A 72,089-nucleotide genomic window follows, 5' to 3' on the forward strand; every position below is an offset into this window, starting at 1 on the left:
TTATATTGTTCGGAGAGCTAATTTAGATTAACTCGCATTCCCTATGAGTGAACTTCCCCAAACAGGATAAAACATTATTTCTAGTGCAAAAAGAAGGAAGTTCAGTCACAAGGCATGAAATGCAATGCATGAATGAAATTTGTCATTTTGGATTCTTTGTAATGGGAGCAAAAAGATAGACACCTCAATGTGACCGAGGTGGGAGTCCTTTGAGTGGTGCTAGGACTCCAAACTCAAAACTACCAAGAGTCCAAAGTGACTCTCTAAATGATGCAAGTTAAAAAGTATACAAGTTATAGAAACATAAGACAAAAACAAATCAAAATGAGGGGTAGCAGATTCACAATGGAATAGGTCAATACTAGCATAAGCCATCAACCCCGCATTTGTGATTTCCTCCTTCATGCTTTGTCAACCATCAATTGTCGCTCATCGCGACATCATCATCATCTACCTCCATGGAACCGGAGGTTTCACCAACATCTTCTTCACTAGAACTTTGATCTTCATCATCTTCATCATGGCAAGACCCACTACCTTCCCCGCTCTCATCATCAACATCCTCCTCTCTCCTAGTTTTCCGATCTTCCCTTTCTTCGTCTTGAGAAGCATTAGGAAAGAACACTTTCCTATCCACCTAATTTGGCAAAGAACTTAAAGGATCAAGGAGTCCTTGCCCTGCAAGATGGTAAAGGGGTGGATATTGGGCGTAGTAGGCATTCACCCGATCATTGTATGCTTCCTTATGCATATGTTGCATTAATTGTGTCAAATAGTCATTGCCCGCCACAACATTATTACTACTCGGTGTGAACTCGTGGTAGGTAAAGGGATATGGTGGTGTAACAATGGAGGAGGAGGGCTTTTCACTTGGATTTTGTTGTTGCTTGATGATGCGCTCGGCACTTTCAGAAACGGGAATAAGGTAGTTGGTTCCGTGGGTGGAGATGCGAAAAATCTTGCTTGGCAAGACAATGCAATTCGCATCCTTGATGAGCCACTCGTACGTATGGTCTAAGTTTTCATGCTTGACCCATAGAAATTTGTGGATCAAATTGCTCATATCAAGAAGGTTGCTTCCTTTAACCGATTTGTAAGTGTTATCTTTGTTGAATTTTGGGTTAAAGTGCTTTGCCAATCTTGTCACCAAGCCTCCATTAACAATGAAAGCCGCGCCATCTTTCCCGTTATCAATGTCCAACCATCTCTTGATCAATAATTGAAGAATATTGTACTCATTTTTGGACTTCCCACCAACATTAAAAAAAGGACTCTGAGTAGACAAAGTCTAATTCGGTCAAGTGATTGACTTCTTTTCTAGCAATCAAAGTGTTAGCCACGAACTTGTGCCAATACCTAATACCCGGATGATGAATGTACAAGGCATGGCACTCCCGGAAAGTAGTGAACTCACGACCGGTGATGGCTTGCCAAATGGGTTTGGCATCAAACTCCAAAGGCTTCTTGATGAATAGGTTATCGTTCTTAAGCCCAAACACTTTACCGAAATCACTTTAATGCAATGTTCTACTCTTGTTTTCGAGGCGGAATTCGACACAATCTCGAGTCTCAATTCTATACTCCCTCAATGAACTAATGATTTCCAGTGTCAAAGAGGGGTATGTTAACTCATTCATTTCAAAGAGGGTAGATAACCCCATAGACTCGAAGAATGCCTTTGTTTGCTCAAGGACACCCAATTTACCCAAAGAATCTTGAGATACAAATTTAGTAGCTAAAATCTTTTTCTTGGTTAGGGATTCGATGTAATACTGCGTTTAATATTCAATTTGGTGGGTGCCTTACATACTTTTGTATATGCGTTTCATAATTCGTTTGCGTTGGTTGGTAGAGAGGGTAAACTTCGGGACGAAGTTTCTTTTAAGGAGGGTAGACTGTAATACCCGGTATTTTAATATGATATTATATTAGGCCGAGTTACCAGCTGGGTCGTGTAGTGTATTTGTGACTCGGGTAATTATGTGACTCGGGTTTTAATTAATCTAACTAGGCTAGGCCCCTATCGTCTTAATAGCACCTATCCTATATATATAACCCATCTAACCAAACCCTAATCTCCCTATCACCATATTCATTTTAACCATGAGAAAAGAGAGAAAAGAGAGAAGAGGGAGCCGTGTGTGAAGGGAGCCGCGTGAGGAATTGCGAGGCGATTTCTCAGCCTATTCTCATCCTATTTCGTAAGTAGACTATCCTATTACCTCTTTATTCAATTATTAGCATAATTATAGTAGTATTGGGATAATTTTCGTAACCCTAGAATTGGTTTGTGGGTTTTTGATTATAAATTGTATGAGATAAATGAATGGAATAGTTACAGCAATTTACAGATTCGTTGGTCTGTGTTATTTGAGTGTTTTACCTGTCTTAAAGCCGTGGGATGCAAAAAGTTAAAGAAGAGACTCATGTTTATTCCAAGCCTAGTTTATGCCTGTAAAAATTGGTAGCATTTCACCATGTAGTTTTTCCTGAAGAAATTATTTGTGAACGTCTATCTAAAAAGTCCGCAAATCAGTAGAGGCTGAAAGATTACTTCTAAAACATAATTTAGATATTGAATTGGTGCTGGGTATTTTTCCTATATTTAATTTAAGGAGTTTAGATGAGTTAGGCGTTGGTTTTACTTAAGAATCATTTGTCAAACTCGTTTTATGAATCAATACTTTTTATGCGACGGTTTCTGTCAGTTTTTTGAAATCAGTCTGAAAACCCTTGATAAGTTTGGAATTTGAGAAAAACACGTTAGATATAAATTGTAGCTAAGACTCATGGGGTTCCAATTCAATTGGCCTTGCATAAATTCGAAATTTCTGGAATTAGTTATTCATTTTATACCGAGTCTGCCATGAGCAGGAAAATCAGGAAAAGTCGTGTTTGTTCTTTAAATTGATATTCCTATTAAGTTATGATGAGTCTAGGTTATGTGCATGATTAATTGACTGAGTAGATGGTAATTATACATAATTATGTTATGTAGGTGATGGATAAGTGAAGGATCATAAGTGATTGCTTGTGTGTGCTTGGATTGCGAAAAGGTAGGGAAATACACTTGACTTATTATCGTTGATGTTGAATTGTGTTGACTTGTTTGTGTTTCGTATGACCAAACTGTGAACGTTGACTTGCTTCGTGGCTGTTGATTTACGTTATGATTCATATCTTTGGAAGGTGATTGACTGAATTGATCGTATTGAGTATGTTATCACAACATTTGGTAACCGGCATGATTTTATGATTGATCAGTTCAAAGATATATATATTGTGTTGCATTAATTTCTTTTGAGCATTCATATGCATTGGAGATGGATGATGTTGTGGTGATGTGGTGTGGTGAAGATGATGTTGTGATAAGGCCTAGGCGGGTTCTGCAGGACTTGCCCTGGTGTCCTCACCGCGGAGGCAGATCGGCTACGGTCGATATATAGTCTACGGGGATCGGTATGGTGGGTGTTCCGGGTTATGAGATATGAGTTGAGATGGAGATGGAGGTGACGGAGGAGCATGCATATCATATTTTGTTGTTTCATTGTATTCCCTACTCAACCTCGTGGTTGTCTGGTTGACCCTGTGTATTCGTGAACACCTGTGACGATCCAAATATTGGGGAGCAGGCTTGACAGGTTTATGAGATAGGCTGGGAGCTTGATGGGCGTGAGACACTGGATCAGAAGACTTAGTAGCTAGATCATCATTTAGAAGACTTTCACTTTCATTTATGTTAGTTCCTTGTAATTTGATGTAAAAGAGGTTTTGTAATAATTAAGTTAAAGTAATTATATATTTTGGCTTGGAGTTTAATTTGTTATTCACTACCTCGGGAAACCGAGATGGTAAATGATCCGGTTTATTAGGGAATGTCTTGCTAAAGGCTCCTTCATAAATCGGGGTGTTACAAAGTGGTATCAGAGCGAACGATCCTCAGGCCTAAACCAATGAACCCAATGAACGTAGGATGTGTCTAAATAAAATGAACCCCTGGGAATAAACTGTTAGGAGCTCACAGTGCGGTTAAGAAGGCGCCCTTAATACGTGCTCTTTTGCCCTCTCAGTTTTGAACTAGGTAACCCGAGAGAAAATTGAGTGAATGGGGTAGTTAGAAGGAAAACCTTGGATATAATCGAGTTGATGTATACCTTGAGACCCATATATTCTAACCATTCTGCAGGACAACGTCACGGTAAGTATTTTGTATGAATTATGACGTGATCATATGATGTTGTGGAGATGAGAAATAAATTTTCGTGTTCAGATTGATAATCAATGAAGTGTTGGATTGTGGTAATCGTGAGCGTGAAAATAATTGCGAATTGATGATATTTATCTGGATGGATGTGAATGACGTGTTGATAGTGCTATTATGTCTAGTGATATGCGGTTATGTGATCCCGAAGCCATGCTAGTATAGTATTGTGATAGTAATCAGAAACACTATTGAATTGCTTGTTTCTAGTCATAGCAATCGTGATTTAGATGTAAGGAGTAGATCGAGATGCGAAGGGATTCTATGGGATAGATGTTTACGTAAGTACAAAGTGTGAGATTTAAGTTGGGATGGGTTAGTATACATAGTATGTTCATAAGAGCTTGTAACATAGTAAAGAATGACCTAGTGCTGAAACTCGTTTTGTTTGATTTTACTCTTTAATTGACCTTACTGCCATTTCTTTTCTGTTTATTGCCTATGGATGAAAATTTTATGAGAGATAGCCTCGTGAGTTAGGTTCATTTGGCGTTGGTTTCATGCTTATAGGATATATGGATTAGGAGTAATAAATATTTTAGTGGGCTGTGGTCGGGGAAGTTCTGTGCAGTGATGTTTCGACCAACGATTTTGTAAAAATCCTCATTTAAATTGTATTAATAATTTTTGCATAATTCCAACTCCATCGTTCAGAAGATTCGCATATGTTTTCAAATTGATAAGCCACGAAAATTCTTGATGTCTATATATTAAATGGTAAGTTTTGAAAACTGACCCAAGTTTCGGACCAATTGCTGTCACATACTTGTTTGGACCAACTGAGTTGTAGAATCCTTTAAAAATTGAATTCTTGAGCTTTGGACCTCATTCTTTTTCTCACGAATTATTAACTCTCTGTATGTTATAAAAAGTAATATAACTCAAGTTTTCGTTGAACGGTTATTTATTCGTGATTTTTTTTGGAAGTTACAACGTGAATCATAACTTTTAAAATGTGAATGCTATGTTGAGTTTTCATGCAGTTGTTCGATTAATTCATGAGCCTTATTAATGTGAAATTATAGTGTCCTTATATGATGATAGTAGCACACATATTCATTGGTTATGTATCTTAACTAGTGATAAAAAAAATTAAAGTTTAGTTTATAACATTGTTGGCATGATAGTATGAGTGAAATTGAATAGCTTAATTTGATTCTTAATCGAGGGTGAAATATTTTATACGAGTCCAGTTGTTTGCATATTTTATGCTTGACATGTTATAATATCTCTGGTGTGTTCATCATATTTGTATAGTGGTCGGATATATTTAAATATAAAAGTATATTGTCATATCTTGGTAAAGTTGGTGGCGTTAAATGTTAACTTGAGTGTTCTAATATACTCGCATGAATATTTATAATAATTATGTTCAAATGTTTACACATGGATGGTAGTAATGAGTATGTCTAAATGTTCACACATGTAGGATGTCATCTGAGTTCTAATGTCTTTTATGTGAGTCTGTGTGCCTATAGTTATACTTATTACTTTCATTGCATTAATTTATTTCAGTTGAACCTAAACTTATGATATGATAATAAAATAGTGTTGTTGCTCCTTATTGGATATGTTCATAGTTGTATTGTCATGAAATGCTAAGGTGATTGTTGCAATTGTCACGATATTTAAAATATAGTTTGATATAGTTACGATATAGTTACGATATTTGAAATATATTCTTGAACCGTCGCTATGAATTATAATGAGATAACCCTTTGATGATTCACATGTTATGCGTATGTTTAAATGATAGTCGTTATAGTTACGTTTAATTGAGCCGCGAGTTGCCTATTTGTTCAAACCGTGCAAACCAGAGAACTTGTTCACCTTGCTAATCTTTTGTCATAGATAATGTTTTACAAGTTATATGATGGTATATGTACATGTTTAAGTTGTTTATGCGATATCTTTTATTTTTGATGAAAATGAATTATACTGAGTTGATGGATACAATTGAATGGTATGGTTGCTAAAATGTTAAACATATGTGTGATATGGAAGTAATTTTGTTGTTATTGTGAATCATATAACCATTAATACTCAATTGTAATTTCAGTTGTTTGACTTCTACATTATTAAGTTAATTACTCATGACGCACAGTCGATGGTTCCGTAAGGAGTTTAACAGGGAATTTTATAATGTGCCTCCGATCTAAACTAATAATCTTCTTATATTGACTATATGGTTAGACTCTTGTCTAGTTCTTATGACGTGATAAATCGTTTTAAAATTTAACATGTGATTGAGTTGCTACTTATACTTTTGTGTGACCATGCAACCCGTGATAAATAGATCTGTAATAAAGAGGTAAAATTTTGATTGAACACAGTTAATTTGTAGTTACTTGCTTTACATCATGGTACGAATCGTATGCTTTGCTGAGACGTCACCAGGGAATGTGTACTATCTAAAAGGTCTCCGATTAAATGCTGTAGTCGTGTTAGCCGTGAATATAACTGAGTAAAGAAGTGCAACTAAAATCCTGATGTTGAGGTAATAGTCGTTCATTAGTAAAGATAGGACTGAAATGAATAAGATGAACCTGTAAATTACGAAATATGAGTCGACATCTAAGCTTGTATTGTTTGAAGAAATTGAGTTAAGTTTATCTGATTTTGAGTCAAATGGATTCTATGGACGGCTCTGTTATAAGATTTATGTTAAGAAAGTTATTCACCGTCCAGTATGAAAGTAAAAGTTTTGAAAATGAAGTTAAATTTTGTCGTGTGAGTATAAATTCGGAATGAGATTTCCACCGATTGTCTCGGTTGTATGGTTTCATGATATTTGCTAGTCTGGGGGAATGAAGCTAGAACGGAGTCACAAATAGTGGGTTAATTTAGTCATGTTGTTCGTTCATGTAGTGAATTAGTGGGTTGTGGTTAGTTACGAATGTCAAAACGGGAAATGTAATGTGGTGATTTAAGTGAGTTGTGTGTTAACATGGTATGTTGATATTTGCATGATATGTAATGAATATTTGTAAAATTTGTGTAGTTAAATACATTTAATCTTTTATGTCATGGTGTTGGGTGCAGTTTAAATATATTTAACACCAAGAATGAAATTTTATGTATGATAGTATTGTATGTTAACTTTCCAATATCGTTGTTTACTCGCTTGACTGACTCGACCAATAAGCTTGTAAAATTTGGCAATTAATGTGCATTCGTCATTCGTCATTCGACCAATATTTCTTGGAAAATATGCTATTTGACATGAACCATATGCGAGCACCTAAGCATCTTCATCTTTGTAACCTGAGTAGTAATGTATAAATTAGATTGACAAGCAGATCCTGTGAATGTTATTGCATGTATTGATTGATATGAAGAGTGTTTAGATTAATCTTTGAAATGTCTTAAGTTATTCAACATGGCTTTTGCTCCGATCCGTGGCGATGTCTTTGTAGAAAGAAGAATCGTAGCTTCCTTGAGAGAGCTTGTATATTGATTGTCTTTAGTAGGGATTAGTTAACTTGAACGTGAGTTGTGAATCTTTTATTCTCTTTCAGTTGTTAGCAGTAGTTTGAGAACTTTTGTTATAATGATGAAGGTTACGGGGACGTAACCATGTTTAAGGAGGGTAGGATTGTAAAATCTTTATACTTTCATGTGTGATTTCTCAGTTTGGCTATATTGGTTATGCGTTGTGTGGGTTATGTTGGAGTGTTACATGATGTGTTTCTGTTATGGTTAAACTTCGGGGACGAAGTTTATTTTAAGGAGGGTGGAATGTAATCGCGTTTAATATTCAATTTGGTGGGTGCCTTACATACTTTTGTATATGCGTTTCATAATTCGTTTGCGTTGGTTGGTAGAGAGGGTAAACTTCGGGACGAAGTTTCTTTTAAGGAGGGTAGACTGTAATACCCGGTATTTTAATATGATATTATATTAGGCCGAGTTACCAGCTGGGTCGTGTAGTGTATTTGTGACTCGGGTAATTATGTGACTCGGGTTTTAATTAATCTAACTAGGCTAGGCCCGTATCGTCTTAATAGCACCTATCCTATATATATAACCCATCTAACCAAACCCTAATCTCCCTATCACCATATTCATTTTAACCATGAGAAAAGAGAGAAAAGAGAGAAGAGGGAGCCGTGTGTGAAGGGAGCCGCGTGAGGAATTGCGAGGCGATTTCTCAGCCTATTCTCATCCTATTTCATAAGTAGATTATCCTATTACCTCTTTATTCAATTATTAGCATAATTATAGTAGTATTGGGATAATTTTCGTAACCCTAGAATTGGTTTGGGGGTTTTTGATTATAAATTGTATGAGATAAATGAATGGAATAGTTACAGCAATTTACAGATTCGTTGGTCTATGTTATTTGAGTGTTTTACCTGTCTTAAAGCCGTGGGATGCAAAAAGTTAAAGAAGAGACTCATGTTTATTCCAAGCCTAGTTTATGCCTGTAAAAATTGGTAGCATTTCACCATGTAGTTTTTCCTGAAGAAATTATTTGTGAACGTCTATCTAAAAAGTCCGCAAATCAGTAGAGGCTGAAAGATTACTTCTAAAACATAATTTAGATATTGAATTGGTGCTGGGTATTTTTCATATATTTAATTTAAGGAGTTTAGATGAGTTAGGCATTGGTTTTACTTAAGAATCATTTGTCAAACTCGTTTTATGAATCAATACTTTTTATGCGACGGTTTCTGTCAGTTTTTGGAAATCAGTCTGAAAACCCTTGATAAGTTTGGAATTTGAGAAAAACACTAGATATAAATTGTAGCTAAGACTCATGGGGTTCCAATTCAATTGGCCTTGCATCAATTCGAATTTTCTGGAATTAGTTATTCATTTTATACCGAAGTCGCCATGAGCAGGAAAATCGGGAAAAGTCGTGTTTGTTCTTTAAATTGATATTCCTATTAAGTTATGATGAGTCTAGGTTATGTGCATGATTAATTGACTGAGTAGATGGTAATTATACATAATTATGTTATGTAGGTGATGGATAAGTGAAGGATCATAAGTGATTGCTTGTGTGTGCTTGGATTGCGAAAAGGTAGGGAAATACACTTGACTTATTATCGTTGATGTTGAATTGTGTTGACTTGTTTGTGTTTTGTATGACCAAACTGTGAACGTTGACTTGCTTCGTGGCTGTTGATTTACGTTATGATTCATATCTTTGGAAGGTGATTGACTGAATTGATCGTATTGAGTATGTTATCACAACATTTGTAAGGCATGATTTTATGATTGATCGGTTCAAAGATATATATATTGTGTTGCATTAATTTCTTTTGAGCATTCATATGCATTGGAGATGGAGGATGTTGTGGTGATGTGGTGTGGTGAAGATGATGTTGTGATAAGGCCCGGGCGGGTTCTGCAGGACTTGCCCTGGTGTTCTCAACAAGGTGGCGCAGATCGGCTACGGTCGATATATAGTCTACCGGGGATCGGTATGGCTGGGTGTTCCGGGTTATGAGATATGAGTTGAGATGGAGATGGAGATGACGGAGGAGCATGCATATCATATTTTGTTGTTTCATTGTATTCTCTACTCAACCTCGTGGTTGACCCTGTGTATTCGTGAACACCTGTGACGATCCAAATATTGGGGAGCGAGCTTGATGGGTTTATGAGATAGGTGGGAGCTTGATGGGCGTGAGACACTGGATCAGAAGACTTAGTAGCTAGATCATCATTTAGAAGACTTTCACTTTCATTTATGTTAGTTCCTTGTAATTTGATGTAAAAGAGGTTTTATAATAATTAAGTTAAAGTAATTATATATTTTGCCTCGGAGTTTAATTTGTTATTCACTATCTCGGGAAACCGAGATGGTAACAGTCCGGTTTATTAGGGAATGTCTTGCTAAAGGCTCCTTCATAAATCGGGGTGTTACATTCGAATGCAATCCTATGCTTATCGGAAATGAAAGTTACCTTCGGATAATTTTTCAATTGTACCACCTCCGGGATAGAAGTAGTAGCTTCTTCGATAGCATTGATGGTTTTCGGAGCTTGCTCCCTTTGTTGAGCCAAGACCAATGCCTTTGATGCAAGAGCATGTTGTCTCTTCGATAAAGTTGGTTTTTTTGTTGCCTTGTTGCCTCCTTTAGTCCTTGCCATGGCTATTCTCCTTTCAAATTAGTATCAACAAACCAAGTTTATCCTTGAATGCTCCCTTCTTCTTCTTCTAATTTCAATTGAATGCTCAATCAATTTGGGAATTTCGGATTTCCACCTAACCCTAGAAAATTTGATTGATTTTGTGAAGAAATTGATGTTTGAATGGTCTTATTGTTGATAAAGGAGTGATTTGTTTTTGATTTGAGCAAGTTTGGATTTGACTGTGGTGAATTTGGATGAGAAATTGGTGTTTTTGGATGAGGGGATTGAAGGTTGAAGTGAGGGAAATTATTATATTTGTGTTTGAAGGAAAGAAATGAAATGAAGAATGAAGGGTGAGTCCTGTGTTTTCGTTCATGTAGCAGGTAGGGAAGGGCGTCCAGGGAGGAGCTCGGGCGGATTTTCAGACAGTGAAAATTTAAGAATTTGCTTGGCTCTGGGGACGGGCGTCCTGGAGATAAGACGGGTGGATTTTTGCAAGGACGCTCGTTTCGAGCTTGGGACGGTTAGATTTTTGTCTAGTGCAAAATTGACAATTGGAAGCACTTTCAGGATCCACGTCCTGAGTTGTGGTCGAGCGACCTGAGCTGAGGGACGCACTAATTGTTGTTCGCTCGGGCATATTTTTCTCCAGTGCAATTTTTCACTCGTGCCCCTTCCCTCAGTCCCCACGAGCTCAGGTATGCTCATGGGGATCTTCTTCCCGCATCATTTCTTCTTCTTTTCTTTGCCATTTCGTGTTGGGTAGCATTACAAAGGCTTTGTTAGCCTAGGCATATGCTTCCCCACACTTGATCATCAATCACTACACATTCAACAAACATTAAAATCCCTCCCTCACTTGCTCTCTTGTCACATAAGTTAATAAAAAAGGCATAGTGCATTGCAAATGTTGAATAAAGTACAAGTTAAAATAAATACAAGTTAAAGGGTTAGAATATTTACAAGTGGTGGTTTAGGGAGGACTCCACCAAACTCTCCTTCTTTTGAGAGGTGTCAAGGGGGTAAAGCAAGGACGTTGTTGATGTTGCTCAACACCTTGAAGAAGTAGTCAAATGCTTGTTCATTGTCATGATAGAGATCTTGCATAGACCTTGGCACATTGTTATCTTCATTCATGTAGCAGTCTGAGTCAAAGAGGTGACAAGGGTCTACATAGCCTTGGCTTGAGTCATAGCATTCCCAATGTATGGATTAACAAGTCCTTCAAACTCGTAGTCCCATAGACCACATACTTCTCTTGCTTCTTTCCCTATGTTTGATGGATCATGAGTTGACAAGAGCAACTCTCCTTCCTTGTTATCATGGCCAATGAGGCCTCCATCTATACTTGTCATGGATGAGCTTTGCAAGCTCTTATTTTTGTTGTGAAAAATTTCATGCTCTCCGAATAGAGCCATTTCAACATCATTAATATCTTTCTTCCAATTGGGCGGTGTGTCTTTGCCCTTATCTTTGAGATTTCCATCTTTCCCTTGTTCTTTGAATGGAGATTCCATCTTCTTCTTGTTGCCCTCCCGAGTATAGTGATCAACCATAAAGCATAGTTCAAACAAGTTGGGAGCTCTCATAGTCTTATCAAGATTGAAGGTGATTGTTTCATCACCTATTTCAAGTGTAAGCATCCCGTGATTTACATCAATCACTGCTTCGACAGTGTGTAGGAATGGTCTTCCTAGAATGATTGGAATGTTGAAATCTTCCTCCATATCAACAATGACAAAGTCCACCGGTATGAAAAACTTTCCAATTCTTACGGGCACATCTTCCCATACTCGTAGTGGTTTCTTTGTTGTCCGGTCCGCCATTTGTAAGGTCATGTTAGTGCACTGGAGCTCTCCCACCCCTAGTCTTTTACATACCAAGTGCCTTACCAGGACCACTCAGGTATAAGGATGTCACCATCTTGGTTACCCGAGGCAATGATATTCATAAGACAATAAAGAAACATATTTAAAAGTAAATACTTTAAGTGATTACATGATCAAAAGCAAAACTAATAAACTGAAATACAACATTCTCAGACGGTCTACTGCTAAAACTATCAAAGCTATAAGACACCGTCGACACAAATGAAGACTTCTAATCGCCACGTGATGACTCATCCCGCCTATCCCATACGCGTCATATCATACCGCTCAATAATCGCTCACCACCCCGAATGGATCACCACGTTTTTAAAACATTTAAACGGGTCGACTAATCACACAATTCAATATATCAACAATAAGATAAACAGACAGCTTAACCGTCACACACACACACACACAACCACACCAATCCCAACAATCTCAATCACCGACTGTCCACTGGACCAGCCCTGCCAGTGGGGGACCGCAGCCGTTCCCACCTAAGCCCCGCTCGTCATACCGAGCGATAACCCTGTCCCATTAATGTGCACATACCCTTCCGTGGCGGGTTCCACGAAGGGCGAAACTAGGGCGTGAAGCCACTCTTGCAAGTGACTCCACTCAGCCGAGAACGCATCTCGAGAACCATAGGCAACCAATCACAATCACAATATCAACAACCGTCTGCATCTATCAACAGTGTACAATCACAATCACAATCACAGTAGTCACAATACAATTACTATATCAAACAATCAATCTCAACACATCAACAATCATCCCATTATGGGACTAATACTGAGTAGGAAATCCTACCTGGAATGCAACACAAACATCAGACGATCTAGCAGCTGTCTCAAAACCTTTCCTCTACGAACCTTTCTCCTATACACATAATCACATAATCACTACCAACACAACAAATCATAAAAACCCCCAATCCCAAAATTAGGGTTTAAACAAAGTCAACCAAACGCTATAAAATTGGTATGTAGGACTTACCCTTGACGCAAGGAACACAACGGTGTAAAGAACGATGAAATCCGACACCTCTAGCTCCGGGATTTGCTAATGATGCGATGACAGACAAACTACGTAACTCCTTTTCTCCTCACTTAGGTTTTAGAATAGATAAAAGAACTAAGAAAAGTGACGGACAACCTTTTATACTTATCTCGCATCATTTAACAAAACCCGACAAAACATCCCCCGTAAACCGGCAACTCGATCGAGTACCCAAGGATACTCGATCGAGTACCCCCCTACTCGATCGAGTACCCCAGCTACTCGATCGAGTACCCAACAGGTCAGAAACTTTTCTAAAACGCAACTTACCCTTACTCGACAGAGTAAGGCCTACTCGATAGAGTACCCCAAGACTTATAAATACGGAGTATTACAGTCTTCCCTCCTTAAAAAGAACTTCGTCCCCGAAGTTCAACCCATACATAAAAACAAACATGCTAACTCGATCAAGACACAACAACGTAACTAAGAACTCAAAACAAAACTCCAACCGACCATGAACTCATAACACCAATACCACTAACTATTCCTACCTCCACAACATGGCTCACGATATCGTATCAACTCCATTATATCTCTCTCAACACTAACTCCATACACTACCAACTACCATCCTCTAACGCTGCTAGCTCCGTAATATATCATCCACTACCAAATCCCATATCAAGACACTCATAGACATCAAACGGAATGTTACATTCTACCACCCTTAAAAGGAACTTCGTCCTCGAAGTTTACTCAGACTCATAACATCATCCTCCAACTGTCAACACTATATAAAATATTCTCACACTCTGAAGCATCACACTACTACAAGCACGGCCATGGCCTTTTATAAGTATCATCCACAAAACAAATCCCTCCTTTACGCTACGCTAACACTCTACTTCCAGTTATATTACAGCATGCACCACCATGAAACTCTCTTTTATCGCATCCTACTCCTCTTAAGACAAATGTTACGTCCTCGTAACTCACTAATACTAAATCCTAGCTATATCGGCTCATTATCCTCATCACCATCGCATGTCAAAGATAACCACCTATAATCTAAACACTGCCATGCATATATCCAAGGCTCTCTTACTTAAACATTTCTCATAACTCAACTCATTCGGCACACCCCTAACCTATACCATACGGCTCGTAGCAAAATCACCATACTAACTCTCCATTATTTCTGCAAAACAACATACCTCTCTATGTAAAGCACCTATATCCCAAAAGCATAACTCACGATCCACACTCGTTACGTACACTCACACTAGATCCTCAAGTTCTTTCCTTCATTATCGCAAAACTCAAACGTAACTTAACATGACACTAATCCCCAACACCCTACACTCACTGTCTCAACAAAGGATTATGGACCACCTGCATCTTCAGGTCATTACCACACATGTTTTACGAATCACTTGCCATTACCATGTCCACTAAAGCCTTATCTAGAACAAGATCAAAATTACTGTAACAACTTCTCACAACCGTGTCCCATCAACAGAATATCATTATACCATGACAACAACGAAAACATATTCAACTCTATTTCATATCATACTCTACCTCATTCTCAACTTAACCTGGTAAAGAAAACATCAACAAGCAAGACAACTGTCTACATGTTCAACCAAAACTCACAAAGAACAACAGCAAACAAAACAACAATTTATGTATAACTGGTATGCACTTTCGAAAAGTCGTATCATAATCATCCCGTCTACTCCACCACAACCGGTGACGGCATCACAACACCGCCACCAACAGCCACACCGTAGTGCGAAAATACCCGCATCACAACACTAAATATCGTGCCCGGATCACCACCCGAGTCACCACAACCACATCGATAGACATCACAACTACATACAATTCCCATAAACACTGACTGAGCATAACTTCTCAGACCAGAAAAACTTACTCAAATCCACTTTATTAAATCACCACGCAACATATTATATGGATAAACAGATAAGCATCTCATGAACATCATCTCTACCATTTCACGGAATACACATGTGTTATTAATACACATAAAATTATAACTAGCCATGTCAAATTAATCAAATTATTACCTTTTTGGATATCATTCAATTAAATTACCGTGTCCAACATATATATTACAGAACATTCATAAAACAACTTTATAATTATCACACCATACCACTTCTTGTGAGGTTAGAACCTCACACAAACATTTACACATATCATAGACCCGTAATCACAACCAACCAGTCAATCCTGATCACGTAAGTTACCACCTGATAAAAGTTACCTCTCACCCGAGCTTAACTCGTATACACCTCATAACATAATCTCCCCTTCGCATATCCATCACCCTCTGCCAAATGTAGCCACACCATTAATACTCAACTACTAACAACCGCCTCATATAACCACATCTTATACTCTTTCATAACCATACTTATCAATCTTGTCCCTACAAGATCAATCTCTTTAGAATTGCTGCTTTTCTAAAATACCGTCACCCTAAACCACTAGTCACAAACCATAACACTACTACTGTTCGGGCATCAAACCTCTTACACTCATCTCTAAACATCACGATTTCTTTCCTATCTGTGGTTAGCATCCCAAATAACGAACATCAAATCCATCAACAACACTACCTCAACATTTTTCCCAATATTATCCTTAATTGTGTCATTATCTAACTCTCTACTCAAAATCTCATATCATGCAAATATTCTACCAACTTCTTACTTTCCTTAATTCCTCGAAACTCATTACTAATCATGTTGTCCCAAAACTCCTCTATAACCATTAACTAACATCCTCATGATTGGTAGCACACATCTCGACGACTCCTTACCTCTATATCACATAACTCCGGTCAACATTTTCTTAGTTTTATTCCCCTCATTCGTTTCCTTTACATCTACAAAATCAATTAACCATTCAACTCCTTATCACTTCTACCTAACTCTTTAGTGTTCCGGTTACGTTCTCACTGCTCCAAAACTCACATCTAATTATTTCATATCGATATCATCTCACTCTTTCTTACCACAAATATTCTCTTATTATGTCATCAATCACCCTTGCCACTAATCCTTCCATAGAATCAACGTTTACTGTTCAACAATTGCATCCCCCTTCTTACATCTCTAGAAATCAAAATTCCTTTCATACCGCTAATTGCCCAAGGAAAACCCACAATAGTTTCATCTCTTAAAAAGCCAAATCTCCACCCCGCGACATGTCTCCACAAAGTTCACTATATACCACTCTTCTCAACCCCTTTAGAACGAACTTCCATTATGTATATTCTTAACCCACACGGCTCTTAACTACCTCCCTCCATAATTCTTTACACATCTCAAGTTGTCACTATCCATATCCTTACTCTCAATCCTTTCATTCTCACGTTCCTTAGACTCACATCATCCATTGCCCACATTCACTTACTTTTACGTTACTCAACACACACTCATATCACTCATCCCATTTCATCTCAGAAAACATGCTCTATGTCTCAATTAAGCCATAACAATCTTCCTTTTCTTTTTCCACTATCTATTACAACCACGTATAACTCATGTCCTCCCACCGAACTCATACTCACCACAGGTGCCACTCACTACACCACAAGATTGGGTAACCTACGCGTCAAGACCAACATACATGTAAAACAATGCATAAAGAAGCAAAATAATAACTTTGAATTAAACATAATATGCAACGAATTCAAAAGATAAGCATATGACCCAAAACAGGGGTCACTAGATCGAGTACATGACACTCGATCGAGTAATGGACTTACTCGATCGAGTAGGTGAAGATCAGAAGCACGTAAAACAAATTACCAGGGACACTCGATCGAGTAACTGACGTACTCGATCGAGTACCCCCCTACTCGATCGAGTACCAAGGCTACTCGATCGAGTACCTACGCATTTCTCAGCACTGTCCAGTTTTCGTAAAACAGTCATAACTCACTCATTTCTTGGTCGTTTTGGGCGTGTGACCTATCGTTAGAATCGTAAAAGAGCAAGCTATCACCTCCAATTGGAATCACATTAAAATCATTTACGCATCTCAAGTTATAACAGTTTAAAGACAACCTCTTTATCATCGAAAAACACAACTATTGATTTTTACTTCCCAAACGACTTAAACAACAACAAGGTAGACGAAACGACTCAGTACTCATAAAACCAGTATTGCTGATCTCATGTTACCATCTTCAAAAATCAAGCAACAACATCCATCATGCACATATATTATTTAACTCAGTAGTCATGTACTAACCGCATGCTTTGAATTTTATAACTTTTCGTAACACAAAACATTCTCATACATTACAAATCCTATTCCCATGTTACTAATACAACAACATTACAATTACACTTCGTCACCTAAACATATTCATAATCACAAAATTCATATTCTTATGCAATTGCTACTCCATCTTTTCCAATCAATTCATCTATTTCCAACACATTACTCATCATTCTCATACACATTTCTAACAATTCCAACCAACATTGTAAATCAACTATCATGCAACATGCTTTCAACCAACAACATACGAAATCACATTATCACCATCTCTTCTACACATTCCCTATTCTCCACATACATACATCCACTGATTCATGCCACACATCACTCCATAGGTACACAAAGCACAAGGTAAACACATAGCGATCCCGACTCATATCCCATGTGACCGGTTCAAAATTATAGGGCGAGTTCGCGACTTTAGGACGTCTCCCAAGTCTTTGCATTAGCTCCTACAACCTTTACCCCGGATTCATTTTAATTGACTCCCTATATTCATTGGATTCATTGGTTACAGGTTTCAGGATCGTCGCTCTGATACCATTTGTAACACCCCCATACTCCAAGTGCCTTACCAGGACCACTCAGGTATAAGGATGTCACCATCTCGGTTACCCGAGGCAATGATATTCATAAGACAATAAAGAAACATATTTAAAAGTAAATAGTTTAAGTGATTACATGATCAAAACCAACATTAATAAACTGAAATACAACATTCTCAGACGGTCTACTGCTAAAACTATCAAAGCTATAAGACACCGTCTGACACAGCGGAAGACTTCTAACTGCCACGTGATGACTCATCCCGCCTATCCCATACGCGTCATATCATACCGCTCAATAATCGCTCACCACCCCGAATGGATCACCGCAGTTTTTAAAACATTTAAACGGGGTCAGTACTAATCACACAATTCAATATATCAACAATAAGATAAACAGACAGCTTAACCGTCACACACACACACAACCACACCAATCCCAACAATCTCAATCACCGACTGTCCACTGGACCAGCCCTGCCAGTGGGGGACCGCAGCCGTTCCCACCTAAGCCCCGCTCTTCATACCGAGCGATAACCCTGTCCCATTAATGTGCACATCCCCTTCCGTGGCGGGTTCCACGAAGGGCGAAACTAGGGCGTGAAGCCACTCTTGCAAGTGACTCCACTCAGCCGAGAACGCATCTCGAGAACCATAGGCAACCAATCACAATCACAATATCAACAACCGTCTGCATCTATCAACAGTGTACAATCACAATCACAGCCGTCACAATACAATTACTATATCAAACAATCAATCTCAACACATCAACAATCATCCCATTATGGGACTAATACTGAGTAGGAAATCCTACCTGGAATGCAACACAAACATCAGACGATCTAGCAGCTGTCTCAAAACCTTTCCTCTACGAACCTTTCTCCTATACACATAATCACATAATCACTACCAACACAACAAATCATAAAAACCCCCAATCCCAAAATTAGGGTTTAAACAAAGTCAACCAAACGCTATAAAATTGGTATGTAGGACTTACCCTTGACGCAAGGAACACAACGGTGTAAAGAACGATGAAATCCGACACCTCTAGCTCCGGGATTTGCTAATGATGCGATGACAGACAAACTACGTAACTCCTTTTCTCCTCACTTAGGTTTTAGAATAGATAAAAGAACTAAGAAAAGTGACGGACAACCTTTTATACTTATCTCACATCATTTAACAAAACCCGACAAAACATCCCCCGTAAACCGGCTACTCGATCGAGTACCCAAGGATACTCGATCGAGTACCCCCCTACTCGATCGAGTACCCCAGCTACTCGATCGAGTACCCAACAGGTCAGAAACTTTTCTAAAACGCAACTTACCCTTACTCGACAGAGTAAGGCCTACTCGATAGAGTACCCCAAGACTTATAAATACGGAGTATTACACATAGTTCCTTGTTGATTGTGGTATCACCAATGGTACATGGAATGGAGAAGCTTCCCGAAACTTTGAGCTTAGGTGGGGAATCCCCTTGAAGAATTGCACTACTTACTTTTGTAAAGGAAATGGGTTCCAACTTCCTTATGGACATCTTCTTGGTAAGGATATCTTTCATGTGTTTTGCATAGACCGGAACATGGTTGATTAGCTCCGTGAATGGTATAGAAACCTCTAAGTTCTTCACAATCTCCATGGACTTTCCAAGTTGCTAATCAAGCTTGGGTTTGGCTTGGCAACTTGGGAATGGAAGTCTAATCACAATAGGCTCTTTCTAAACTTCTTTGGCCTACTCTTCATTTCTCTTCTTTGATGAGTCATTGGTAGTTGTTTCTACCACCTTAGGATTTCTCCTCAATGGTTCAATCACATCACTTTGCTTGACATTTCCTCAACAATATTCTCTTCAATTGGCATCTTTGGTCCCTTATATCTTGTACCACTCCTCAAGTGGATGGCATTGATCGTTTCACGTCTTGTAGGAGGATTACCTTGAGGAGGTAATTGTCCTTTTTGTCTTTGGGAACTAGAAGAGGCCAATTGAGATAATTGAGTGAGCAAGGATATTGTTGATGGTAGTGTCTTTGTCTTGGCTATCCCTTTGGATTTGAGCAAATAAATCTTGTTGGCTGTTTTGCATTTGAAGGAGCGCTTTTTGAACATCAAAAGCTTGGTCATTGGGTTAATTTTAGTATGGTCTTTGAGTAGTATTTCTCATTGGAGGTGGTGTGTATGTGGGTTGAGGGTTTTGGATATTTTGGCTCTTGTATGAGAGGGTTGGGTGGAATTTGGTATTTTCAATGTAATAGTTAGAATAAGGGGTGCCATTCTTGTATGATTGGAAAGCATTCACTTGCTCATTTATTCCCCTACATTCCTGTTGATCATGTCCCAAGGTTTCACAACTCCCACACACTCCATTTGGGATTGAAGATGTTTCCACCATAATATTGACATGTTGTTTGGGTGATTGAGAAGCTTCATCAAGCTTGGCCATGGATTTCTCAAATTTTTAGTTTATGGTGTCAATATGGGCACTTAGTTGGGCACTCAATTGTGTGACGGAGTCAACTTCATGCCTCCCTCCCCTAGTAGCTTTCCTTGGCCTACTATATTGAGATTTATGTACTGCCATTTCTTCGGTATTAGCCCATGTTTGGTTGTCATCAACCTCGATGAATCTTCCATTAGAACCCATGTTGAGCACATTCCTTGAGTCTTCATATAAGCCATTCCAAAATTGTTGAACAAGGAACCATTCACTTAGTCCATGATGAGGACAAGAGCGACATGTATCCTTGAATCTCTCCCAAGCCTCATATAGAGACTCTTCATCTCTTTGCTTGAACCCAGTGATTTGGGATCTCAACATGTTAGTTTTCTCCGGAGGATAGAACTTCTTGTGGAAGGCAAGTTCTAACTTCTTCCAAGAATCAATTACAAGGGTAGCCTTGTCTAGGCTCTTTAACCATTGCTTTGCGGCTCCGATGGAAAAAGGAAACAAAACCCATCAAATTTGGTCTTGAGTTACCCCGGTTTGATAAATTGCATCACAATAGTCACAAAAAGTCTCCATATGTAGATGAGGATCTTCACTAGGCATCCCCCCAAATTGACTTCTCTCAACTAATTGTATGATTGCGGATTTGGCAATGAAATTACCGGTTAAGTGAGGTGGTGTAGGAGTACCATTTGGTAGGTTCTCCTCAGTTTGTACAGAATGAGTTGGAAATTTAGGCATTGTGAGTTGATTTTGTGGGTGGTTTTGAATTGGGTTCTCATCTCCTTCTGTTGCAAAAGGGTTGGTAAACTTAATACTATCCGATTGGACAACACCAATGTCCACAAGTTCTCCAATACCCAAACTTGTTGAAGCCCCTCTAACGGTTCTTCTAATGTTGGTCATAGTTCTTTCAATCTTGGGATCAATAGGCAAAGGTCTACCTTGTGATCTCCTAGACATGCAAAAAGCAAAAAACTAGAAAAAAATTAAAACTACCTTGAGGAGTTTGACTTCCCCAAGGTTAAGAAATATACAACTAAAAACAACAAATGATAACAATTCAATTGAACACCGTCCCCGGCAACGGCGGCATTTTTGATTCGGTTTAAAACTTTGTCGTCTAAGCTAACCAATCAAAACAATATTTATAATCTTAACTAACTACTCTTAGTAGAGTGGCAAGTAATGGTCGGATCCCAAAGGACGGGTATTGAATCAAGTTATCAGTTGTAGAGAGCTATGTGTCACGGTTCGCTCATTTGGAGCTCTCGTGATGCCTTAAGGATGCTTATGGTAGCTCACACAAAGCATACTCGCATATACGAAGCCTATACTAACTCCGGGCAGCTCAATAACAATTTACTCTAGCTCACTACTAGCTCACTCAAGTTCACTCAGCTCACTCTCAGTAGAGGCAGCTCATTTCAAGTTGAGGTTAGCTGGACAAGCAACTACGGAGTCCACAAGTCCAACCATGCCGAGTAGATGCGAATACGCCAAGGGATGTGTCCTAGGGCCTTGAACCAAGTCCCTTGTCCACATACATCCCCCTTACCTTATCCTTATCCATTCCTATCCTTATCCATTCCCTCTCTCATATACCAAATACACCCCCCCATATCATCCTAATCCATTATGCCTCTCACACACATATACACCCCCCTTACCCATTCCTTTTGTCGCCAACATGAAGAGCAACGAAGTCACACCCCTTCACGCCCTCCTTTGCCGCCAACCATGAAGAGGAGTGATGGTTCACTCCCTCCCTTGCCGCCAACACTCAAGAGGAGTGAAGGTCGCACCCCTTCACTCCCTTCCTTTCACTTGGACGCCTATTTGAAGAGGAACAAGGAGATTCCTATCCCCTTGTTCACACCCTTTACCAAGAGGAGCAGCATCGCACCCCTTCACACCAACCACCCCTTTTGGGCATCTATAAATAGGGCATTAGGCCTCACTTTTCATTAATTCAATTTGCATTCAATCTACAAACTCTGTAATCATTTAGCAAACATATTGTAATCTTTATTTCCGCATTCAAGCATTGTACAAACTCTCTTTATTATTAATAATATTCAATCTTTCCGCTGCAACTCTTGTACATTTGCAATTCTCTCTCAAATATTCTCAAGTGATATCATTTCGAAGGCCTGACTCGCACCAAGCCGAGTGTCTTGGCACGATTGGCGCACGTATTTCTCTTCCAGAAGAATAAGTACGTGACATATGTCTTAGGGTGTCACAAATTGGGTTGAGATTGAGGGTTGTAAGCTAAACTACTCATTAATGAAATGTAAAGAAATAAAAGCAAAATAAACCAAGTAAAAAACTAGAGTTTGTAAACAAATTATTAAGGCACTAGGGTGTCATGGGTTTATAGGAGATTCATGGTGGAGATCATACAAACATGTTTACATAGTTGCAGGCAAATTATTGTTGTAATGGAATCGAGTTAGTTTATGTCTTACAATTCCTAGGAAGATTTGGGTCCCGGAGCCGAGTCGGTCAAGACTGTATAACACCTACAAGTCGACTTAGTTTCTTCCTATTCAACTATATGGCATGGTCTAACAAGCCTTGAGTTAGTTTATATCTTACAAGTCTTGTTGAATGGATAAGAGATTCATGCAAGGTTGTCAATCAAGCAATTCATCAAGCATAACATGTGTATAAGTTGAAACTACAACAAGCAAGCAATCTTATGAAAGCATATTAGATTAAGTATGGATCTACCCCCATGTTTTAATTCACCTAATCCCTCAATAACCCTAGCTAGGAGACTACTCACTTATGGTCATGGTAAACTTGCTAATAAGGGTGTAAATCATATTAACAAGGTTAAACATAGTGACTGAGTAAAGCAATAATTAATTAAGCAAAGGGTAAAAGAGATTATACCAACTTAAGGATGATCCAAATAATAAGCAAAGAATAATAGAAGAACACTTGATGAATGATGAAGAGTTGTCAAGTCTTCAATAAATCCCAAATAGTCTTCAAATTACCCAAATAAAACTAAGAACACTTGAATGATTAAAGAGGATTTAAGATTTGATTAATATTGAATTGAGTAAATACAACTTGATTAATAAGATCTACTAAACTAAATTGGTAAATTAACTTGATTAAAACTTGGTAAGAACTTGATTAAACTTGACGATCAATCCCCTAACACAATGGGGTATTTATACTAAGTACAATTATTAGGGTAACTAAAGGCTTAAATGACGATTAAGTCCCTAAGAAGGATATAAGTGCCTTGCAAGTCCCATAAAGAGCCGCCAGACTTGTCCTTGATGTATGCTCGAGCTACCCAGGGATCCGCTCGACTTGACCACGGGACGCCCGGATTGTGGCTTGGGATGCTCGTCTTGAGCTCGGGACGCACGGATTGTGGGTCAGCTTTTCTTCTTCTTCTTTTGACTGCCTAAGGATCCGTGGGGATCGTTGAGGGGTCGTAGGGGTCTTTATCATTGCTCATTCTAGTTGATTTATTCGCTTAGGCCTTTAGTATTGGTCTCCTCTTTGTTGCATGGTCATTAGATGCACTTCATTTAGCTCCATTTTGCTCCATAAATGCAAGGCTAGCAATCTTCTCCTACAAAGGACATAAAACCTCAAAGAATATGCAAAGTAGGGAACTAAAGATAAGAAACGACCCTAATAAGAACTAGAAAGTATAGGAACGAGGCTAATTCGGGGATTAAATGTGCACAAATGTGAGTCACATCAGTTAAGCTGTTATTTATTGATGATTTTTTAAAGTTAGAACATGTTTTCTAACATTGTAAATGTCTGATTTAATGACAAGATTTTAACAAAAGTTGCATTATCGTTACACCGACCTTACTATTATACTCTAATAGTGTGCTTTCATGATGTTAATGATAGAATCATATATATTATGTTCATTGATACGCGGTAAAAATGAAAATTTTATTTGGTAATTCTATTGGCATGATGTTATGTAATATGTGCTTATATAGGCAACATGAATCTTAATTAGATAAAGATGGAGTTGACTGTGCAAGTTTAATTGATTATGTATATGATGAAATGATGATATTTGAACTAAATCCTGGTATTGTTACTATTGGTGTTTCCTTCTGCGAGATTATCATATGTTATACTTGTTGACAAGGAAGTTGAGATCTAAACCTTGACATTTGAATGATATGTTTTATTTGCTGTCTCTACATGAGCCGTATATGTGAGGATAAAATTTATTTTCTTTTCAGAACTAAAAAAAATAAACGTTGTTACTATCATGAACCTATAATATGTATATTTGGTTAGGTAGTGTGATGTATTAGTATGAGACCACATTTGCTTGGTTAGTGTATGCTGTGTAATCTCTATGTTTTAAAGAGTTAATTGATTTAGCCACAGATAACTTGTTGCTGTCTAATATGAGTTTCAAGAGAATAGTAAAGTATAGGACTAGTTGATTATGTGTTGGTTGTACAGTCGGAGTAACACCTTAATATATGATAATATGAATTTAATGACTAGCTTATGATCTTATGATTAGAATGTTGGGGTAATATGTGTTATAACACAAGTGACAAGATTGTTAGTGAGTAAGATAATACTAGAATTGTTGTAAACGTAATTATGTAATAGGATATGCAATCAATACTGTTATTATTTATTCACGTGATGTGTTTATCTTTCTCAAAGTTAATTAGAAGTTGAATTATGATCTGTGGTTATGGATGCTATGTAGCTGCATTAATAAGTTTAATATATCAATTGCAGAATTTAGTTTTGTAAGTATAGCTGAAAATTTATGTAAAAGTTTAGATTATAAAGTGTGTTGTGATTTATGTTAATACGAGTAATTTGTATTTACCAATTTTGTTAAATGAACGATTGTGCTAATTTTTATTATTGTCTTTGAGCTCGGTGTAGTGTCTTCATTAGCGGCCAAGGTTACGGGAACGTTACCTTAATTTAAGGGGGTAAGATTTTAAAATCTCATTAAGTTTTGACATTTGATAACACTTTGATAATAAAGAAGTCTTGTTGAGTTATAATTGTTGTCTTGGTGTTCTCAGTTTTAGATACATATATTTGACTTTACCTTTCTTATTGATGTAGTTGCTTATATGTGTGTCTCGAACTTCGAGGACGAAGTTCCTTTAAGGGGGATATATTATAATACTACCTTTTTGTTGTTGTCTTTTCTTGTGCAAAGTGTAGTTGGTAGTAAATATAATGATAGCATGTACGTGTTGTTTTATATGGAGTACCTTTAAGTGTAGGTGAACTTCGGGACGAAGTTCTTTTTAAGGAGGGAAGACTGTAATACCCCATATTTTAACGTCCTGGCCAATGGTAAATGAGAAAATTTATTTTATATTAATTATATTGATTTATATTATATTTTACGGAATTATGTTGCGAGACGGAAAGAATTAAAGAAAATGACACTTACTGCCCAATGAGATATCTCATAAACAATATAAAATAATAATAATAATAATAATAATAATAATAATAATAACAATAATAATAATAATAACAATAATAATAATAATAACAATAATAATAATAATAATAATAATAATAGGAAGTTTCCTAGTTGTTTCTCTACACCTCAAACCTACTACTATAAATATATGGAGAGAGCCTCACCATAAACCTTATTCACTCATAAACACAATAAATTAGCAAAAGAGTATAAAAGGAGATCTAGAAGAAAGAAGAAGGAGAACTAAAGTAATTATCATCTCAAAGGTAAGACCATCTCATACTATAACTCATCTCGTAATTACTTCGTATAATTTGTAAACTGGACCACCGTATGACCTAGCCTTATCGAGACCTTAACCGTGGACCACCAAGGGTTGACCGGACCTTCGTTTGACCACGAGTGACCAGCGGTGAAGGGGGTTATGCTAGTACTTGTCATGGTTGAATGTTGGTATTTTAACCGTGTGTGTACACAGGTTCTGACCCTTGTCTTGAGTCGTTTTGACCTAGACCTGGGTTGGGTTGGATGTAGGAGTAACGTCGGCTATCGTGGTGGGTTGAGGTGGTTAGAGGTGGTGCCTTGGGTTGTAGGTTGCTGAATTTCGAATGGGTTTGGATTGTTGTTGGTTTTATGGGTTATACCGTGTTGGCTCTGTAACTCAAACCCTACCATGACTCGACTAGGACCATGACTAGGGAAGATGCGCTGCTTGTGGAACCACCGTGGGTCAGAGGAGACCATGTTGGTGGCTGCTGGTGGCGTGTGGTGGCTTTAGGCTACTTGTGTCGTATGTTGTTGTTATTGTTGTAGGTGTCGTGTGTGGGTGTTTCTAGGGCGTGGTGTTCCTGCCGTGTTATGATGGTGTAGGTGGTGTATGGTGGGTGGTCGGGTAGTTGGTGGTGCAGACACACGGTGGGGCTGGTGGCAGACCGTGTTTGCTGTCGGGTTTGGGGCATTTTACACGGGTTGTCGGGGTTTGGTTTATGGGGTTTCAACGTGGGTTAAACCGTAGGTTTGGGGGTTTACTTTTGGTTGAGACAGGTTCTAAATTATGAAATTTACTTAAGAATGTAATTAATATAATTAGTTTATAATTAGTATAATTGTTTTACGTAATTATCTAGTTGGTAATTAGTATTATTATTTATTAGGTGACAGATTTATTGGTGGACGCTGCAAATTGGACTTCGCTGCTAAATTTTATTGGAATTACTAATTAGGTAGGCTAGCTACTCAACAATTAACTGCGGGGTTATCTTATGTGCAATTTTTTAAGTTAATTATGTATTATTTGCATGATATTAATCTTTTGTGCTGGAAATTGATAAAGGAATTGTGAAACTGATTGTTTGGCCGAATATGGGTAACGTGCCGGTTGATGACCGTGGCTTAAGTGTAGTGGTTGATTTTTACCGTATTGCATTGGCATTGGCTTGTTATTGTATTTCGCATATAAGGAGCTTGGCATTGTGGTCATTAAAATATTTCGCAGTTATTTATGTTACTGACTGAATTGTTTAAGTTTGGTTTTTATGTGTTGAAACCAATATTGTGAGATAATTGTGAATTGGATAAGTCAGGCGTGGCTGCGGCTGTGGACCTGAATTGGATTGGCCAGGCACGGGGATGTGGAAAAGTCGTGGACCTTGGAATGGATAGGACAGGCAGGATATGGTGTTCGAAGTTTGCTCTGAACCTGGCGTGGCAAGTCCACATGGCGTGGTTGAGCTTGGGCTCTGAGCCTTGGCAAAAGACTAGTGATTAATGATTGTGACAATGAGGTCGTGAGCCTTGATATCTATTGTGTTTTGTTATATTTTTTTATATTACATATTGTTCTGTTTATTTATTTTAAGATCATAGGTTTACTTGTGTCGATTCATGTGCCTTTAAATTACCGTTTCCGTCATGGAAGAAGATAATGACAGGTAGTTGATTAGCTGTGCAAGGGAGCTCGGGTATGAGAGCATGGAAGGACTTAGGCATCTAGCTCACTTAGTTTAGACTTTATTCACTTTATGTTTTAGCCTTTATCATTTCCGATGCAAGTTTTGTAAGTTATATTAAGTTAGTCTTTTAGTACAGCTGTAACAAAACCTTTTAAAGTTATATTTTAATAAAGTACTTTGGATTTGTTACTTTGTTATTCACTGCCTCGGGACACCAAGATGGTAACAGTCTTAATTATCTGGGAAAGTCTTGCTAAGGGCTCCTAGATAAATGAGGGTGTTACAACAACAATTGACACGACGTAAGGTGAAATCCGACGAGGAAAGCTAGATCCTTGCTAGGTTGATGATTAGAGTGATTAGGGAGTGTTTAGAGAAATGTTTTAGGGTTAGAAATGATTAACGAAAACTGATTATATGATTATATTACTCCCGAATCATTCTAATCAAACCGCACAAAACACGACACCAGATCGAGCACTCGGCCGAGTACACAATACTCGATCGAGTGCCTCACTGACTCGGTAGAGTGACCCATACGGAAAAACCTGACAAAAACACACTAGCCACCTACTCGGTCGAGTACAACCCACTCGACCAAGTACCCAAGGTCCAGAAATGCGTAGTATGACAGTTGAAGTGATAAAGAAATTACCTCCCCCCTTTAACATCAAGGGAGTGAGGAGTTTTCTCGCCTGTACGGAATTCTACTGCGTTTTATCAAATATTTTTCAAAGATAGCCAAGTCTCGCACTCAACTGTTGCTTAAAGATGCCCCTTTCAACTTTACTAATGAGTGAATTTAAGTTTATAATAGGATTAAGAAATCTTTGATCTCGGCGCCAATCATTCAATCTCCAAATTGGGACCTTCCATTTGAGCTAATGTATGATTCAAGTGATGATGCCATTGCCACGGTTCTTGGCCAACGGGGTGGAAGGGCGTTACACGCCATCTATTACATAAGTAAGACCTTGGATGCTACTCAAGTTAATTATGATACAACGTAGAACGAGCTTCATGCCATTGTTTATGCATTGGATAAGTTTCGATCTTACCTAATTGGGTTCAGAGTGATAGTGTTCATTAAACATCTTGTTCTAAAACAACTCTTGGCAAAGAAAGAATCGAAGCCATGATTATTAAGGTGGATATTGCTATTACAAGAGTTTGATTTAGAGATACGAGACAAGAAAGGGGCGGAGAATGTAGTGGCGGATTATTTATGTAGAATCCGATTTGACGCTAGTGAAGAAGATTTCACCATTAACGATTCTTTCTTCAATGACATCGTAATGGCTATCCATGACCAACTCTAGAGGCAAACCACCCCATGGTTTTCTGATTTAGCAAACTATATTGTAGAAGGAATCTTTCCTCCGGGCTTAAATCACCACAAAAGAAAGAGATTCTTCTTTCAAGTGAAACGATGTTTTTGGGACGATCGCAATCTATAAAAGGAGTTTAGTAATGGTTTATACTTCAAATGTGTGCCACAACGAGAGGTTCAAGAAATTCTCAATGGTTGTCATTCATAACGGAGCAAAAAGGACAGTTGCCAAAGTCTTACAGTCGGGCCTCTATTAGCCAACAATGTTTGAGGATGCCTGAGAATATATACTTCAATGTGATTCTTGCCAAAGAACGGGGAACATATCTTGGAGAAATGAATTGCCACAAAAAGGGATACTAGAGGTAGAAATCTTTGATGTATAGGGGGTCGACTATCAAGGCCCCTTTATCTCTTCCTGTTGTAACAAATACATTCTTATTGCCGTCGATTACGTCTCGAAATGGGTAGAAGCGATTGCCTCACCTACTGTGATATGCGAAATATTACAAAATATTTCTTATTTTAATTTACTCTATTTCGTATTGCCTTTTTGCATTGGGCTTGTTTTTCCTAATTTCCCTATTATTTATACTCTTAAATAAGTTGTTTTCCTAATTTTTAACCCTTTCCTATTCCACCGTTTTTAGCCTCCTCTATGCTCTCAAATGCCTTTGTATTCAACCTAAGTTGTACATGGTTGAACCAAATATCAAAGCCCTCGCAAAACTTCCTGGGTAGCTACTTTTATACCAAAGAGAATTACGTGCTTTTGTCATCATTATCTTCATTATCATAGTGGGAGCTTCCATTTGAGCTAATGTATGATGCAAGTGATGATGCCATTGCCGCGGTTCTTGGCCAACGGGATGGAAGGGCGTTACACACCATCTATTACGTAAGTAAGACCATGGATGCTACTCAAGTTAATTACGATACAACGCAGAACGAGCTTCATGCCATTGTTTATGCATTGGATAATTTTTGATATTACCTAATTGGGTTCAGAGTGATAGTGTTCATTAAACATCTTGTTCTAAAACAACTCTTGGCAAAGAAAGAATCGAAGCCATTATTATTAAACATCAGAGTATAATACTGATAAAAGGGTCAAGGTGGCGGAACCAATCTGGTTCGCTACTAAATCCAAAACAAACTAATACATTATTCAAAGGTTCTTAAAACATAAAGCAAACTCCTATTTTATTATTCCTCTCGCTGCACAGTACTTCCCCAGCAAGATATCATCCAAAACAGCAGTTATCTGAACAACTTGAGAATGGGGGGGTCGACAATTAGCCGGGGGTAACTAGATGCTCTCCTAGTCATGTTTACAACAATTGAATATAACTAACAATTATTCATAATTAAAATACAAAACCAGTAAATATGCGAGAACATCTATACTCATGAATGTCAAACTCAGACTTACTACTCATGATACTCTTTACACTAGACGAACGAGACTATATATGAACTTAGACCATATGCAACTACTAGACCATGACTTACAAACCAAATTAGACACGATCCACAACACATAAGGCACAAATCTAGCAACAAAGCATAACGAATAGAGCAAACGCCGCTAGAACATTTAACTGATGAACTAGCAGATGGAACGTTTAACTGACGAACCATCGGTTGTGAAGTATTTAACTGATACTTCACGGTACTATGTATAGCGTATCACCACTTCCTATATGCCTAAGACCTGGCCAGACCTCTCGATGCATTAACTGTACATCGAACGACACTCGGGACCCAGAACGTTTAACTGACAAATCTGGCCACCCCCGAACATAGACCAATAAACCTCCAAAGAGAAGCTCTTGCTTCATGCCAATAGTATTTAGCTGATACTACCATCATCTATTCGACCAGCCAAAAAACAAATACACAGTTTAACTGACTGCACACAACATGCGTAAACCACATCACGACTCAACTGAGAAGAACATGTTAACTGACTATCCAACTCATGAAAATGCACAGTTTAACTGACTATACAACTCATGCGTGAATAACATCACGACTTAACATAGTAGAACAGTTTAACTGACCGCCCTACCAAAACATGAACAAGAGTAACCAACGACACATGTACACATTGTCATTTAATAACTGAACATAACACAACATGTGAAGCAAGCATAAGCAACCAAGGTTATAGTAACCTTAGTCATATCACGAACTATGGAAGCGAGGTTATAGTAACCTCTATTATAACTTCAACATATATAACTTGAAGTTATACTCGCCTCAACAATAACCTTGACACGAAACTCAAAGTTATACTAGTTCCGACCATAACCTTGAGCCATAAATCTCAGGGTATATTAGTTCCAGCTATAACCTTAACTCGTACTTTAATGTTATAGTAGATTCGGCTATAATCTTGAATTCATATTTCCAAGGTTATAACTCAAACAACCATAACTAGAGCAACAACCCAAAGTTGTACTAACTTTAGCTATAACACTCAGAATCATCATCAAGGTTATACTAGCTTTAGATATAACTTTTAAGAGCACCCTTGGCCACCTATCATGCAGCCACTAGGGTTTATTCATAAGCCTTAATTGCAATCATGACACCCATATTTAACGCATAAACAACATATGATATATAATTAATACATTAAAACATATTCAAGCATGCGAAAACATAATTAACATGATAATAAACAATCAAACATGTACCAATCATACAAATCAATCATTAAATCACATTAATTACATAAATTGGCATAAATACAATTAAAAGAGAAACACCTAGTTACCTTTTTAAGCAAATAATCCTAGAGATCGTTTTCAACGATATAAACGTCTTCTCCAGGTGCGGTCTCCACGCCTTTATTGAATCATCCACATCCAAAGATAACGAATCTAATAAATATACTAACTATATATATAAACTATAAAAACTATGCGACAAACATAAAAGTTACGAAGAAGATAGATAGATCCAAGAAGTAGGATCGATCTAAGCACGAAAGATGATGAAAGGAGGAGGAAAGAGGCGCGGCACAAAACCCTAGAGAGGGTGGAGGCACATGGCACAAGGGGAGAGAAGAGAGGAGAGAAACTAAGTTTGGGGTTTTGAGAATTATGAGAAAAGAAAAGCAAGGGTTTGGTTTCCCTTCTTATTTATAGAAAATCTCATGGGTTTATTCCATGCATAGGCCCAAAACTCACCCATATATTCCAAACACACGTGGAACCCAAGAACAAAGTGGGTTTCCACCTAATTTCGAGCTAGATTAGCCCATAAAATAAAAGAAGGATATTTTCATGGAAAATAAAATATGAAATATGGGAAAATAAAATAAAGAAATATATTATGGAAATTAGGGGTGTTACACATGCAATGACCAACATTTTATTTTTCGGTGAAATGTTAATTCATATATTAAAATATCAAAGTTGAAGTACATCACTACTATTTTACGACACCATATTCAGATATGACAACTTACAAACATTCAAACCATGTTACAAGGCTAATCTTAAGTACTTAAATTGATGCCAATCCTTGCACACCATGTATCATCCACTCTATGTTGAGTAGTCCAAAGTTTCCTGCTGCTTGCACTTCGAATGCACTGTTGAACTTGAGCAACAACTACCTGAGGTTGACTAACCATCATATCCCCCCATGCATTTGTTACGACACCACCAAACCTCATATAATAATGCTAGAATTGCAGCAATAATCAACTACTTCTGCATCAAAGATTTAATCCTCATATTTCTACACCATTCTAATGTATCCTGATCTTGTATATCCACTTCAAGCCAGCTCCCTAGCAATTGTAGGCATCTGCAACTGAAAAGACATGCAAAGAATAAATGCTCCCTTGTTTCATCAGCCCCACCACACAGTTCGCAACTCCCATCATTAAGGACTCCAAACTTCATCAATCTGTCCTTAGTTAGTAGTCTCCCCCTATCATAAAGCCAAGCAATGAAATTATGCTTAGGCAAAGCAATCATGTTTCAAACCACAACTTTCAATCTCACTATATCATGTTCACCCATCTGAAGGAAATCATATTTTAAATATCACATATTTTAGTTTAAAGTTTTGGTCATAAAAACTTAAGGATCTTATACATGCAAAACAAATACAAGAGTAAGGAGAATAACGGTTCCTTACATTTCATATTTCGGATATTTTGGGCACAAGTGAAGTCTCCCACCTCACTTGTTCTTGAGCTTTCAATATATTAGGATGATCCTCCAAAGACTTCAAGTATAGAAGCCACTCCTCTTGATTGCACCCAAGATTATCCCATATCTCTACTAAATAATATGTGCTAGATATTTGTTTAGTAGTTTACCTTAAAATTGATTACTAATACTCATATATTACAGTAATAATATTAGTAATGTGATTGAACAATTTGAATCAAGATTTCTCAAGTTTTAGAGAAAAGATGAAGGAGTAGAGAGAAAGATGCATGTGAAATGAATGAACATGCATGTGTTGAATGAGTAGAGAACAAAAGTTCTCTAATAACAAAAAGGGGGCACGATTATGGGGAGGTGGAGGACCAATATATGGTCCTTCCCTTTTTACTTTTGTTCTTATCTAAACCTTAGGCATGTAAGGCTAGGTAAGTAGTGTCACGATGGTGTTATTTTAGCTTATTAAAATAAACTACCACCATCCACCAAACCCTCTTTATTTCGGTCCATATTCATAAAATGGACTACCATTTTATTTTGTCAATTTGTCATTTGTCACACAATATGTCACATGTAGTATGTTACATGTTATTAATTAATTTTAATGCATATTTATAACATAAATATCATTTTATAAATTAATTAAATTACATTCAACAAATTGACTAGTGATACTTGATCACATAAATAAAATGGGTCATTTAATTATAATTCACAACATCTTGTAATTATAATTAACCATTCATTCTTATCTCTATCGTTTCTCAAACAATAAGCAATTTTAGTAATAAAGCATTTTTATTACTAAAATAAATCTTATTTAATCCCATTACATCAACATATCAATATTCTCTCTCATTAATGAATTGTTCAATTTTAAGGAATTTATCAACTTGTATCGTCATACAATTAATCAACTTTACAGATTAGGGCATCATCCTTTAGGTGTGACCTTAAGGGATCAACTGACCACCACCGTCCCCACGTGATAACGTCAAACTCTAGCAAGCCAATCGTTACCGATTAATGTTGATCAGTTGACTATAAAATGAATCATCCCTTACGTATTCTTAAAAATGAGATTTAAACATGTGATCATCATGATCGACAATTGTGATCGCATTATTGTCGGGTACACTCCAACAATCTCCCACTTGTCCTCGACAAGTGTGCGTCACCAATTATCTTGTCCTATTACTATCTCCCACTCAATGCAAGGTGTCTTTCGGGTCGTACTTGAATGTGATCATATCGAGAGTGGTTTCCTCGATCTGGAGAATAACTTATTTGACCGGAATTATCTACCATAGATACCTTCCGAGCGTGGCCACGCATTTCCAGTTCATTACTCCTCGAGTGGCCCTGAGATATTGTTATAACCCTGACAAAGAGGTGGACAATTCCTATCGCACTATTCCCTTCGACTAGCCACAACCATCATAACCCAAAATATGCCCATTTGACCCCATTTACGAAGGTCGTAGTAACATAAATCAAAGTTAATCTGAAACTGTGCCATCTTAGGCGAACAGTCTTTAGGTAGAAGAATCGACTCATTAGAATACTATAGTAGCTCTCGCCACGACCAGGCTTTATAAATTTTCCAGAACTCTATAAGCGGTTACTGCCCGACAGAGTGTTCCCAACAGTCTGCCTATGTGATCGACTAGTCATCTCACATGACTCTATGGCACTTGAACATGCCATCAATCGCATCACACTCTAGTCACTTCGAGACGTCACCTCATACAAGTGACTATGGGCAAATACCATGTTAATCTGGGTTCACTTTAACGGGGTTCAAAATTGTCATACAACCCGTTTGGATGTAACAAAGTACAAGAAAAGAGTTTTTAAAGTAAAAACTCGAACGACAAATGCGATTATCACATATGAATAGTCAATGCCTGATTACTATTTCATATTCTATAATCTAATTTGATCTTATATGTAGTTGTTCATTTCAATTCAATTGAAATAACATGACTCATCATGTTTAGCCTATGAATAGGCATTGTAAGTAGGTCCTAGCAACTCGCTGCTCAACCTTGCTACATACTTGTTTTCCTTTCGTAATGTATACATTTGTATTACAAAAATTTCTGAGTACGTGTCTAGATCCAATCTAGACATAGGCTTTCTAGCCTTAGAATAGCTCCAATTGTTTTCACAGTGTGCGGGATCCATCCTCTTACACATCTCATGATTGCAAGTGTACTCAATTTCCGTTGTAAATATTTCCCATTGTTCTTTATTGCCTAGAACGATTCTAGAAAATCTATTTCTTAAATAACATAGCCACAATGGTATCTTAACCATCCTAATGTGTTTTAATTTTGGTTTTGTCGGAACCCATGCGCAATCTCAATTGTCAATTGTCATTTGTGTAACACCCTTACACAAAATTGCATCAAAAACACTTTGTTTTACATCCTTAATGCTTCTGCAAGCACTTAAGGGTAATCTTTATGGCTTACTTGGTAAATATTACTTAAATTCGATTTGAAACAATTCATCATACTCAAAGTATATGAAGTGTTATACATCATTTCCTATTTAATTGATCCGGCAGCAGAAGCAAATGGAATCAATCAAATATGTTCAACTTAATTGAACTAATCATGAATCTTATCAACATAAGACTTCTTATTCGACGCTAATATCATGTGGATTTATCTCCACAAATCTGGATATTAAAGATGTACTATATTTCTCCAAAAGTCTTAAATCATTCCCAATGATCAATATGTCATCCACATATTAGACTAATTAAAATTTCCGTAACTCCCACTAAACTTCACGTATAAACACAACTTCTCGACTTATCGGGAAAATTTTTATACCATGATCAAATCATTGATTCCAACTCATTTATGTCCTACTCAAGACCATCTCTTAAGTTGCACATTATCTTAGGATTGCAAAACTCATATCATGTATCGAATACATTTCTTCTTTGAAGGAGTGGGTTTTTGGATTCACTCGCTATATATCTCATCATAATGAAATACAATCCTTAGACTTAAGCTTCTCAACTAGTGCAAAACCCTTTGCTACCAATCAAGCTTTGAAATCTCTATTTATTAGTGTAAAACCCTTTGTCACTAATCAAGCCTTTTATTTCGGATTTTCATGGCTCTAAGCCTTGTATTGAGTTGTGACTTAAACATTCTCATGTAAGTCATATGTTCATTACTTTCCAGAAGTAATTAACTTGAATCAAATAATTTCTTTGTAAGTTGTAAGCTCTTTACTTTCTTAAAAGTAACATGAATTCATCATCTTCGACAAGTGATGACTTTAACCTCCTAGGTTTTGAATAAACAACGTCTTACACAAAACGTACAAAACGTCTCATGTAGCCAAGAAAGACCAGTTTCTTGTGACATACAATTCTTTTGTGGCTCTTGAATAATTTCTCCCACGCTGTCTTCTAGAAATAAACTTGTATTCTATAAAGACAGCTTCACGAGCCGTAAACCCGTTGTACTCGTGATTATAGTAAGGATTTGTTTCTTTTGAAAACTTACAAACATGGTACCCTACCATTTCATATCTCATATGATTCGTTTTAGATTTAGTGGAAAAATAATTTAGACAAAATGATAAAATCACCAAAAGGATCAAGTAACTCAAAGTAACTTGATTGAAGTCCAAACCATATCAAATAGGGTTTGATTTCTTATCCAACCACTCATTATTCCATAATGTATGTTAAGAGAGATTAACTTGTGATACTATATCACATTTCATTTAGCTTATATCAAAGTCTTCACTTTGATAATCCCATCACGACTTAATCGTGATTCATGGAATTCTTTGAACTCCTTCAAATATTTCTCTTTTTACCTTATTAAGTAAACATATTGGTGTCAACTTAAATTGATGGTAAAAGAAAATGATCAACCTATTCTGTATCAATGATTTACAACCTCGATCTCCTATTCAACCAAAAAGCACGAGATATCTTGCTTTGAATACAAGATACGCATATAACATTAACAATCTAATGGTTTCAAGAGTACTCGATAACTCTTTGCGTTCATCATTTGAGAATTTAAGGTTTAATCTTGGGTTACCAATTTGAGTCTTGCATCATCTACATGATATATTATTCTAGTTTGGTTTAGAATATAATCACCTTGATAATGGGCTAGCCATACATCAAATCGTGGTGTATAGGGTCACAAAAGTGAAACCTCTTTTGTATCTTAACAAAATTATATTTTTATCTAGAGTTTATTCACTTAATAGTCATAATTAAGGTATAAATATAAACCCAAAACTAGATTGAGTACACAATGACTCTATCTCTCGACATCATTGTTGCTAGTCGTCATATTCTAATCATCTTATGTATCGAATACAATGATGAAAACCTCCACTGGTTTCTAATATTGACGAAGTAGTACTAGCAAAATTTATGTTAATCAAATAAACATTTAAAGAAGAAGGTCCCATTAGATGTCCCACAACTAACTTGTTGATTCTTCAATAATTTGGGGTAGTTTCCTTTCTAGCGTCCAACAATTAAGACAATGGAAACTTTATTGGTCGGGATTGATAGGTTTAGTATCGTTATTCTCAATAACTTTACTTTTAACATTACCTTGTATCAATTCCATTCTAATTTTACTTCTTTAAACGTCATCCTTTTCTTAACGGTTTAAGAGAATGCTCTCACTCATTTCAATGAGTCTTTGCTAAGAGAAGCAATATTGAAATTCATGAAGACTACTCTTCATTCGTTTATTTAGTCTTAAAACTTTCATTGAAGTGGTTGCGGCATTTTGGTCAATTTTGATTTCCAACAAATCTAGTTACCAAAATGATGTAACGTTTCAAGGTACTTAACTCAATTAAGCATATGAGAAACAATTCATTGTAAGTAGATATGTTAGTCAAGAATCAAAAACCCTTATGATCACAAATAACTTTTATCTATACTCTTCACAAGAGATTCTTCCAATGGATAACACGAGGTTTTAGAAGAAAATTCATATTTGTCTTTAGTTACGATGTTTTAATGGAGATTTGAATTAAAAACGAAATGATATCGTATATAAATTGAGGTAAAGAAATAGAACAATATGATAACAGAATAGTGGAAAACTTAACATTCATCGTTTTATTAATACTTGTAAACAACAAGTAAAGCATTTATATAGTGACCTCTACCCAACTATGATAAATGATTCCAAGATCCAAATTCATATTAACTTGGGCACGGGGTAGCCGATTCATCCCTCATTAATATAACTCGGTGGATTAACTCTTTAATCGATTCAACTTTGAGAACTCTCGGTCGATAAAATTACTCTAATATTTATCTATAGCCCGGAACACATGCGACTACGATCGCGAATACTTCCGTTGAGCTCAATCCAAATTTCAAATAAATGTGTCCATGATCCAAATTCACATTAACTTGGCCATGGGGTAGCCTATTCATCCCTTATCAACATGAATTCGGTGGATAGACATTTATCACCCACTTCCCCTACGTAACAAGGTTTTTACCCCGGTGTGGCTGAGTGCACTCCCTCACGAAATAGGTTTTCATGGTTTGTACTTTTTCGTAAGGCTAAGTCTCAATTGTTTATTTTAGCGAGAGGTCATGTCAATTTATTATCTATCACGTTTTAAGTAAACTAAAGCGGTGAACTACGATAATTGTAATTGACACGGTCGATAAACTCGATTAAAATGCATGTTTACTTATGGCGATTTAGCGATGCATGCAACATATAAATAAAATGCAAAGCATAAAAATAAACTCCTAGTATGGCCTTCCTAAAATAGTAAATCTAATAAACTATTACAAATTCGGAAACCAACTCCTTTGGTCCCTTGAACTTCGGTCTTGGCACGTATTTCAAGGCAACATTTTCTTTGATGGATCCCCTTCTCGAGTGGCACCGTCTTCAAGGAACTCCGGAATAATTAATTACAAAATGAATTACATAATTTCCTATTATACATTTGTAATAAAATAAAATAAATCTATTAAATTACAAATTGGTGATACGAGATCACAAAATTACAACCGAATCGATATTCCCATACATTTTGGGTAATATTAATTAAAACTAAGGCCATACTAAGTAGAATTATATAAAATTAAAAAAAAATGACAATCATAAATAAAATGCAGCATTATAATATGTATGGACATGCTCAATTTTATGCTAAATTGTAATACCCCGTAGTTTAGTGAAGTTTATATAACTAATTTAGGTAATTCGAATAATTGATTATGACGGTTATAATTAATAATTGTGAATAAGACGGAAGGATATAATAAAATAATAGAATAATAGAGTAATGGGTCGTAATGGTAATTGGGTAATAATAACATACGATAATTTATATGGTAATAGTGATTGATTATTATGTTATAATAATAATAATAATAATAGTAATAGTAATACGATAACAATAATAATAATAATAATAATAATAATAATAATAATAATAATAATAATAATAATAATAATAATAATAATAATAATAATAATAATAATAATAATAATAATAATAATAATAATAATAATAATAATAATAATAATAGTAATAATAATAGTAATTGTATTTATAATAATAATATTTGTTATAAGACGATAATTAAATAAATAAAATGATAAAAGACGGGATTGGAGTTGGGTCATGTGCTATAGGGCTTGGGTCAACTATATATGTTGCGTAAATTGGTTGATTACTTGTCGGGATTTGAAGCGGGGTTTAATAATAAAATAATAAGTATAATAAATCCTGATAATAATCGTATTTGTATAATAGAAATAATATGGGAATTATATAGTTTCCTAATTGCTTCCTTATACCTATGACCTACCTATATAAATAAACTTTATTGATCATAAAACAGCACAAATAATTCACATACGAATAAGAGAAAAGAGAAGGAAGAACTAGCTAGAAGATCGTCACAAGGTAATTTTCTAATCGTCTCATAACATACCCGCCTTAAGACTAATATAACTCGTTAAATAGATAACCGTTGACCGACCCGAGACTATCACCTTGACCGTGGGACACCAGGGATTTACCGGACCCATCGTTGACCACCATTGACCGACGAGAAAGGGTTGTTCAAAGGGTGTTTTTGAGGGTGGTTTAAGGGAGCACCGAATTAATTGAACACGGGTTTTGAACCCTTTTCTTTGACTTGACAGACCTGGACCTGGGTTGGGTGGCTGGTCAAGGGCGGTTAAAGGTGGTGAGTTTGGCAGTGGTTGGATGGAATTCGAATATGGGTTTATAGCAATGTTAGAACACGGTTTGCACGGAATTGACCACCATGTAGTCTGACCCATGCCTGGACGGAGTTAGGGTTGGTACCAGGGGTAAGAGTCGAGTGTAATGGGTGGTTGTGGGTGGCCTTAGGCGGTGGTTTGTGTGGTGGCAGTCGGAATCACGCGAAAACAGGGGAGTTGATTGTTGTTGTTGCTGACGGTTTTAGGGATTGTTGTGGTGGCGGTGTTTGGTCGAGGGTAAGGAGGGACCACCCCTGGAACCACCGTGAGGCATTGGTGGCAATGGTGGTGGCCAGAGGTGGTGTGGTTGGTGTAGATGAGAGTGTCAGGTTTTCGGTATTTTGGGGTTCATGGTCGTGGTAGCTAGGGCGTGAGGTTGCGGGTTGGTGGTGGTGCCTTGGCTGGTGGTTGTTGGTTGTCGGAGTTCGTCGGGTTGCGGGCTAGGATATGGCAGGTTTGGGTGGAGCCGATGGTGGCTAGGGGAGTCGTGAAGGACGGGTTTTGGTGGGGCGTTGAACACGGTTTTGGACGGGTTATATGGGGTTGTGTTTGTGGGGTTTTCACGAGTTGTGTATGCTTAGTTGTTTCACGTAATTGTCGGGTTTTGGGTATTTCTTTATGGGTTGTCATATTTATTTATTGAAACGGGCTTTTATGTAATAATATCTTAAACGCAAAATAATTAATATAACAAAATTATAATCGAATAAATTAATATAATGAATTGAATAACGAATAAATAATTAAATTATAATATTTTGATTAAGTGATGGTTGTGAAGAATTATAATTGGATCGGATTGCTTTATTTATTGGATTGCTTGAGCTGCTTAATTGGAATAGCTTATCAGGTAGGGATAAATCCTACTCAACTTTTACTCGATAATGTTTGTTGGATGATTTATATTAAAGTGAATTGATCATGTGAGAATTGTGTTGGTTGATATCATTGAAATTGTTGGAAGGGAGAATTATATTGTATATGTTAGTTGGATTGGTTATGCTGGAGTTACTGTTATTGCATTGGTTATTCAGTTTAATACTGGCAGACATCCCGTCGTGGTGATGTAGATTATTATTGAGGTTATATTGGCAGACGTCATGGTAAGAGCTTTCGGGTGACGTATTTCAGATTTATTCTGGCAGACGATATTTTATTGTATTTACTCGAGGCAGGCCCCAGATTGGTCTGCAGGCCATCTGGTGGTTATTACTCAACTATATGTTGAGGCAGACATTACCTTTTGGTAATGTAGTGTGTATTTACTCACCTTCGGGTTGAGGCTGCCCCGGCCAGGGATTGACGGGATGATTAGTGTAACGAGTAAATTAATAGGATGGAGCACATTGTCAGGGGGTTGTGCAATGTAAAATGGAAATTGGATTATTTATCGTATGTTTTTGTTGTTAGCATTTATTCCTACTCAACCTCGCGGTTGATTGTGTATTCGTGAACACCTGCGCTGAACCGTTTTATGGGGAGCAGATTGACAGGTACCAAAGATTAGCTGACTCGGGAGCATTGGGATAAGAGCTTGACTTGGACCGTAGTTGAAGTCTAGATCAAATAGAATAATTACATCACTTTATTTATTTCCGCTGCGAGTTGTATTGTATTTCATATTAAGTTAGTTGGTTAAATTTTAATAAAAATGTATTCACTAAAGTTTTAATTTAAAGTACTTTGGTATTGTTGTACTTTGTTATTCACTATCTCGGGAAACCGAGATGATAACAGTTCTATTTATTTGAGAATGTCTAGCTAAATGCTCCTGATTAAATGGGGGTGTTACATAAATCGCCTTTTAAGAGCCAATATCGTATATTTATCGGTTTTTATGGATTTGCGTGATTATAACTTGTTAAAATCACAATAATTACATAAATTCATATTTATGTCCAAGTTAATTACCCTAACCATGTTAGGACTCAAAAATTAGTCTCCACTAACATTTTGACAATAATTAAACTTGATTTCGTAATATTGTTCATAAATGGACCCAAAAATACAAAATTATGCTATAAACTTCAATTAAATTATAAAAATTTCAAATAATTTCGAAATTTGAAATTTAAACTCATGAACATTCTTGAAAAATACCATGACACTCATAATGTTCAAAACTTAGGTTAAAAATTTCGAAAATTTATCGAGAAAAACAATGTTGCGGTTTATCGGTTTTAACAATTATGACCATAAAAATATGAGAAAAATTATTTTCATCAACTTTTCACTTTTAGATCTGAAATATATGATAAAATGCAATATTTGACGTTTTTCCTTTAGTCATGAGGTATGTTTTAGCATTAACCATAATACATGTACTAACCACTAATTAATTACCCATATCAAAACCCCCAAAAGTTAGGGTTCAAGTAAGACAAAGGAGAAAGGTGAGATTTCGACTTACAATATTAGATCGGGGAATAGGTGGGAGTTTCATCTTGAAATAGCTCAAGTTCCATGGGAGAGGCTAAGGAGCATTCTAGAGAGAGGGTAGAGTGTAATACTCCGTATTTATAGTCTTGGGGGTACTCTATAGAGTAGGCCTTACTCTGTCGAGTAAGGGTAAGTGGCGAAGCAAAATAGTTTCTGACCTGTTGGGCACTCGATCGAGTAGCTGGGGCACTCGATCGAGTAGGGGGGTACTCGATCGAGTACCTTGGGTACTCGATCGAGTGTCCGGTTTTACGGGGGAGTTTTCTCGGGTTTTGTTAATTACGCGATTAAGGTATTTAAACATATTCGTCATTGTTTTAAATCACTTTTTACAAAACCTAAAACCTGTTTAAGAGAGAAAGCAACTAGTTCTTCTTCCTAATCGCGTTCTTGACAATTCCCGGAGTTCAGACGGTCAGTTCGTGTCGTAGTTCGTGTCGTTGGATTCCTTGCGTCGAGGGTAAGCTTTTAATATAATTTCTATAATGTTTTGTTAAGATTGGTGAAACCCTAATTTAGGAATTGGGGGTTTTTATGAGTAGTATTTGAATGGTAGCATCTATGTGTTGTATGATAGGAGGAGAATTCGTAGAGGAGCCGTTTTGATACAAATTTTGTAGATACCGTCTGCGTGTTGTGCTTTCCGGTAGGATTTCCTACTCGGTATTAGTCCCATAATGGGATATTGGTGATGTGTTGTAGTTAGTTATTTGATATGATGATTGTGATTGTGATTGTGATTGTGGTTGTGTTTGTTGATGGTTCTCGAGATGCGTTCTCGGCTGAGTGGGGTCACTTGCGGGAGTGATCTCACGCCCTAGTTTCGCCCTTCGTGGAACCCGCCACGAAAGGGGATGTGCACATTAATGGGACGGGGTTATCGCTCGTATGATGAGCGGGGCTTAGGTGGGAACGGCTGCGGTCCCCCCTTTGGTGTAATGGGGTCCGGTGGACGATCAAGTATTGAGATGAGGGGAGTTGGTGGTGTGTGTGTGTGTGTGATTCAATTTGTCTGTTTGTCTTATTATTGTTATCTATAATGATTGTGTGATTAGTACCGACCCGGTGTTATTTTGTAAACTGCGGTGATCCATTCGGGGATGGTGAGCAGATATTGAACAGGTATAGAGATGAGTACTGGGATAGTTGGGGTGGCCACGACATGACGATAGAGTCTTCCGCTGTAGTTTAGCATTTATTTACATTTCAATTGAGAACAGATAGTTTGGAATAATGTATTGTACTTTGGTTTGGTTTTGAGGATTGTATTTATCATTAAACTATTTATAATAAATGTTGTTTCTGTTTTGTCTATTTGATTATCATACCTCGGGCGACCGAGATGGTGATGTCTTCATACCTGAGTGGTCCTGGTAAGGCACTTGGAGTATGGGGGTGTTACAAATGGTATCAGAGAGACGATCCTGAAACCTGTAACCAATGAACTTAATGAACATAGGGAGTCAATTAAAATGACCCCGGGGTAAAAGTTGTAGGAGCTAGTGCAAAGGCTTGGGAGACGTCCTAAAGTCGCGGGGGTCGCCCTGCAACTTTGAACCGGTCACATGGGGAAAGTGTTTGTCGAGTCATCCGTGTGTTTGATTAACTTGTGCAACAAAGTGATGAAGTGTGTTGATTGTTTGGTGTTGAAGTAGGAAGTTGAGCATGTGAAAGAAAATGATATGTGGAACATGTTAATGAGATGATAACATGTTGAATGATTTACAATGTGGCATTTAATAGCATGATGAAATGATCTCGTAGTTAGTAGAAAGATGCGTAGCATGTTTATTATGATGTAATGTGGTTTATAAGTTCAGCATGTTAGCATATGACGTAACATGCGGGTAGCTTTCACGTATTAGTGTTACTCGATCGAGTGGGGCTGACTCGATCGGGTGGGTTTTTGGCGATTTTGAGTCCAGAATCGCGTTTTGGGGCACTCGATCGAGTAACTAGGGGTACTCGATCGAGTAGGGGGTCACTCGATCGAGTAGCCTAGATACTCGATCGAGTGGGTTAGAAGATCGAAGGTCCGTTTGGTTCGGAGTTTGGGTACTCGATCGAGTACATGGGGGCACTCGATCGAGTAGCCCGTTACTCGATCGAGTGGGTTTGGATACTCGATCGAGTAGGTTCTGGGCAGCGTGTTTTCGTGTTTTGAAGTTTAGTACGTATGTTCATATCTACCCTTTCTTATATATGTATAGTTTCAAGATGCCGCCAAAGAGAAATGCTTTGTACGCGAGAGCAGAGCTTATGACCATGGATGACATCGTAAAGATGTTAGAACACCAAGATGCTCTTACTGAGACCCTAAAGAAAGTGAATGAGGACAAGAATAAGAATAAGGAGAAGGAGGTTGACCATGCTAAAGTAAGCCTCTATATTGCGAGGTTTAACCCGAAGGAGTACAAGGGAGTTGAGGAGCCTAACCTTCTTGATAGTTGGCTGAGGGAGATGGAGAACATACTAGATTTAGTTCACCGTCCGATGAGATGAGAGTGGATCAGCCGCATTCTATCCGAGGGAGGCAGGTGGCAAGTGGTGGGATTCGGTGAAAGTGAGTGCCAAGGAGATATATACCAACCAAGGGTTACCTGCTATACCTTGGGAGGAGTTTTAGTAGGGTGTGAGGAAGGAGTTCGTACGAGAACATGTGAGGAGTAAGTTGAGAGAGGAGTTCGACAAGTTTAAGATGACCGCCGAGATGTCGTGGTGAGTACTACAAGCAGTTCAATGAGAAATCTAGATATCTTGAGGATATGGGTTTGAGTGAGGAGAATCGGCTTTGAGGTTTGAGAGAGGGCTAACCACGAAAATTATGGATAAGTTACCCGTGGGAGTCCTTGCGATGTAAAGGAAGCGTATGAGAGGGTGGGAGAGCCGAGAGACTAGTGGAGATGGCTCGGGAGAGGTCGGGTGGAGAGAAGAGGAAGTCCGAGAGCGAGGGTGGTGGCCAATCTAATTTCAAGAAAGGCAACCACAATCAATCTAAGGGATTTTCTTCTGGGTCTGGGTTTAGTGCTGGGACTTCCTTTGGGCGAGGCCGAGGGAGTGTGAGTAATAGTTGGGGAGTGACCTGCTTTGGTTGTGGTGGTGTAGGCCACAAGAGACATGAGTGCACGAGTGCACCGAGATCTATTCGAGAGACCGCACGAGCTTTGCGAGCAAATGGACCCGGTGGGTCATGGCCAAACCGGGAGGTCGAGCTACCGAGTGGAGGCAACCGCAACGGCGGTAATTCTAATCGAAGACACCGATGAACAACAACAACAATCAAGGGTCGGGTGCTAAGCCGACCGCATCGCCCAAGATCTTGTCCGGGGAGGTGGGCGAGAAGACCGATGGCAAGTTGTTCATGATGGACAAGAAGGCGGTGAGGAAGATGCGCATGTTATCACCGGTACATTCCTTGTTAATGGTATTCCTACGTTTGTTTTGTTTGATTCGGGGGCTTCTCAGTCGTTTGTGTCTTCGAGTCATGTAAAACAGTTGGGTTTGAGAGTATATGAGTCTGTTAGTGAGCGAGTTTTCATACCTTCTGGTGAGTCTGTATCGTGTGGGAGGTTGTTTAGAGATGTATCTTTGATAGTTGGGCAAGTCGATTTCCCTGTAGACTTGCTAGAGTTTCCTTTTAATGGTTTTGAGATGATAGTTGGGATGGATTGGTTAGGAAAGTATAAGGCTAAGATAGACTGTCATCAAAAGAAAGTGTCCCTAAGAGGTCCTAAGGGTGTTAGTGTGTCTTATCGTGGGTTTCTAGTCAAACCCAAAGTTAAGTTGATTGCAGCTGTTACCTTGAAGTCTTATCTGAGGAAGGGATGTCCTCTGATCTTGTGCCATGTGAGGGATGACCGGATAGAGAGTCCGACAGTTGATGAGATACCAGTGGTGGGAGAGTTTGCAGATGTTTTTCCAGAGGAGATTCCGGGGTTGCCACCGAAGAGGGAGATAGATTTCACCGTAGAGTTGAAGCCAGGGACGGGGCCAATCTCTAAGGCACCGTACCGTATGGGTCCTAAGGAGATGGAGGAACTTAGGAAGCAGTTGGATGATTTGATAGAGAAGGGATACATTAGACCAAGTGTATCGCCTTGGGGAGCACCGGTTCTGTTCGTGAAGAAGAAAGATGGGAGCTTGAGGTCGTGCATAGATTAGGGGAGTGAACCGAGTGACGATAAAGAACAAGTATCCTTTGCCAAGGATAGATGACCTGTTTGATCAGTTGAGTGGTGCAACAGTCTTTTCCAAGATTGATTTGAGGTCGGGGTACCATCAGGTGAAGATTAGAGATGTGGACATACCGAAGACAGCTTTCACGTCAAGGTATGGCCATTATGAGTATGTGGTGATGCCGTTTGGGTTGTCTAATGCGCCGACAGTGTTTATGGATTTGATGAATATGATCTTCAGACAGTTCTTGGACCAGTTTGTAGTGGTGTTTATCGATGATATCTTAATCTACTCTAAGACTAAGGAGGAGCATGAGGAGCATCTGAGGATCGTGTTGCAGACTTTGAGAGATCATGAGTTGTATGCTAAGCTGTCCAAGTGTGAGTTCTGGTTAGAGAAAGTTGCTTTTCTGGGGCATGTAATCTCTAAAGATGGGGTAGTTGTGGATCCGGCGAAGATTGAGGCAGTGACAAAGTGGGAAGCAGAAGAATGTTCTTTGAGGTTAGGAGTTTCTTGGGTTTATTTGGATACTACAGACGGTTCGTGAAAGATTTCTCCAAGATAGCTAGACCGATGACGGCGTTGATGAGGAAAGAGAACAGGTTTCGTTGGGATGAGAGTTGTGAGACGGCGTTCCAAACCTTAAAGGAGCGTTTGACCACGCTCTCCTGTCTTAGCATTACTGAAGGGAGCGAGAATTTCGAGGTTTATACGGATGCTTCAAAGAATGGGTTGGGGTGTGTGTTGATGCAGAATGGTAAAGTGATTGCCTATGCTTCTAGGCGATTGAAGCCTTATGAGGAGAACTACCCTACTCATGATCCGGAGTTGGGTGCAGTGGTGTTTGCTCTTAAGATTTGGAGACATTACCTTTATGGAGCAATCTTTAAGGTATTTTCTGATCACAAGAGTCTTAAGTACATCTTCACGCAGAAGGAGTTGAACATGAGACAGAGGAGGTGGATAGAGTTGATTGGCGATTATGACATGGAAATCATCTACCATGAAGGGAAAGCCAATGTTGTAGCTGATGCTTTGAGTAGGAAGAGTGTACATTCTTTGTGTACGACTCTATCTTTGATGAGGCTGAGAGATGAGGTAGCGAGGTTTGGGATACATATGATGCGGAAAGGAGATGCCATGGGTGATATGACAAGATCGAAGCTTGAGTTTTATGATGATATTCGGGGTAAGCAAGCTTTGGATCCTAAGATGGTTGAGTGGAGAGCTGGGGTAGAGAAAGGGACAGTGTCCCGGTTTTCTATTCATACAGATGGTAGTTTGAGGTTTGACGGTAGGTGGTGTGTTCCTAATGATGAGGAGTTGAAAAAGACGATCATGACAGAAGCGCATTGCACACCATATTCAGTTCATCCAGGTGGAGACAAGTTATACAAGGATTTGAAGAAAACGTTTTGGTGGCCTGGGATGAAGAAAGAGACAGCTGAGTTTGTGTCCCGTTGTTTGACATGCCAGAGAGTTAAAGGGGAACAGAGAAGACCACAAGGTAAGATTCAGTCTTTGGAGGTGCCTGAGTGGAAGTGGGAATCCATTTCCATGGATTTCATTGTGGGTTTGCCAAAAAGTCAACAAGGTAACAACATGATTTGGGTGATAGTGGATCGTCTGACCAAGTCAGCTCACTTTGTTCCAATGAAAGATACATGGACTAAGGCACAACTGGCTATGGCCTATCGAAAGAACGTGCTGAAGTTGCATGGAGTCCCTAAGGACATAGTGTCTGACAGAGATGCGAGATTTATATCGAGGTTTTGGAAGGAGTTGCAGGAATCGTTGGGGACAAATCGAAGATGAGTACTGACTTTTCATCCCTGCGACAGACGGGCAGACTGAGAGAACAATCAAGACTCTTGAGGATATGTTGCGAGCTTGTATGATGGATTTTGGTGGCAGCTGGGAGCAGAGGTTGGACTTGATAGAGTTTTCTTACAATAACAGCTATCACACTAGTATTGGTATGGCACCGTTTGAGGCTTTGTATGGGAGGAGATGTAGGAGTCCAATCTATTGGGACGATAGTGCTGAGGCCGTGGTCTTAGGACCAGAGATGGTGCATGAGATGGTGGAACAGATTAAGATGATCAGGGAAAGGATGAGAGCAGCTCAGGATCGACAAAAGAGTTATGCAGATCTACATCGTCGGGACATAGAGTTTCAGGTTGGGGACAAGGTTCTTCTGAAAGTGTCTCCTATGCGCGGGGTTATGAGATTCGGGAAGAAAGGCAAGCTAAGCCAGAAGTTTATAGGGCCTTATGAGATCTTAGAGCGAGTTGGGGAAGTTGCTTATCGTCTGGCATTACCAGCTGCGTTAGAGAGAGTGCATAATGTGTTTCATGTATCGCAGCTGCGGAAGTATGTGAGTGACCCTTCACATGTGTTAGAGGCCGAGAACTTAGAGCTTGATGAATCTTTATCGTATCTTGAGGTACCTAAGCAGATCCTAGACCGAAAGGTTAGAAAGACTAGGGGTGGTGAGACAGTTTTGCTCAAGATCCTTTGGTCTAACCACGAGACCGAGGAAGCTACATGGGAGGCAGAGGATATCATGAAAGAGCGTTACCCCTTCCTTTTTGATCAGGTATGTATGGTTACGGGGACGTAACCTTGTTTCTTTTAGGGGGGTAGGAGATGATCGCGAGCAGTTTCTAAGAGTTTTATACGCCTTTTTATATGTTGCGTTGGTAGGTTGTCGGGATGACTTGGGTAAGTAGAGTGTTTTATATTGAGTTTTGTTTTGGTTGTTGAGTCGGGAATGTTTTGGAGAACCTTTGTTTTTGTAGTGGTTTGAACTTCGGGGACGAAGTTCCTTTTAAGGAGGGAAGACTGTAATACTTCGTATTTATAGTCTTGGGGGTACTCTATAGAGTAGGCCTTACTCTGTCGAGTAAGGGTAAGTGGCGAAGCAAAATAGTTTCTGACCTGTTGGGCACTCGATCGAGTAGCTGGGGCACTCGATCGAGTAGGGGGGTACTCGATCGAGTACCTTGGGTACTCGATCGAGTGTCCGGTTTTACGGGGGAGTTTTCTCGGGTTTTGTTAATTACACGATTAAGGTATTTAAACATATTCGTCATTGTTTTAAATCACTTTTTACAAAACCTAAAACCTGTTTAAGAGAGAAAGCAACTAGTTCTTCTTCCTAATCGCGTTCTTGACAATTCCCGGAGTTCAGACGGTCAGTTCGTGTCGTAGTTCGTGTCGTTGGATTCCTTGCGTCGAGGGTAAGCTTTTAATATAATTTCTATAATGTTTTGTTAAGATTGGTGAAACCCTAATTTAGGAATTGGGGGTTTTTATGGGTAGTATTTGAATGGTAGCATCTATGTGTTGTATGATAGGAGGAGAATTCGTAGAGGAGCCGTTTTGATACAAATTTTGTAGATACCGTCTGCGTGTTGTGCTTTCGGGTAGGATTTCCTACTCGGTATTAGTCCCATAATGGGATATTGGTGATGTGCTGTAGTTAGTTGTTTGATATGATGATTGTGATTGTGGTTGTGTTTGTTGATGGTTCTCGAGATGCGTTCTCGGCTGAGTGGGGTCACTTGCAGGAGTGATCTCACGCCCTAGTTTCGCCCTTCGTGGAACCCGCCACGAAAAGGGATGTGCACATTAATGGGACAGGGTTATCGCTCGTATGATGAGCGGGGCTTAGGTGGGAACGGCTGCGGTCCCCCAGCAGTGGCGGGTCCAAAGTGGACATCAAGTATTGAGATGAGGGGAGTTGGTGGTGTGTGTGTGTGTGTGATAGTTCAGCTGTCTGTTTGTCTTATTATTGTTATCTATAATGATTGTGTGATTAGTACTGACCCCGGTGTTGTTTTGTAAACCTGCGGTGATCCATTCGGGGATGGTGAGCAGATATTGAACAGGTATAGAGATGAGTACTGGGATAGCTGGGGTGGCCACGACATGACGATAGAGTCTTCCGCTGTAGTTTAGCATTTATTTACATTTCAGTTGAGAACAGATAGTTTGGAATAATGTATTGTACTTTGGTTTGGTTTTGAGGATTGTATTTATCATTAAACTATTTATAATAAATGTTGTTTCTGTTTTGTCTATTTGATTATCATACCTCGGGCGACCGAGATGGTGATGTCTTCATACCTGAGTGGTCCTGGTAAGGCACTTGGAGTATGGGGGTGTTACATAGAGTGTTTGGGGTGAAGGGGAAGAAGAATGAAAGAGGTATGAGGTTTGGATAAGATAGAATCCCGAAATAAGCTTTATCGGGTGCTGCACAGTGTCACTCGACCGAGTGACCGGTTCACTCGACCAAGTGCTACTCACTTGGTCGATTATTCGCCTTACTCGACCGAGTGCCAGTCACTTGATCCATAGGAGCTATACTCGGTCTACTGGAAGTCTTACTAGGTCCAGTATAGGTTCTACTTGGTCTAGTATACGGTTATCCTTTACTTCCGTTGGTTTCATCAAGACCGAGTGGGCCCAAAATAGCCGGGTATTACAATCTTCTCCCTTAAAATGAACTTCGTCCTTGAAGTTTGCCTCACACTATCTCTTCCTAGTATTCCCTCAAGTCTCTTCTGCAGCACTCGCTCTCATCATGCCGATATTGTTTTCACCTTCCTCACTCGTCTCGCGCGTGTTCCTTCACTGAAAGTACTCTCTTTTAGTTGAACACATCTTCTTACTCGACTTGCATACACTTGTACACCTATAATGGTTGTCCTACACTCATACTATGCTTGTTTTATTTCCTTAAACTTCCGATTGCTACATTCACTCCCCCTAAAAAGGAAATTCGTCCCCAAAGTTCAACGCTCGAGAACATGGATATATTCATTAACTAACTACGCAACATATGACAATAAACAAAATAACAAGCACCACCTAATAAATTATGTATACTAGCGGAATTCATTTGCCATCCTCATGCCACGCATATACTGCATCGAAAGTACCACAAGATTGCACATGCATTGTGTCTATCTTAAATTCATGCAAGTATTCCTGTCTATAAACGTTATAAGACTCATTTATGTATCAAGCAACCATCATGAATTTCATAAGTGGCACTTGTTATCATTCCGCTAAAATTATCACGTGTTACATACGATTTTCATATGTTTTTGCCGTCGATTTAGTCATGCTATGTCGCTATAGGTTATTTAAACACACTTTTAATGTTAACATCCCAAGCAACCAAGTCATGCCAAGTATTATTATCAAACGTAAACAATTCACGAAAGTCGATCATGCAAGTCTTAATAGGGCCACTCTACTACTAAGAGGCCATTATGGTCACTAAACAAGTGTATGAACTTGATAAATGATTGAAATTATACAAAACGGGGTAAAAAAGATCCACTCGGTCGAGTGACCGAGCTTACTCGATCGAGTGTGATGCGTGTCATTTATATGATGTTTTACACCTCATTTTACACGCATTTCAGAGCTCAAATAGGTAGTTTATGCTACTATTTGCCCCATTTCGTGTACTTTCGTGTTTTTATGTAATATTGCAGATTTATGCGGAAATGAGTAGAAATCGAGCCAAATCCGTCCCCGAGTACCTTGCATTGCATTTGACATGAAGTATTTACACAAGGAATGAACTTGGTGCGCATTCGAGGCCTGAAAGACAACTTTATGAAGAATTTAGAAGCCAAGTACCAGCTACTCCAGTCGATCGACCAGAGCACGACTTACAGAAGCTACTGTTCAGTGCAGACCAGTTGATCGACTGCCTTGCTTGGTCGATCGACCATCATACGAGGTGACGCGCAAATTAAAGAAATAGAACGAGAATTTCAAAGCCCATTGTATATTAGGTTTAGGAATAAGTGATTCGAAATATTCCTATATAACGTAACCTAGTTTTGGAGAATAATTATCAAGCTTTTATCCAGTTTTATCAAGTTTTTTATCATCAGTAATTAGGGTTCTCAAGATTGTTTCGTTTTCAATACAATTTACTTTTGCATTCGGTTTCTGGATCTTTGTTCTGCAATTTTTCTCTCCTGTTTTCATACGGTATTTCCGCTGTTCCATTAATCAGTTTTATTGCCTTTATTTCGTTCATAGTATAGAATTGCTAGAATAGTTTCCCGGAAGCCAAATTATCGTTTTATGCCAGTCTTTTGTTCAGTTAATTTAAGCATGAATTCGTTAGCTTTATTTGTTAATCTTATTGCTTTTTTTATCATGAGAATGAGTAGCTAAGTACCTTGTTCTAGGATGTAGGGAATCTTTAGAAGTAGGCGGCGTAGAATAGTAGACCTGGAATCGCGCCACGGCAGATCGACTGGGTTCCTTGGTCGATCGACTGGCCACGTGAGATTAGCTTCGTTTTAATTAATTTAATTGCTATTTTGGACGAATCGAGTGCACGCGACTAGTTGAATGTTTAGGAATTGACCGACCCAATAAAGATCGAAAGATAGGGGAGGGAGATAGACTACCTAATAAAGATGACTAGATTAATGAGATCGAAAGATAAGTTAATTTAGACTTTTAAATCACTTTTCAGAACGAAAGTTAATATTAGTGATATTAGGGACCTGTAGCGAGATCGAAAGATGCTACCTGTTAAGAATGGACCGAGAGGACTTCTTATTTTTTTCCCGTCTCACGTGATTGTTTTAGACTTACCTAGTATACTGCCGCCGAAACTATAGTGAACCGACCATCTTAGCACCCTTTTAATATTTGATTTCATCTACTAGCTTAGTTTACTTTTCATTTATTACCGTTAGTTATAGTTCAACTCAAATCAAATCCCCCTCACATTTGTTACTTTAGACTTAAATAAAACAACTATTAATTGCATCGCCTCTCTGAGGCTCGACCCTGACTGCCACTAGCTATAGTAGTAGTTTGGAAATATAAATTTATTTTTGACACCTTACGACGGGTATCAAATTTTGGTGCCGTTGCCGGGGAGGCAATTGTTTAAAATTTTTAGTTGTTTCTATTTTGTAGTCTTTCTCGTAGTTTAAGGGACATCTGTTCCTTAAACTATTCTCATATTCTACTTGTAGTTTCTTCTTATGCGCAGGTCACAGGGTGGTGAATTACTACTGTTAAATCCTGAGATTGTGAAGACTTTGCGTGAATTGAGACGATCATCTAGAGTATTGCCGACAGAGGAAGAGCTGAGTACTCTGTCTAGTTACTACGAGAACGAGCTGTTTGAGGAGGATCCACGTTCGTCACCTATTTCTACTTCCTCAGCTGAGACCGTCACATCTCCAGACATGGCTGAAGAAGCGAGTATAGCTAGTCAGTATGAGCCGACAGCTGAGAATCTCTATAAGGGATTCGCATTACCAGGGACGGATAGAAAATTCGAGCCGAAACCGTCTTATATCAACTTGGTTGAGAGGAACCAATTCGGGGGAGCTGCAAATGAAGATGCAGCCAAACATATGGAGACATTCATTGATTACTATTGTTCCATACCCCCACCTACCAGTGTGAGCCAAGACCAAGTGAAGGAGACTATGTTCATATTCTCTCTTCGTGATGCTGCCAGGGAGTGGTACCGAGACCTGGATCGAGCTGCTAACGGGATTACAGAATGGAATTGGCTGGCCTTAGCATTCTACAAGAAATATTTCTCTGCCTCGAAGACCAATGCGATTAGAGCTCAGATCACGAGCTTTAAACGGGGTCCTTATGAGAATTTTCATGAGGCGTGGGTCCGTTTCAAGAAGTTGGTGCGAACTACTCGACATCATGGGTTCGAGAAATGGAGCCTATGCAATCAATTTTATTATGGGCTTTATGACGATCAGAGGGCTATCCTGGATGCGGCAGCTAATGATAGATTCCAGGAGAATGTTGGAGAAACTAAGGGGTGGAAAATTATTGATGATTTGGCCACCCATAAAGCTGAGTATGGGAATTCCAGGGGAAATCAAAGGAGAAGTGCTGAATCCCCTTCTGTAGCTGCATTAGAGACTCTTACGGCGAGATTTGATAAGTACGAGTTGGAAGGAGCTTCAAAAGGAGGGATCTATCATGTGAATGTTGTTTCAGATGGTCCTTTCATCTGCAAGAGATGTGGAGGAGAAGGACATGTTTCAGACAACTGCAGCATTCCCTATGAGTCTTGTGCTGCTTTTCAACATTATAGGCAGACAAACACCTATTTTGAGCCGAATGTCCATCCGAACTTGAGGTGGAGTAGCTAAAATGTCCTAAATTCGACTCCACCTCTATAACAGCAGCAGCAACAAAGTTATGTGCCCCTTCATAAGCAGCAGCAGCCGTACCAAAAGCCTCCGTATGTTCCACAACAGCAACAACAGTCCCAAGGCTCCGATTTTGCCGAGTTGAAAAATTTGTTGCTGAAACAGTCTCAAGCTAGAGAGGCGGGGATGAAAATGTTGGAGAGCCAAATCGCTCAATTGGCTAGCAAGAGTGCAACTCGAGCTCCGGGCATTACCGTCGTCGCGAGACGGATCAAAAGGAGACCCTTAATGCTATTACTTTGAGGAGTGGGTCCACCCTTGAGCGGCCCGCTATGGTCGAGGATGTCACTGAAAAAGATGAGGCGGAACCAAGTAAGAAGAAGGCTTTAACGAATAATAGCAAGAAAAAGACGATCAACAGGTATTTCAGTCGATCGACTGACATACCCAGTCGATCGACCGATCCCGAAGTGACACACTCATGTTCTGTAGAAGTCAGTCGATCGACTGACATGCATGGTCGACCGACTGACTACGCTGCTGATGGTGACTCTTTTCGTCCTCCAATGCCAAATAATTTGAGGGACCACTTGTTTCGGGGTGCGACGACTCCAGAATTCTTGAGGCAAGACCCAAATGCTGATGGGTCAGTTTCGGTTCCGAAATATGATCCGATGACGATTAATGGCTCATTCTTGAGACGGTCTGAAGAGGGTTCGAGCTTCAACAAGGAGAAGGTAGTGTATTTTCCGCCTAAATCCACTGACGCCGGTGTGAGAGACCTAGAGGAGAGGGCTAAGTTGCTTCTTACAGCCCCTTATCCAGAGAGATTAGTGCCGACAAAGGAACAGTTATCATTCAACAAATTTGAAAATGTTATTCGTAGATTAAATGTTCAAGTTCCTTTTCTTGAGTTAGTTAATCAAGTGCCTGCTTACATGAAATTTATGAAGCAACTTTTGTCTAAGAAGAAGTCACTTGAAGCTGTACAATCTGTCGCAGTAACTGAGGAGTCATGTTCCTATTTGACCCATACTGCACTTCATAAGCTAGAAGACCCAGGTAGCTTTTCAGTCCCATGTAGTATTGACACCTTTTCTATTGAGAAGGCCTTGTGTGACCTAGGAGCCAGTATTAGTGTAATGCCCTTGAGTCTTGCTAGGAAGTTAAAATTGACTAGGTTTGCAGTTACCAACATGAAAGATGTCTGAGATGGTCGATCGTTCGCGGTCCGACCTATAGGAGTCTTAGAAGACATTCCCGTGCAAATAGGAAAGTTCTTTTTCCCTGTTGACTTCGTTGTACTAGATATGCCCGAGGATGCCCACATTCCTATCATATTGGGTAGACCATTTTACGCACACTCTTTGGTGCGATTATAGATGTTGGTTCGGGGACTCGACCTTCAAAGTAGGGAAGCATTCCATTGTCTTTGCCCAGACAGCTAAGAAGAAAGACCCCATGTGGCCAGTCACTTGTAATACGGTTTCTGAAAAGAAATCCTATTTTGTGCTTGCTGGTATGCCTGCCTCTATGCCTGTTTCTGCTATAACACCTCCGCCCCAGATTGGGAGAAAAATTGGAGGAAGATTCTTCTGTTTTGGATGTTGCAGGAGCTGGTTTGGGGAAGGAAGAGCCGCATGTTGCTCCAGCTGTGAAGGAGCCAATCATTCAAAGAGGCGGCCTAGGATATCTTAGCTATGGCACAGATGAAGAGCCTGATGGGGAGCCAGTCAAAGTGAGGGAGTCCGACTTGGACTTTGATGAGCCAGAAGAGGTCATTGCTTGGGAAGATGTTGAAGCTGTTGATCCGTTGGGTTTTGCAAATGTTGAAGTTGATAGGAGTGCAGCTGAGGAGATGAGCATTGTAGAGGTTACCTCTTGTAGCCAGGAGCCGAGCAAGTGGGCCATTCCGTGGCCGTTCTTGATCAACTATTAGTTGATCGAATGCATTATAAAACATTTTATTGCTTTCGTTACACTCTTTTTATTGCTTTTTGTGTGCGCGAGACTTCGCATTTTATTAAGTTTGCTTAGGATTTTAAACACTTTAGACTGTTACTGTGGGTTTTGCGCAATTTTGGGCGCGCTATTATCTGTATTTGCAGGCTGATAGACCAAATTGGCTCAATTTATTGAGCCAATTCGAAGAAAATCGATTTTTACGGGTTTTTCGGTCGATCGATCGAGTGACCAAGTATGGTCGATCGTCGAGCCGCGAATTCAGGAGCTTCATTTCTGTTCACCCTGGTCGATCGATCGGGTGATGTGGTCGATCGACCATGTTCGCTCTTTGCCTGTACTGTTTTTCGATCACTCCCCTGCTGTGTTTGGTCGCTTTGCGGAGTTGAGGGAGTCTTTTCTCCACTTTATTCTCCAACTCATTTATGTTTTCTTCCGTTTCTTTATTTTACACATAATTTTGCGTTTCAATGATTGTTTTCTCGGATTTACGCGTGGTATTTTCTGTCTTTTCAGGTACTTATTGGTAGCACTGCTTGCTACTGAAACCTCCTAGCTCACGCTGGTTTGGAGAGGTTTCCTTTTGCTGCACTTAAAGTCTTGTGAGTTTCCGAGCTTAATTTCATGTCTTCTTTAGTTATTTATCGTAAATTCCCGTTTTCCTTTTATTTCACTACATGATTTTGCACAATGAGGACATTGTGTGATTTGGTTTGGGGAAGGGTTTTGCATACATTCATATGTTTTATTGCATTTCTGTTTCACGTTTATTGCATTTCAGCTTGCATTGTTTATTTCATTTCCTATATATACACAAAAATTCAAAATAAAAAAAAAAATTAAAAAATTAAAAAATTTCAAAAATTCAAAAAAATGCACGTTTATTTTAGCATGTAGGTTGAGTCGGAACGGTAGTATTTCAATGATGACATTGCATTTTCAGCTGTTTTATGCCTAAGCCTTGCTAATTGACATGTTATTAGTAGAATCATTTGCATAGTCTACGAGTTTTCGTTAATTATTTGCTGAACTTGAAACTTGACTTAGATTTTTGGGAAACTACATTATATTGTGTGATTTAGAGCCTATAACTGGTGTCATCTATGACCGGTTTATCTGGGATTGTGAGTAGTTACTCCTTAATAGACATGTTACATCAATTTGCATAAATATGAACTTAATCTGCTTAATACCTCTATGCATTCGGGTTCGTGGTTAGTTGACACATGTGGAAGAGGTCACCTCTTTATTCATTTTGCCCATAAGCTTCACACTGCCAGAAATAGCCTTTTTGTCTCAAAAACTACATCCTACACTTAGCATGCCCTTGTCAAGCTAGTTTTTTATGTTCTTGGGATTGTTACTTTGTTTTTGGTAGTTAATGCTCATTTTGAGATGTTGTTGGGAAAATGAAAAAAAGGAAGGAAAGAAAGAAGAAAAAAATAGAATTGAAAAGAAAAAAAAAGGAGAAGAAAAATGATTCGAAAATGAGAAAAGATAAAATGAGTGCTATACTGTAGAGGTCGGTCGACTGGCCACCCTAGTGGATCGACTGAAGCCCGAGAAGAAAAAAAATCAAATCGCATAATTCGAAGTCTTTATTAAATGGCGATTTTTGCTCCCATGTTGCATTCATATCTTATGGGGAGTTGATTAATTATGGAGATTGTGAGTTTTGTGCTTGCTATTAGCACCGTTTCGATTGAAAGTTTGAGCAAGAAGTTGGATGTTGTTATAATTTGGTTCCCTTAGTTACTAGTTTGGCTTTTAACTCTGTTTTATCCAAATTTATTTTAGCCCTTCCTGCCCATAGCCTCACATATCCATATTTACCTCGGCATGTGTCATGGTTATTTGTTTGGTTGGAATGCATATGTAAGGTTGTAGAGATTATTTTCATATTAGATTGCAGACATGTTCTTATAGGTCGGAGTTAGGTGAGTGTCACTACAAAATGAATTCTTTCTATCTTATACATTATTCACCTGTGCTTATATGTGATATGAGCGACCCATGAGAGTCCGATTTGATAAGTCTCTATAGTTGACGGTTCAGCAGGTTTTTAACGACTTCATAACTCGTTTGCATGATTCATATTGGTAATTGATTGTTAGTTGTTGCATTAAATTGGTTTAGGCTATTCGGTTTGCATTTCGCTCTGAGATTGAACTCGTTCCATTAGGTTTTAGGATCGAGTCTAGTTCTTGCTTGGGGATAAGCAAGGGTTTGGTTTGGGGAAGTTTGATGCGTGTCATTTATATGATGTTTTACAGCTCATTTTTCACGCATTTCAGAGCTCAATTAGGTAGTTTATGCTACTATTTGCCCCATTTCGTCTACTTTCGTATTTTAATGTAATAATGCAGATTTATGCGGAAATGAGTAGAAATCGAGCCGAATCTGTCCCCGAGTACCTTGCATTGCATTTGACATGAAGTATTTACACAAGGAATGAACTTGGTGCGCATTTCGAGGCCTAAAAGACAACTTTATGAAGAATTTAGAAGCCAAGTACCAGCTACTCCAGTCGATCGACCAGAGCATGATTTACAGAAGCTACTGTTCAGTGCAGACCAGTCGACCGACCATCATACGAGGTGACGCGCAAATTAAAGAAATAAAACGAGAATTTCAAAGCCCATTGTATATTAGGTTTAGGAATAAGTGATACGAAATATTCCTATATAACGTAACCTAGTTTTGGAGAATAATTATCAAGCTTTTATCCAGTTTTATCAAGTCTTTTATCATCAGTAATAAGGGTTCTCAAGATTGTTTCGTTTTCAATACAATTTACTTTTGCATTCGGTTTCTCGATCTTTGTTCTGCAATTCTTCTCTCCTGTTTTCATACGGTATTTCCGCTGTTCCATTAATCAGTTTTATTGCCTTTATTTCGTTCATAGTATAGAATTGCTAGAATAGTTTCCCGGAAGCCAAATTATCGTTTTATGCCAGTATTTTGTTCAGTTAATTTAAGCATGAATTCGTTAGCTTTATTTGTTAATCTTATTGCTTTTTTTATCATGAGAATGAGTAGCTAAGTACCTTGTGCTAGGATGTAGGGAATATGTAGAAGTAGGCGGCGTAGATTAGTAGACCTGGAATCGCGCCACGGTCGATCGACTGGCCACGTGAGATCAGCTTCATTTTAATTAATTTAATTGCTATTTTTGACGAATCGAGTGCACTCGACTAGTTGAATGTTTAGGAATTGACCGACCCAATAAAGATCGAAAGATAGGGGAGGGAGATAGACTACCTAATTAAGATGAGTAGATTAATGAGATCGAAAGTTAAGTTAATTTAGACTTTTAAATCACTTTTCAGAACGAAAGTTAATATTAATGATATTAGGGACCTGTAGCGAGATCGAAAGATGCTACCTGTTATGAATGGACCGAGAGGACTTCTTATTTTTTTCCCGTCTCACGTGATTGTTTTAGACTTACCTAGTATACTGCCGCCAAAACTATAGTGAACCGACCATCTTAGCACCCTTTTAATATTTGATTTCATCTACTAGCTTATTTTACTTTTCATTTATTGCCTTTAGTTATAGTTCAACTCAAATCAAATCCCCCTCACATTTGTTACTTTAAACTTAAATAAAACAACTATTAATTGCATCGCCTCTCTGTGGTTCGATCCTGACTGCCACTAGCTATAGTAGTAGTTTGGAAATATAAATTTATTTTTGACACCCTACGACGGGTATCAGAGTGCCCGAGCTTACTCGATCGTGTGCCCAAATTTCCAGGATGTTCCAGGTTCTTTCCATCGCTCCACTCGGTTGAGTGAAGAAGTCCACTCGATCGAGTAAAAGTCACTCCGTCGAGTTAAGTGAGTACTCGGCCACGTGTCACCTCAGTAAGGTGTCTTTGGCCGGTAAATGGCCTCCAAATTTGTCAATGTAACACCCCGTATTTTATAATAATAATTTATTATAAAAGTATTTTATTAAATTAATTATTTCGAAGTATACGGATGTATTTTGGAAATATTTATATTTATCGTCTCCGTTCTCTATTTTATTAATTCTCATTTTAATCTACTTTTGGAAGGTTAAAATGTCCGGGCATGATTTGACTATTTTAATTTAATAATTTCTTTTCTATTATAAGCTCTCCTTGCGTTTTAATATGGTCTATTCCGTTTTCTAATCAAATAATCCATTGTATAAGTTAATGGACTCAAAACCCACTTGTTAACCCTCTTATAATCCTATATAAATACAAAACTCTAACCAAGCAGGCAAGATGCTCTCTTTTCTTTTCGCGTGGATACAGCGCGCCTCCCTTCTCTCTATTTCTTTCTTTTGTTCTTCTTTTCTCCCTTTTGACTCCATTGTTGAATATCTTTCCTTCTTCCAAACTCATACACAAATTATATTTTCATAATCTTTGCTCTTATCTCTACAACATATTTGTTCTCCATATATGTTTATGAGAATTATTTGTATGGACCTTTAGACCTACCTTTAAGATCTCTTATTTTAATGGCTAAAGAAGAGGAAGAGTATTTTTATGGTGCTTTCATGGATTTGGATTCGGGTATTCTTAATATTGATTTTTGGGGACGTTGACACGTGTTGGAGACAAGTTTTGATGATCGTGTCTTTCATGGAGGTTTTTTTTATTGCGGTATTCAATTGCTAAAAAGGTAACTAGGTGTTTTCTTTTAATTGTGGTTATGCCAATTGATGTAATTAATATGATTTAATGAATGTTTTGCATGATTAGTACATGTTTTATTGTTTATTATCATGTTAATTATGTTTCTCATGTTTGTATATGTTTCAATGCATTAATTATATGTCGTATGTTGCTTATATGTTTATTATGGGTGTCATGAGCGTAATTAGGGTTTCCGAATCAAACTCTAGTGGCGGCATGATAGGCGGCCAAGAGTTCCCTCCAAAGTTATAGCTAAAGCTAGTATAACCTTGATGATGATTCATGTGTTATTGCTAAAGTTAATACAACTTTGGGTAGTTACTCTAGTTATGGCTGAAGCTACTATAACGTTGAAGTACGAGATAAGGTTATAGCTGGAACTAACGTACCCTGAGATTTATGACTCAAGGTTATGGTTGGGACTAGTATAACTTTGAGTTTCGTGTCAAGGTTATAGTTGAGGTAAGTATAACTTCAAGTTATATATGTTGAAGTTATAGTCGAGGTTACTATAACCTCGCATCCAGAGTTTATGTTATGGTTATGGTTACTATAACATTGAATGGTTAATGTTAGAGTTATGGCTAAAGTTACTATAACATTGGTTGCTTATACTTGTTTCATATGTTGGATTATGTTCAACGTGATATGTCCTCGTGTTCATATGATAAGTAGGGTAGTCAGTTATACTATCCTATGAGTTGAGTCGTGATGTTGTTCACGCATGTTAGTACAGTCAGTTATACTGTGCATTTGTTTGTTGGTTGGTTAGAATAGATGACGGTAGTATCAGTTGTATACTATCGGAACGAACAAATGCTACCCTTCGGGGACTGGTGAATGGTCTATGGTCAGGGGGGTAACAGAGGCAGTGCGTTATACGCTCTGTTCCCCGAGTGTCGTTCGGTGTACAGTTATTGCACCGAGAGTCCGGCAGTCTTAGACATATAGGCAGTGGTTATACGCTATACATAGTACCTTGGAGGCAGTGCGTTATACGCTCCACACCGATGGAGGAAGTGCGTTATACGCTCCATCAGCTAGAGGCAGTGCGTTATACGCTCTAGCAGTTAGAGGCAGTGCGTTATACGCTCTAACGATGTTCGCTCTATTCGGCTATGCTTTGATGATAAATTTGTGCCTTTTGTTGCTGTGGATTGTGTGTCACCATGTTTGCTATGCTTTAATGCTAGCTTTGTTCCTTTCGTTGATGTAGTCGTTTGTTGCTACTGGTCTTGTAAGTGTTCATGGTCTAGTGGTTGCATATGGTCTAGGTTCGCATGATTGCATTCGTTCAAGGTTGATAAGTCATGGTAAGCTTTGTTGGGTTTTTCATGAGTATAGATGATCTCGCATGTTTACTGGTTTTACATTTCATTTCTTAATGATTGTTGATTATATTCAATTGTTGTAAACATGACTGGGAGAGCATCTAGTTACTCCCGACTGAATTGTCGACCCCCTTCTCAGGTTGTTCAGGTTGAACGCTTGTTGTTGACTTGTTGATGCTTGCTTGGGGAATGTGCGAAGCGAGCTTAATAATAAAATAGGAGTTTGCTTTATGTTTTAAAAACCTTCGAATAATGTATTAGTTGTTTTGGATTTAGTAGCGAACCGGATTGGTTAGGTGTTTCCGCGACCTTGACCCTTTTATCAGTATCGTACTCTGATATTCATGTTATTTAAGTTTTTCCTTTGTTTTATAATCCGGGTTGTTACAGTTGGTATCAGAGCGAACACGCTCCCAACTCTCGCGTAGTTAATGACTAAAATAATTGACTTAGTAAATGAGTGAGAGTAAACGGGGTAGAAACAATTAAGGACTTGTTTGTTTATGCGTTAATGTTTCATAAAATTATTAATTGTGTTACATGTGTTGTTTATGCACATGTTTATTTATGCCTTAATGTTTCATATCTTTATTAATTGATTTATATTTGATGTTTGTGTAATTACTTTTTATGCCTTAATATTTCGCTTTGTTATTAATTGCATTACATGTGTTATTCACGTACTTGCTTGTTTGTGTCTTACTGTTTCAAATCGTCATTAATTGTTTTGTTCATGTATTTGTTTGCTTATGTCTCAATTTTTGTCGCATTAATTGTATAAAATGTATAGTTTATTATTGTGTTGTTTATGACTTGATGTTTTGTTCCGTCATTAATTGTATTCAATGTGTTTTCATATATGACTTTTTCAAGCATGCTTTGTTGATTTTAAAGATGGTCAATTTTTAAAATGTCCTTTGTATGTTACGTGTTGTACATTTTGGTTATATGTCGGTCAAAACTTTTAATCCCTGATAACATGAGCTTTACTCTTAACGTACTTTCATCCCTTTGGATCATTTGGTGGTGTTGTCCTTGTTTGAGGTGATTTCGAGGTTGATCTTGTGGTTTCTTGAGGCTTCAAGTTAGGATTGATTGGCATGTGGGGATGTTCAATTAAGAAAGAAAGAGCGTTTATTATTATGAGTTTTGCGATTGGTAAAGAAGAAGTTTACTTTGGGATAAGTTGTTGTTAAGTTCTTTTATGTGCCTGAGGAAATCTTTTTGATGATAAAGGGTGGTGATATTTGCCATAAGATGTATGATTGTGGTTTGACAGTTTCACTAGAAGTGAGCGACATGAAAAGTGGATTTATCTTGTGGTAATATTTGGGAATATTGAGGCTTATGCTCTTAACAGTTAGAATTATTGAATATTGGCTTGAGTTAAGGGAAAGGTTATGCGAGTTATTTATGGATCGTGAGTATTAAGGGGAATGAATTGAATATTATTGTGGAGTTAGATTGGGCATCTTGGAAATTTTGGAAACTATGCTCTTGTTTGAATGGAATACCATATTTGAGGAGTAAGAATCGTTAATGACAATTAGTGAGTTGTGAAAGATTTTATGATTTATCCCTTGAGTTATTTACTGATCGTACGTTTTAAAGGATTGATTCAAAGAGACGAACTGTAATTTATGGACTTGTGAGATGTTAATGTTAAAGTGTTCTAGCGTTGACTTAGTGAACGGCCATGTTGACGATGATTCTAATGAATTGTGGTGTTCATCTTTTGAGGATATAGAGTTTGCTATGGATGGATTCTTTAAGTATGATTAGATGGAGTTGTTAAGAGTGGAAGGATTTGAGAGTTGATGGTTGTGAGAGTTTATAGTCTTGAGAGTTGACAATATGAGGAATATAGTGATTGTAAAAGGGTAAGTATATAGAGATTTGTTGGTTCTGAGGTATTATGGAGATATGGTGAAAGGATGTTCCGAGACGTTGTTACCTTGAGTGACGACTGTACGATATTTGTAAGACCTTGGTTATCGTGCGTTATTTATCTTATGTTAAGGTGTCGTCTTCGGGAAAATAAAATTGTTTTTGAATCGTCTATTCTTGTCATCCTTGCACGTGTTAACCATACCTCTTCTATTTAAGTTTTCAGACCAAAGGTTTCTTATCTTGGTCCTCTGTCTGTTTCATCTATCGTTGCTCTCTACTTGTTCTTTATTTCGACTCCATTTCCTTCTTCTTTGAACTTTTGTAATTATACTTTTCACATTGATCTTTCTCTAAGCTTTTACTTCCTAAAGCTATGTGTTCTTTTGCCTTGTGATATTGCACGGAAGTGTGTTATTCTGTTTTGCAAGTTATTTATTCTTTCATGGTAACTTTAAAATGTTTGAAATCTCTTTAGAGTTATTTGTGATCATCTCGTAGTGGGAACTGGGATCTTTTGGCGAGCGATGTAAGATCTTCGAGTTTGATGTTTGGTTATTTGAGGTTGAGAACATAGTGACATAGTTGTATACGAATGTGAATTGAGATAACATATAGAGTTGTGGAGAAGGAGTATTAAAGGTCTTATGCTGAGCTTTGAAAGTTTGAGGATGTTTATAAATTGAGGATACATAGATGTTTGTTTGTTCTATCTGAGGTAAAAGATGTTCCACTTAAGAGTATGAGGGTTTAATTGAAGGACATAGTTTCATACAGTCTTGTGGTTGATTTGTGATGTGAGATGATATTCATGGATATTAAACTGTGATTAGAAATTGAGGATATAAGCTTGATCATTATATGGACATGGATGATATGGCTTGTATGGTGATATTATTTTTATGGTTTGATGGAAATGCGTTATCGTTGGGAAAGTGTGTTGTTTAGTACTAGTTTAACCTATGGTGTATGATTCGTTGGGTGCATAGGAAAGCCGTGATCGTGAGTGTTCAAAGGAAATGATTTGGTCTATTGAGTGCGACTGATGATTTTGTCATGAGATTCAAGTTGGTTAGGATTTTGACAATTTAGTCAGAGTTTGAGGGTTGAGATTGATGACTTTGGATACTAATGTATATCAAGAACTATCGAGTTTTATGGTAAAGTCTTTTGAGCTTAAGAGTTGTATATGGATGTAAGCCCTACCAACTTTGAGGAAATTATGGTAGCAATAATTCTAATGGCACTCATGAGTGAATGAGTTTTGTGATTCGAAAGATACTCTTTATTTGGAGATTATCTATTTGGAATTTTGGTTAATGCCGGATCTTGTGGAGAATGGTAAACTAGAATTGGAGTATTTGTTAAAGGTTATGTGTACTATATGTTGTTTAATGATGGTTAATGGTAGTAGGATGAGTGTTTGAAATATGAGGACTAGATGTTAGCTTAATGATCATTTTTGGTTGAGATGATATGAGTTAGCGTAATCTTTGATGGTATGAGTTTGATGTAACTTTTGGGTTTGTAGAGTGTGTGAAGATGATAATAACATTGAGGCTACTGTGGATAATCTTCAAAGAAGAGGTTTCTCTCTTGCAAATAGATGTTGTCTGTGTGAGTGCCATGAGGAGGACCATGCTCATCCCTTCTTCTCTTGTCCTTTTTCTAATCAACTTTGGTCGTCTGTCCTTCAGTGGATGCATATAATCAGACATGCTTTATCCTTGCATCAAGAACTTTCTCTTCAGGGTTCTATGCAAACTTGGAGGAAGCATTGGTACCTCATCTCCATTGCTGCTGTGGTACATTCTATATGGACTGAACGGAATCGTAGGATTTTTGCTCAAGAGAGGCTCTCCCACTCTGCTCTGCTCAGCAAGCTTAAGTTCCAGATAGCAGTCCGTATGCATATGCGCCATTCTGACCTTTTTATAGCTAGTGTTCAGGCTGTTTAAAGGATTTTTTCCTTTAGTTTTGTAATCCTTTAGTGGATAGTTTTGCAAATTGTAATTTCTTTTCTTCTTAAGAAATGGTAATTTCTTTTCTTCTTAAGAAATGAAATGATAACTTTTTTGCAAAAAAAAAAAAAAAAAAAAAAAGATAATAACATTGAGGATTTGGGATATCTTTTTCTTTGGTTTTAGTTTGGATATGGATCAGAGTGCGCAGCGGTTAGGATTCCGAGATGACTTTTGTTGATGATCACCTGTAATTTTTGCCTTCTTTTGATCTTATCTTTGAAATTCAAGTTTCGAGCACGAAACTTCTTTTTAGGGGGTTGGATTGTAACACCCCGTATTTTATAATAATATTTTATTATAAAAGTATTTTATTAAATTAATTATTTCAAAGTATACGGATGTATTTTGGAAATATTTATATTTATCGTCTCCATTCTCTATTTTATTAATTCTCATTTTAATCTACTTTTGGAAGGTTAAAATGTCCAGGCATGATTTGACTATTTTAATATAATAATTGCTTTTCTATTCTAAGCTCTCCTTGCGTTTTAATATGGTCCAATCCGTTTTCAAATCAGATAATCCATTGTATAAGCTAATGGACCCAAAGCCCACTTGTTAACCCTCTTATAATCCTATATAAATAGAAAACCCTAACCAAGCAGGCAAGTTGCTCTCTTTTCTTTTCTCGTGGATACAGCGCGCCTCCCTTCTCTCTATTTCACTCTTTTGTTCTTCTTTTCTCCCTTTTGACTCCATTGTTGAATATATTTTCTTCTTCCAAACTCATACACAAATTATATTTTCATAATCTTTGCTCTTATCTCTACAACATATTTGTTCTCCATATATTTTTATGAGAATTATTTGTATGGACCTTTAGACCTACCTTTAAGGTCTCTTATTTTAATGGGTAAAGAAGAGGAAGAGTATTTTTATGGTGCTTTCATGGATTTGGATTCAGGTATTCTTAATATTGATTTTTGGGGACGTTGACACGTGTTGGATACAAGTTTTGATGATCGTGTCCTTCATGGAGGTTTTCTTTATTGCGGTCTTTAATTGCTAAAAAGGTAACTAGGTGTTTTTTTTAATTGTGTTTATGCCAATTGATGTAGTTAATATGATTTAATTAATGTTTTGCATGATTAGTACATGTTTGATTGTTTATTATCATGTTAATTATATTTCTCATGTTTGTATATGTTTCAATGCATTAATTATATGTCGTATGTTGCTTATATGTTTATTATGGGTGTCATGAGCGTAATTAGGGTTTCCGAATCAAACCCTAGTGGCGGCATGTTAGGCGGCCAAGAGTTCTCTCCAAAGTTATAGCTAAAGCTAGTATAACCTTGATGATAATTCATGTGTTATAGCTAAAGTTAATACAACTTTGGGTAGTTACTCTAGTTATGGCTGAAGCTACTATAACGTTGAAGTACGAGATAAGGTTATAGCTGGAACTAACGTACCAGGATATTTATGGCTCAAGGATATGGTTCGGACTAGTATAACTTTGAGTTTCGTGTCAAGGTTATAGTTGAGGTAAGTATAACTTCAAGTTATATATGTTGAAGTTATAGTCGAGGTTACTATAACCTCGCATCCAGAGTTTATGTTATGGTTATGGTTACTATAACATTGAATGGTTAATGTTAAAGTTATGGCTAAAGTTACTATAACATTGGGTTCTTATACTTGTTTCATATGTTGGATTATGTTCAACGTGATATGTCCTCGTGTTTGCATATATCTTTGGTTACTCTTATTCATATGATAAGTAGGGTAGTCAGTTATACTATCCTATGAGTTGAGTCGTGATGTTGTTCACGCATGTTAGTACAGTCAGTTATACTGTGCATTTGTTTGTTGGTTGGTTTGAATAGATGACGGTAGTATCAGTTGTATACTATCGGAATGAACAAATGCTACCCTTCGGGGACTGGTGAATGGTCTATGGTCGGGGGGGGGGGGGGGGTAACAGAGGCAGTGCGTTATACGCTATGTTCCCCGAGTGTCGTTCGGTGTACAGTTATTGCACCGAGAGTCTGGCCAGGTCTTAGACATATAGGCAGTGGTTATACGCTATACATAGTACCTTGGAGGCAGTGCGTTATACGCTCCATCAGCTAGAGGCAATGCGTTATACGCTCTAGCAGTTAGAGGCAGTGCGTTATACACTCTAACGGTGTTCGCTCTATTCGGCTATGCTTTGATGATAACTTTGTGCCTTCTGTTGCTGTGGATTGTGTGTCGCCATGTTTGCTATGCTTTAATGCTAGCTTTGTGCCTTTCGTTGATGTAGTCGTTTGTTGTTGCTGGTCTTGTAAGTGTTCATGGTCTAGTGGTTGCATATGGTCTAGGTTTGGATGATTACATTCGTTCAAGGTTGATAAGTTATGGTAAGCTTTGTTGGGTTTTTCATGAGTATAGATGATCTCGCATGTTTACTGGTTTTACATTTCATTTGTTAATGATTGTTGATTATATTCAATTATTGTAAACATGACTGGGAGAGCATCTAGTTACTCCCGACTGAATTGTCGACCCCCTTCTCAGGTTGTTCAGGTTGAACGCTTGTTGTTGACTTGTTGATGCTTGCTTGGGGAATGTGCGAAGCGAGCTTAATAATAAAATAGGAGTTTGCTTTATGTTTTAAGAACCTTCGAATAATGTATTAGTTGTTTTTGATTTAGTAGCGAACCGGATTGGTCAGGTGTTTCCGGATTCAGTATCGTACTTTGATATTCATTTTATTTAAGTTTTTCTTTTGTTTTATAATCCGTGTTGTTACAGTCTACCTTTTAAACAAAAGCAATTAAGTCTCAATGGTGGCTACCAAACCATCATACTACTGATGACATAATTATTTTTGTCCTTATGGCTGAGGTTACAACATCTAAAATAAATAGTACAAGTGTCAAACCGACACAAATGTACCACGAATGCGACTCATAATCATGACACTACGGGATGACTTCCTTCTCTTGTTGAGACCCTTCACTCATTGCTTCCAAGCCGCCTTGTTCTTCATTACTCCTTCTTCTCTTCCGGCTTGATTCCCCTTGACATCCCTCTTCTTCTTCTTCTTCTTCTTCTTCTTCTTCTTCTTCTTCTTCTTCTTCTTCTTCTTCTTCTTCTTCTTCTTCTTCTTCTTCTTCTCTTCAATTCCACCCTTATCCTCCACGAGTACCTCCTTCCCAAGACCACCATCATGCTCCATATGATCCACCGCTACCCTGGTCGTACCTTCATCACTTCCACCACCTTGGGAGGCATTTCCAAAGTAGTAACCCGTAGCATAGTGAGGTCCGGCCGAAGGTGTAATACCACAGATTTTTGACCTGGTGGTACTCGGTCGAGTAAGGCTTACTCTGCCGAGTTGGTTGTCTAATGTTTTTAAATTAGGTTCTGCCGAGAGGTAACTCCACCGAGTTGGTCGTACTCGGTCGAGTACATCGAGTACTCGGCCGAGTGCCCGGTCTGACGAGGGTCTTTCGCTCGGTTTTGGATTAGGATGATTGGAGGATATTTTTATATAATACATACGACAATTTCTAAAATCATTTCTACAAAATATTAAACGACGTTAAGACTCCTCTAATGATCTTCATCACTTTCCAAGACAAGTTTGATCGATCGTGAGTCTTCGCACCTCGTTTTCCGCATCCATTCCATTGGTAAGTTTAGACACCTCGTTTCTGCACCTCCAGCCAAGCACCCAGTGATGATTGGGCCGCATGTTTAATCACGCGGAGCGATTTATGACATTTCGTAAGTTCATCGACACGTGATAGCTCAAACAGTCGAGTCAACCTCATGGTCTTCATCTACGCGCCGATACAGTCATTTTGCCAGTAATTAGAGTACATTTGGAGTTCGGGTCAAAAACCGCTACCATTTTCTAAAACCGTTTTAAAAAACCGAGTCAGAATATTCTAATTTTTCTGGAGTATTATTCCTAAATTTTATCTTTTACCATGATAATATCTTCCTTATGGAATAAGGAAGCATATATCTTCCGTAGTTCCAAATAAAAATCACGGAAATCTTTCTTGCTGCAGAGTAAACCACCCAAGAGAAAACGCAGCAGAAGCCGCGCCTCTTGGAAAGGTCGCAGTTCCTGCTGCGCCTCTTCCTAGGCTTGTTTTTTTTCCAGTATCCAGATTTCCACCAGAATTTTTTCCTAATCCTACTTTTTCCTAAATTCCTCCATGTGATTAGTATAAATAGAGGCCTCCGCCTCACATATTTTTCACGCGAGTGTCCGCTCTTCTCTTCTCCCTTTGCATTCTAAGACCGCGCTCTTGCTTTTCGACGCTTACATGCTTGCTCTACGTGACCACGTAAGCTTAGATCATTCTGAGTACCAATCACGTTTGCATAGACCGACCAATTTGACCAACTCCACTTAATTAATCAATAAATTTATTTTAAATCCTTTTTTAAGCTAACTTTCTTGCATATATCGAGTCGAGCAATCACTAAACGACAATTTAGTCAATCTCGTTTCGTCAAACATGTAAGTCTGAGGGTGTAAATCCAAATTTTCTTTATTGTATTTTATTTTGTATTAATTAATGTACGAATTTTTGTCATAATAAAGTATGCTCAAAACCGATTTCAAAATAACCTTTTTAACCGTTTTTTGCAAAACAGCGGCGAAAGACGACCAAGAAGAAAAGCATCAGCAGATGTGCCTTCTGGA

At 38.2% G+C, this 72,089-nt stretch overlaps 1 long non-coding RNA gene and 1 other non-coding gene across 2 annotated transcripts; both read left to right on the forward strand.

Annotated features, from left to right (window-relative positions):
• The first annotated feature begins 2,100 nt into the window (after nucleotides 1–2,100).
• On the forward strand, nucleotides 2,101–3,763 carry LOC141615094 (uncharacterized). The gene is made up of 3 exons (XR_012529615.1): nucleotides 2,101–2,201; nucleotides 2,999–3,056; nucleotides 3,633–3,763. It is a non-coding gene; the product is annotated as an uncharacterized LOC141615094 (long non-coding RNA).
• A 17,041-nt stretch (nucleotides 3,764–20,804) lies between these two features.
• Nucleotides 20,805–20,911, forward strand: LOC141615729 (small nucleolar RNA R71). Its single transcript, XR_012530132.1, has one exon. It is a non-coding gene; the product is annotated as a small nucleolar RNA R71 (small nucleolar RNA).
• Nucleotides 20,912–72,089: the final 51,178 nt, after the last annotated feature.

The sequence above is a fragment of the Silene latifolia genome, chromosome 11, assembly GCF_048544455.1.
Source record: "Silene latifolia isolate original U9 population chromosome 11, ASM4854445v1, whole genome shotgun sequence".
Classification (NCBI taxonomy): domain Eukaryota; kingdom Viridiplantae; phylum Streptophyta; class Magnoliopsida; order Caryophyllales; family Caryophyllaceae; genus Silene; species Silene latifolia.